Source organism: Thamnophis sirtalis, unplaced genomic scaffold (assembly GCF_051295495.1).
Source record: "Thamnophis sirtalis isolate CommonGarterSnake01/CBP01778 unplaced genomic scaffold, rThaSir2_p1.2 scaffold_6, whole genome shotgun sequence".
NCBI classification, from domain to species: Eukaryota; Metazoa; Chordata; class Lepidosauria; order Squamata; family Natricidae; genus Thamnophis; species Thamnophis sirtalis.
In genome coordinates, this window is record NW_028261386.1 from 124,347,057 (window position 1) to 124,419,145 (window position 72,089).

The 72,089-nt window shown below is 37.6% G+C and overlaps 1 protein-coding gene and 1 non-coding gene across 2 annotated transcripts; both read left to right on the forward strand.

The window, feature by feature from the left end:
• Positions 1-4,142: 4,142 nt before the first annotated feature.
• On the forward strand, positions 4,143-60,445 carry LMBRD1 (LMBR1 domain containing 1). Its single transcript, XM_087718918.1, has 16 exons — positions 4,143-4,267; positions 5,903-6,079; positions 11,532-11,592; positions 16,966-17,063; positions 20,163-20,230; positions 24,036-24,124; positions 25,218-25,291; positions 35,097-35,222; positions 36,294-36,446; positions 38,982-39,046; positions 41,452-41,554; positions 42,253-42,357; positions 45,200-45,349; positions 46,795-46,873; positions 59,060-59,151; positions 59,307-60,445. The coding sequence occupies exons 1-16, from the start codon at positions 4,202-4,204 to the stop codon at positions 59,424-59,426; spliced, it is 1,626 nt and encodes a 541-aa protein (XP_087575044.1). The 5' UTR covers positions 4,143-4,201; the 3' UTR covers positions 59,427-60,445.
• On the forward strand, positions 57,528-57,659 carry LOC148045208 (small Cajal body-specific RNA 15). Its single transcript, XR_015697225.1, has one exon.
• Positions 60,446-72,089: the final 11,644 nt, after the last annotated feature.

Here is a 72,089-nt window from a genome sequence, read left to right on the forward strand (position 1 = left end):
GTTGTCGCCCTGTTGATGACATCAGCAACGCGGTTTAATCAGGCGCGGCTTAGTTGAGCGCGGTTTTGTCGTGCCACGGGGATTAGTACTTGGTACCCTAACACAGTAGCCATGACGTACCTCTTGATGGACATAGTAGACTATCCTCAACACTGAAAATTTGTAGATCCTGTGTCACGATGTTGTTTCTTTTGTTTTGCCAGTTGTGCTTATATTCTAAGACATACGGTAGGCTGGCTTTTCTCTGTGAGCCTACCACGCATGTCTCTTTTGCCTTCTTCTTTCTCTTTCTGTTTGCCTGCCATGAGGAGGGAGGCTAGGAACTTTACCAGAATGTAGTTATTAGCCATTAAGTTTGTTTGTTATTTATTTTACAATAAAAATGTGTTTTCTTAGAATCTACCTCGGGTTTATTTCACTTGGTCATAAGGTATACTTCAAAGAAAACCACGCTTCACCCCTCATCAATCACAGGGCTGAATTTACAACCCTTACATCCTGCACATGAACCTCTGGGGAGGTTTTTTTTTGGGGGGGGGAAGGTATTCCCCTGCAATGACTCATTCATTAATTTTGCCTCCAGTTGGGGAATACTACAGGACATTTTATTTGGCGTTACTGGTAGCACCATGCATAATTCAATCCATGTAACGATAGAGGAACAGGAGACAAGGACACTGTGCACCACAATGTGCTGTGGTCATGTGTACCACAGAAGCTTTTACCTGAGCTAAAGCACCCGTGTCTTGGTCCAGTTCTTTGTTCCAGACAAGTGAAACCCCTGGTTTCCAAACTCAACTTCAATTCTCTCATAGATGACAGTGTTTCCCGTTTCTGAGGTCAGGGCAGAATCTTCTTATACCTCCTGTTTCTCCCAAAGATCCACCTGGCCTCCAGACACATTTGTGTCTGTGTTATGTTGATGAAGACTCTCAATCGCCCAGGAAAAGGTCTCTAACAATTTAATCATGGCAACTGAACTATTTTTTTTAATTGTTAATTTAAGATGTTTGCTGCTCATCCAAGCAGCTTCATCAGTCAGAGCAAGCTAGTTAGGCAGAGAGTCCTTGGAATGTACTAACTCTTGCTACACCAACTTCAGGGGTTTTCTTCCCAAAATATGTTGCAATGTGTTGATTAATTTTCTGTATTATTAGCTTTTAAACTAATTAACAATTAATCAATTCTTTAAAGGAAACTCTGGTGCTAGTTTCCAGCAGAGAACAAAAAGCAATACTGGCCATGAGAGAAATTTCCCAGAGAAATGTATACACTTAAGAGGTTGACCGAACAATGAAGCTAAGAACAAGGGGAAAGACAAGAGAGAGAGAGAGAAAAAAAGCAAAATAGTGGGAAGATGGACAGCACTATACTGTAGAGTGGCAGTCAACCTACTTTTGTGGGTCACTGAATTGCTGAGTAGCTTCTGCAATTGACAAAAATAGCTGACTACAGGGAGGAAAAATTCGCCCAGAAAACAAGTTATTAGTGCAGAGAAGCGTTCTCAGCCATAGGTATGTGTTGTGGCCCAGCAGAAGCCGTTGGAGCTGCAAACAGCCTCCAACAGCGAGGGGCCTTATGAGTCGGCTCTGGAAAAGGTGGAGGACCCTGGACAGGGTTCAAACTCTGAGCAGGGTGCAGAGAGGCTGGCTGGCCACCAGGAAGCGCCTGAGGCATGGAGCAGCAGTGAGAGCCGAAGGGAGTGTGCTCATGACGTCAGGCCTTGCAGTAGTGACGAGGAGACAAGGGAGGTGGTCCTGGATGCCAGGCAACACTGGGCGGATCGATGGAGAAAACAGCTACGCAGTTACAAAAGATAATTGGACTCAGCTGGTTGTAATTAGGCTCCTCTCAAGATTGTATTTAAGGAGGGACTTGGGGAGGAGTCTGATTTGCAGGATTCAAGTTCATTCATAACGCTGGAGAAGCTGTTATATGTCTATGTCGAAGTCTTGAGATCCATGACACACAACACCATATGCTCCATTGCCGACCCAGTGTGTCCTGAAGCACCCTGTGACAACACACAATTTCCAGGATAGACACCTCAGTCTCTTCTCAGTGTGGCAGAGCTGAACCAAGAAGCAACTTAGACAAAATGTCCCTGGAAATAGGCAATTGATCACAAGCTGGGCTCTTATGGGCTCTCACCATTATTCTTAATGTCCCTAGGCTTTGAGCAAGCCAAGCAAGTAGTAATTAATAGAATGAGGGACATGGTGTTCCAAGAAGAACTAAGTAGGTTGCCTCTCCACAGTAGGGACAGAATCAAGCAGGGTGTGTGGGAATCGGCAAGATATCTAAATGACCTGATCTCCCCAAAACAAAGAATAGCTTTCTTCAGAGCCAGATTTAACATTCTTCCTTAAGCACTCCTCCAGGGCAGGTGTAAGAGAACACCTATAGCAGAACAGGTCTGTATATGTGGTAAAGGAGAAGTGGAAGATAATCCAGATGTTCTATTACACTGCAAGCTATACAGAGCTTGTAGGTCTGCACATATTCTCCCCTTATTAGAGAGATTGCCAGGGAGGGCAGACCATTTTTATTTAGACTTCCTCCTCCAGGACACTAACCCGGTTACCACGTATGCAGTGACAAAGTTCTGTGCTGCTGCAATGTCCATAAGAAAAAAACTGGCAACAGAGGTATAGTACCATCTTGTACCAATTATCTGGACATACTTTTAACAATCTTTGGACCATTATGTTATTATCCACTTTTAATGTCAATACTTTTAATTTATATTGTAATGTTAGTATTTTTTTAATATAGTGTTGTTGAAAGAAATGTCCTTCTGGGTTCGGCTCCAAGTGGGGAAGAAGACACTGGAGACATGGAGGCTGCTTGGAAAGATGGTTTATTGTTGGATAGGGTCACATGGCTTGAGCCCTGACCAGAAAAGGTGATCACATGGTTCAACGTTAGTGGAGGAGAAGAGAAGGGCTGAGGAAAGGGCTTGCTAGGCTTTTTGTAACCTGTTCAGTCCCACCTCTCTGTTTCCTGTTCCTGTGTAAGAAATGTATTCTGATTGGTTGTCAGACTCCCATGGGCCCATGCAGGGGCAACTCTCTAGGCTGCGTTTTGAATCCAGGTATGGATGAGTTCTCAGATGCCATGTGGTCAGTTGAGTAAAGGGCCAATATTATCATGCCTTTACTCCCATCCCCTCTGGGGCTGCAGTGGAGAAGTCTTTATTATGTAAAGTGGATTAGCTTGGCCTTCTTAACGGCCCATTGACAAAGTGGGGATGGGCAGGAAGCTACAGAGAGCTATTCTGTCTTTTAAAACATGTTTCTTTCTTTTCACATCCAGAGAAATATTCTGCCTTTTCAATATTTCCTAGGATATTTCATTTTTCTGGGAGAGGGCTGGATGATAACTTCCCACAGTGTAAAAACTAATGTGTATTGCTGGCCTTTGACCATAATAAAGATTTTACATACTTACTTAGACAAAATGGCACAGACAAGGGTCTCTGGAAACAGGATGAGGCGGCTTTAACAGATTTGCCCACAGAGGATAGCAGCGTTAGAAGACAGCCCTTAGAAGCAAAGACACTGGTAGCAGGTTGGTGCATCTTTTAATACTGCTGTGCTGTCAGGTGATTTGGCTTTTGTTCTGATTCACTCTAAAAAAAACGGGGCAAAACTCCCTTAACAAATGGTTCACTTGGCCACAGACCTTTTAGGCTCCACTGCGGTCGTAAGTCGGGGAACACATACTCCGGCCTTAAATCACGAGCCGTTTGCGACGCCACCTCTCTCTCTCTCCGTGAGATTAAATCACGGCACATTTCCCTCACCCGAAAGCCTTAGCGACAGGGGTCTCCAACGTTGGCAACTTTAAGACTTGTGGACTTCAACTCCCAGAGTTCCTCAGCCAGCAGAAGTCGGCTGAGGAACTCTGGGAGTTGAAGTCCACAAGTCTTTAAAGTTTCCAACGTCGGAGACCCCCTTGCCTTAGCGCACCTGACGTATTAGGAATCTCGCGGAGCTCGCTTTTCCTTCATTGGCTGATGCTTTATGACATCAGCCAATGGAAACATTCCAAATGCGGTCGGGGGCGTTCCGGCGAAAGCGTGGCTCGGGGGTTCCTACGGCAACGGCCTCAACTCCCATCCCCCCGCCCCTTCAATTCGTTCCTCCCCACTCGGCGACGTTTCCGTTCGTCGCTGCTCGCGCTGTTGCCGGAAGTGAAGATGGTGGCCTTCACCGCCGAGGCGGATCTGGTGACGGGATGGTGTCTCTTCGGCCTTGCTTTACTGGTAGGAGGAACGAGCCAGGGCTTCGGCTCTCCATTTATTTTCCTCCCTGTCTCGTTTCTGGGGAAGCGGTTGAGTTCATGGTGGGCACCGGCCCGGGGCTTACTCTCTTGGGAGCGAGCTGCAGGCTTACAGTCCTCAGGTAAACTTAGCTGAGACTGAAGCTGCCGTAGTGGTCCAGGCTCTTTGGAAAAAGTGCGTGTGTTGCGGCAGGAGTTCAACCGGTGCAGCGGTCAGGAGACTCGCTGCCTCTGTCGTGGGTGAGCGGGATGAGCTGCGCATGCGCAAAAAGCCGAATCGTGGGGAACCCCCCCCCCAACTTAGAAAAACGTAATATGAAATACACAAACTTAGTCATCCTGTTTCTCTAGCACTGAACATTAAAACATTAGCATTAAAACAGTGAGGGTTATTTTGGTTATGCCCTCCAGAAGTGACCAAGCCTGGAGCAGTCTTGAAAAAAATCAAAAGCCTCCACTGCTTCTAAAGCAGCGCAGCCTGCTTGAAATTGCAAATCGGTGATACTAGGCCAGTATTTGAGGAATGAAATCATAATGTTTCTGTAATATCCCAAGTCTGTATAAACTAAGCCAGCATTAATGCATTTTTTTTTACAAAAAAAGATTAACCATCTGAATCTCAGGTCAGTAGTAGATACAGTGAGGATATATATATATATATATATATTTAAAGAAAATGCAGCTAGGAAGTGCTGCTTCTGTTCCTACTGATTTAACACCTGTAATTCCATTGCCTCCATCATGGACATTTTGGGTACAGTTTTCCTGGTCAGACAGTAGACATGCCTGGGAAAACCTGGATACAACCATGATTTGTTATATATAATTAGTGGTCTTCATACATTAGGGTTAGGCCAAAACCAGAAACTATGTAATTTCTTAATATGTTGCATGAAACAGTTTATTTAGTAAACTAATATGCTGCAGCAAACAGTTTAGTGAAAGCTTCCTCTGATGTGCTAATTAATAACATTGAACTTGTTATATTCTTTGTATTTGATTACATTCTTATCCATAGTTAACCGAAAAGGGTAACATTTACTTCAATTGGAATTTGTCTCCTGCTTGCTTCATTTGCACACCTGTGCACTTTTTGTAACAAAATTACAGAATTGACCATTGCTGCCTTCCTTTTTTAGTTTTTTTTTAATTTTCCTCGTCTAATCTACAGTCTAATCTGGGTTTTTGAGAGTCTTTCCTTCAAATACTATTCAGGCCTTAACTTTTTGAGGTCAGTCAATAATTCCTTTGTACTACAAGAGTAAATGCTCTATCATATCATTGTTATATCAGACATATATCAACATTTTAGATAAGGAAATATGATGGTATATGTAAAACAATCAATGGATTATGTTACATTAATGATAATTGACTAAACAGAAGTCAAGGACATGAGAGACAAGGATATGGTCTGCTTCAGAGATGTGGCAATTGATAGGTTGAAACTATAATAATATTTATGTAATTTTTCTAACATGTATAGTCAAAACAAATAGAATAAATTCCTCCAAATAAGCATATTTTGAAAGATAGCAGAGTTATTTCAGTATGTATATAAAGAATAAAATTAATGCTGAAAGTATTATTGTTTTAATTATTTGTCTTATTTTTTTAGGTCATTTTGGTGTTTTGCTGGGTTTATGTCCGCAAGTACCAGAGTAAGCGAGAAAGTGAAGTGATTTCCACCATAACATCTATTTTTGCTTTGGCAATTGCACTTATTACATCAGCTCTCCTTCCTGTGGACATTTTTCTGGTTTCTTATGTGAAGAACCAGAATGGAACTTTTAAGGTATTTATTCATTTCCCACTTTCTATAATTTTTTATAACAAATCCTGTTCCCTTGTTATTTCTGTTTTGTTTGGGAAAGTAAAAAGTATTCGAATTGTTTTAAACGCTAGAAAGCAAATACAGTAACTGATTTAATTATGAATGATATTGACATGTTTATATTGTAATAATTAGATTGCTGTGTGTTTCTTTTTTAAAAAAAAACTAAAACATTTGTTCTATTTTAAATCTGGTTTTTGTATAAAGCCTTTGATCTGAATGTTTGCCTAGAGTTAAAAGGCAGGATCAAAGCTGGATGAATGAAATACGTAAGTCTACTGAATGAACACTTACAAAGCCTGGTTTCATCCTAACACAATTCCACTTCATTCATTTGAGAGATATAAATTAATTTTGTTACAGTTTATATTAAAAGAAGACTAATCATAATAGACATTTTCTAATACCAGATGCATAATGTTGGATATAACTTAGTTTCCTAGAAAAATATTTTCAAACATGATGGTTCCCTCTTTTTGTTTTATTCCTGCCATTAAGATTGTAATATCGAAATTATAAACATGTTTTGGAAAATATAATAATTATTGAACAAGTTTTTCTGATGTATTAACTTCATCCCCAAGGAGTTAAAGATACTTAAAATTTGGACCCATTGATTTCCCAAGATTTCTAATTCCTTATTCTATATATCATATATATTGCCATTATTAACCTTCATCTATCTACAAGGTGTGCTCTTATCTTTTCATCTATTTCATGTTCAGGTATAAAGGGACAAACAATATTTCAATAGCTGATGCACACTTCAGTAGATTAATGGGAAGTCTTAAACCTGAGTACCTGGGTGAATAGCTATAACTGAGGATTCTAAATTGTGAGTGGCCTAATGGCTAGCCAGGGAACTTTAAGAACAGTAAATCTTTGATTTAACTGATCTCAAATTACTGGGCTTCAGATGCCACAAACTATACATGTTATGCATGCTTCTGCATATGCATAACATCCTGTTCAGGTGATTAAGGCTATGTAAAATAGGCATGCCTATTCAGATATAATGAATATTCTAGTTTAACCATCGCCATTTCCCTCCATTAGTTTATTAAAGCTTTACGTTTTCAAAATGCAATACAGTACTGCCCTCCCAATGAGAGGAAAGGGTTTCAAGGGGAAAGGAAGTTGGATTTTTTTTATTCTTGTGCATTTGGGCTGGGAGCTGGATAAATAATTAGCTGAAAAACAATATACTAGACTAACTGGTTATGAAGATTTTGACCTAGAAAACCCTAAGGAACAGGAACCAGTAAAATTAAGTTGGCAGGAAAAAAAGTTTAGTCAAATGAGGTTGGAGGAGTTGTTGTTTACCCCTGTTGGTGTGTATGCTGCATTTTGTGCAGTTCTCTCTCTGATGGACTCCTCTACTTGCTCAGGCAGTTCATTGATTACTGAATGCTGATTTTTAAATGCAGTTCTCAGCATCTTATAGTTGTTTTACAGATAAATATGAACAAATATGTTTTTACTTATTTGTTTAATTGGATTCCTTGTATCACATTTTAGGACTGGTGTGGAGAACACATCAATTTTAGGTCACATTTATGTAACATTGAAAAATATAAGTGTTCAGAAACTTTCAAGCCCTACTGTGAGGAGAAAAATGGATTCTGCGATTAAAATCTTCTGAGGAAAGGGATTTGCTGAACGGCTCCAGTTAGATTCTGGAGTAGGGTGGAGCATCTCCCCTTTCAAGAACAACAGGTGGTTTTAATTATTTCTTTCTTGCTACTCTTTCATTTGGGGACTAGGCACAGATACTGTTTGGGAATTATGCAACAGGTGTCCAAATGAAATCACACACTGACTTGTAGTTTTATATAAATAGCAATAGCATTTAGACTTATATACCACTTCATAGTGCTTTACAGGCCTCTCTAAGTGGTTTACAGAGTCAGCATATTTTCCCCAACAATCTGGGCCTTCATTTTACCGACCTCGGAAGGATGGAAGGCAGAGTCAACCTTGAACCTGGTGAGATTCAAACTTCCAAATTGCAGGCAGCTGGCAGTGAGCAGAAGTAGCCTGCAGTACTGCATTCTAACCACTGCACCACCACGGCTCTTAATATAAAATAAATATATTTTACATACACGGAACAAGATAATCAGGCAAACAGTAGCATCATCAGGTAAATCAGAGCACACAGGGCACAGAAGAAAAAGGTGGGGGAAAAGGGAAACTCCCCCTCCACATCCATAGCAACCTATCACAGCACAGATTGCCTCATGCAGGAGCCAACTTCAACCAATCAGCTTTACCTGTTCTGGCTCACTGTACAACCCCACTGCTTCAATTACTAAATTTAAATATCTTAACAGATACCGTGGAATACAAGAAAGGGTGTATGAAAATAAATGCTTCAAATTCTGGCAGCTGTGTATTGCAGTAAGAATTACGCAACATGCCTCTCCTTGTGCATAAAATGTCCCTCGCTTGTTAGTCCTCAAACACCCTCAGATCTCCATATGAGTGTTCATGTCACCTCCGGAGGACATTTGAGAAAAGTGTGAAAGAAGAATTTGATTGGCCAGCAGTCTTTAGTGAAATAGCCTTCATGATCACTACCAAATGAAAATGTTAGATGATCTTCAAAGGCAGTTTCATGCATAATTAGGATTTTATGTGGTTGTTAATAATTGTGTCTAAATTATGTGTTCTGGAAAGGCTGTAGCTGGTAATCAGCAATGTCAGCAAAAGGCCTCTCTGCCACTGGAACTATTTGGACTGAGTGACAAAAGCGGTTCCACCACAAATCTGCGAAGCCCTTATCCACGGAGACATAAGCGCGAAGACTAATTTGCACCGTTCGAAGTGCTAAGGAAAAACATGATCCTACCACGATGACATAATCGCGGAGGGCAAATCCACGCATTCCCAAGCACTCAGTACCCTAAACCTAACTCTAACCCTAAACCTAACCCTAAAACAAACCCCTAAACCTAATCCTAATCCTTACCTTGATTGAAATCGGCTTTCTGCTGCGACGCTGTTTTAAAACGCCCTTCTGTTGCCGCGCTGTTGTCCCGGCGGTGATGACGTCGCGGCTTTAGCAACGCGATTTTATCACTGCTATTTTGACGAGCGCGGTTTTGTCGTGCCACGCCCAAAAGCAAAAGCTATGGCTCCCAAATTATCAGAGGAAGTGCAGTCTCTTCCTGAATAGATTGAATGCTATTTCTCAAAACTGTATTTGGCCCAAGTTCAGTCTATTTTACTATTTTCTTTACAGCTTTTCTCTTTCAGATCTTTAATTCGATTTTTTTTTTTTGCTCCAGTTGAATGACTTTTTTATGTTGTTCTAAAGTCACATCATTCCCATAGTAGATTTTGTGTGCCATCTTTCTATGAAGCTCTAATATCAATATTGATATTGTGCGATTCACTATAACTGAAGTTGGGGTTTAGCCTTAAGATACAGATTTGTATGACTCACCCTATTAGATCAATGGTGGGCATATGACTTCCTTTTTTAAACGAATCTGTGTTCGGCCACCCTCTTCCAACCTAAACATAAATGTTTACCAGATATACTATGAAAAAGTGGGATAGTGGAGAAGAAGGTAATTTGCTGTTCAGAGAACGTTCAATTTAACTTTTGTGCTTTTTAGCAGTAATTCTGGGTACAACCTTTTGGTACCATAGATTTCCTTTGACGGTCTGGTGAAACTTAAGGGCATCTTTGCAGAAAAACATATTAAGCACATAAAATACATAGTGATGAACTATATTACAAAAGAAAATAGTTAGGCTTAAGCGGGCCATTAAAATATTTTTAAAATCACAAATGTATAATATATTGATTTTTCTTTGTTAATCCTTTAAATCAATAACAATTCCCTTTTAGGGCATTATAACTTTCGATGCTTTGTTAAGATTTATTGAAAGTTTTTTAAAAGATTTTTTTAAAAAAAATATTAAGACATCTACTTTAGGGAGAGAAATGTTACCTAGAGATAACAAGCGAGCTCTTTTCCTAAAAAGTATTGAGATGTTGCTGCCTGTAGTCTGCAATGCAAATTCTTGCTTTTGCTCATCAAGTTGATGTGATTTGTACTGGTTAATAAGGGCAGTACAGAATTTCCTTCAGAATGATACTGTATTGCAGGAAATTCTCATCTAGGTTTTTAATTCCCACAGAAGTGAAAAGGCTGTCAGTTTTCCTGAATATTTCACAGAGCCTTGTGGATGTATTCAAGTCACTTGGGACCTCTATTTGCTGCAACAGAAAGTATCATTCTCAGAATTGGGACTCTTTAACATTGTCAGTATAAATGAAAGTAACATTTGAACTTTTTTCCAAATGTGATCTGTTCTTCAGATTTAGAGCTATATGTCAGAACCTGCTATCTGCAGGCTTTCTAAAATACAAGAAAATCCAAGACGTTCTGTGATTCCATAGTGATTAATCACAATAACATAAGGATGGGGCAGATTTTTTTATATAGAGGCATAATTCTAAAAATTCATAGTTATAACAGAAATATCTTTTATTCAAGTTAGATTATTTTTAAGTATTTGTGTTCTATAAGTTTATGCATCTGTACCCTATTTATTTATTTTTGTGTGTCTGTTTTAATTGATGAAGCTGTCAGTGTTATGACTAAGTGTCTCGAAGGTTTTTAGATCTGGATGAGAAGTAACAGGTTCAGAGTCTGTCTTAACAAGTAACTGGGGTATTTGACTGCCTAGATCTGGGGGGGGGGGTGTCTTTAGTTTTGGATAGGGTTCAAGAGATTGGAGTTCTCTCAGAGCCTGGTACTAGGGTGAGTGTTTAGTTTCTATCAATTTTTTTTGTAATGTTGTATAGTTTCCAGATGTGCATAGTTATTGTTGGGTTTTTTTGCTCTGTTTTAAAGGAGTTTTTTCTTACTTTTAATTATAAATGCCCAGAGTTGTTTGGAACTAGGAAGCACCTACATTTAATAAAATAAAGAAAACGCCCTACAACATTAAAATATATCACCTACCTATTTTGTAATTTTTCATTAAGATGTATTAATATATCTACCTATAGGAAATAGTGGCTATAAATAGTCAAATAGGAAAAATATTTATTGGAAAATGCCTGGGTGATTAAAACATTTTTAGCATGTTCTTTGCTTCCAACTTAATTAATGCATCTTAATATTTTTTGAAGAATTATTGTTGATTCTTCGTTCACTTTCATCCAATACATGCTGATTTTTACTACCATGTTATAGATTTCTTTATATGAAGAATTCTTGAATATTACTTTTAAATGGGCTTTAATATTATTTGTAAAGGTGATTAATTATGTATAATTAGACTGTATGTTTTCACAGTTTAGAGATTGATCTTTTTTTAAAAAATTAACTGGACATAAAAATAGCTGTTTACTTACTCTGACAGTGTTTTCTTCTTCTGTGAACATTTGTAGGACTGGGCTGATGCCAATGTTACAAGACAAATTGAAGACACTGTATTATATGCATATTATAGTAAGTATTGCAAATATTCCTCTATATTGATTTTTTCCCCATAAATTTAGAGTAAGGATGAAAAGGTTAGCAATTTCCAGAATCTAGTTAGATTTGTTACATAATATTTCTGTGGTGCCATGGTCCATAATATTTCTTAACTGATCTCATGATTATTTCTTTCATCTGGTTTATACAATTTCAAAAGTTTTATGCTAGTTTTAACACTTAGGATGATGTTCTAGGATTCTGTGACAATCACTTGTTTCGCCTTCCCTGTCCTTTTTTCATATGTTCTTAGAGAATTCCAAACTTCGTTAATCTTTCAACTTTTTTTTAAAAAAAATCTGCATCCCTATGAGATCATTTATATAGGAAGTCACATCTGTTTGACAAAGTGTTCAGTTTTCCATGATAACAAATCATATCATATGTACATAAAAGCATTTTTTTATTTTTCATTAAATTTATGTTGCCCACTCAGTGTCAAGTGACTCTTGTGCCACTTACATCACCATAGAAGCAAAAGTACAAAATATTTAAAATATGACAATATTAAATATGAAAAGAACAAAAATTAAATAAGTTAGAAACATGAATACAATAAGGTGAAGGAGGGATCTTCTTCCTAATCCACTAACTACCTCCACCATGGAATACCTCCTTGTCAACATGTTAGGCCCCCATGTCAACATGTTAGGACAACAGCCATTCATTGCTTTATCTGACTCAACCCAGGAGTACTTATTTCCTGCCTTAATTATTTTTACAAATAACTCAAGCTGGCAAACATATCCAATACACTTCCTCCTCCTATTTTCCCCCACAAGAATCCTGTGAGGTGAGTTGGGCTGACAGTCATTAGCCCAAAGACATTCAGCTAACAGCGTGATTATAGAAACCTAAGCAAGATCTGACTTATCCAGTACTTAGACAAGATACTACCAAGAAATCCCACAATTCCAAGACTGCAGACTAGGAAGTTGATAAACAGTTGATAAACTGTTATACTTGATAAATAATTTCCTGTCTTACTGATGAAAATCTATGTTTTGTTTTTGACACATAAAACATGTCAGGAAAGGGAGGATAAAGGTTTGTCAACTGCCTTGGTAATAGCCACAGTATAAAGGCCTAGGTATGCTAGTTTCTGAAGTAGTTGTGTAACAAGTTCTTTCCTGCATGGGAACTTGGTAAATTTTCATTAAGAACTAAGGAAGACATGATGGAACCTTGTATTTAATAAGAAACAACACATTTCAAAAGTAGATGTCCTCCTTTGTTTTCACAGTAATATCTATTTAAGTGTAAGCCTTCTAGTCATTCTTGACTCCTGGGGACTGCCTAGACATGTTCCTGCAATTTTTTTGATAGGGAAGTTTGCCGTTGCCTTATTCTTACGGCTGAGAGAGTGTGACTGGCCCAAGGTCATCCAGTTGGCTTTGTGTCTTAAGCCTGACTAGAACTCAGGTTCTCCTGATTTTTAACTTAGTGCTGCCACTCCTATGATGAAAGAAATGTCCTTCTGGATTCGGCTCCAAGTGGGGAAAAAGACACTGGAGACACGGAGGCTGCTTGGAAAGATGGTTTATTGTTGGACAGGGCCACGTGGCTTGAGTCCTGAACAGAAAAGGTGATCACATGCTTCAATGTTGGTGGAGAAGAAGAGAAGGGCTGAGGGAGGGGCTTGCTAGGCTTTTTATAACCTGTTCAGTCCCACCTCTCTGTTTCCTGTTCCTGTGTAAGAAATGTATTCTGATTGGTTGTCAGACTCCCATAGGACCATGCAGGGGCAACTCTCTGGGCTGTGTTTTGAATCCAGGTTTAGTTGAGTTCTCAGATGCCATGTGGTCAGTTGAGTAAAGGGCCAATATTATCATGCCTTTACTCCCATCCCCCCTGGGGTTGCAGTGGAGAAGTCTTTATTATGTAAAAGGGACTAGCTTGACCTTCTTAATGGCCCATTAACAGTGGGGATGGGCAGGAAGCTACAGGCAACTATTCTGTCTTTTAAAACATGTTTCTTTCTTTTCATATCCAGAGAAATATTCTGCCTTTTCAATATTTCCTAGGATATTTCATTTTCCTGAGAGAGGGCTGGGTGATAACTTCCCACAGCTACACTAAACTGGCTCTTTGTCTGTCATGAATCATTGGGATTCTGAATGACATTGGAATTTTGAAATTATGAAAGAAGAAATGCATATTAAGTAGCTGAAACCACTCATAAAATTTATAAATATTTTCTCTTTTGGAAAAATTATATTTAGTGCAGTATAAAAACCATGGAAGTTTGATAGGGTATAGGTTTGATGTTGTTGCAAAAACCAGCCTCCAGATGGTGATAATGATTTAACTCTACACAAAATGTTCCTGCCTTTTGTTGTTCTAAGTAACACAAATCAGATTAATGAGGTACATCTCCTTACTTGTTCTATGTTGAACTGAACCATGATTTAATAAACAGGTATCAAAATAGGTAATAGCACAGCCAAATGTTAATCAGAGCTAATGATTGGATTAACTTGGGGCTTCATTTTATGGTTTTAAGAAAATCTAATGCGTCAAGCAATTTCTGTTACAGTTTACTGCAGTTAGATTACTGTGAACAGTTTCCTCCTGTGCTTCTGTAATCTCCAAAGAGTCTTAATGTTTAGATTATTCTGAAGATTCTCTCACTATTTTCTCTGTATTGATATATTGTCAGCTTTTATATTATTTGCTTCAACTTTAGTTTATGGTTTTCTGTGACTTGTTTTACATATCTGAAAACGTTGGCAAGTCATTTGTAAGTGTAGCTGTGATATTGTATGTTTAAAAATGTGTTGTTCATCTTCTCCAAAGCTGAATGTGTTTGATTGGACATACAGTGCGAGTTTCTTCTGATCTGAGACTAGACGGCAGCAGTGAAAAAGGGCTCTTTCCCAGCTGATGAAGAATCTTTGATATTGTTAATCTTGAGAAAAAATATTTTAACTATTTTCTGCAGTTGGGAAATGTAGAGATAGAGCAACTTGCAAACTGCACAATTTGATTTTCATTTAAAATAAGTCCTTCTGAAAATGGGCTCTCCTTTTTCTAAGGCAAGGATTCTTTATGAACTATCAGGCTATTAACTCTGCTGGAGTTCAAAGAATATGTGGAAAAAGTGGTAGACACTTTCAACATTAACCTGTCTGAGAAATGTCCGCTCCTTATTCTAAAATGAATATTTTGACCACCCATTTTTAGCTTTAATGGAGATTTTGGATGGCAGAGCTTCCAAAAATTCAGTGTGTGATTGTAGAATGGGAGACCATGTTTTATAGCTTAGGTTGCTATTTTTACTATAGTCAGCAATTTATTTATTGGTACACACTTTATTAAGAAGAAAGGCCGATGCCTTTCATAGAATGTCATAATAATTTGTCTAAATCCAGATAAAGAATTCAGAATTCAGTAAGGTTGACAGGGGAAATGTAATGGAGTTGGAATTAAATTTGAGTACTAGTATAAAAGCCATGAATAGTCTGTGGTAAGCATGAGAGAATTTTTTTTTAGTGAATTCTAATTAAAAACAAGTGGGAAGATTTCCTAAACAGCTTATTTTTTTTGAACATTTAATTGAGGAGTTGGAGAAAACAAAGAATATATTTCACTACCTAAGTTCCATATACTGTATATTCAGACTTGACTTGCACCTTATTCAAACCACAATGTAGCTTGTTTATTTTTGGCTTAATTATTTATATAAATTCAACCATCATAGTTTGTTAATCATAATTAAGATTTTACCTTTAACTGTGAATCCATCTATTGTAGCTTATTGTTGTTGTTGTTGTTGATTTTATTTATATGCCGCCCTTTCCCCCCGAAGGGGACTCAGGGCGGCTCACAACTCAAACCAGGGAAAGGGGGATACAGACAAAATTAAAAAACGACACAAAACAACGCATGGTTTAAAACACACAACAGTCATACCATTCGAGACGGGGGCAACGGTTCTTTAGCCCCAGGCCTGTCGGAACAGCCAGGTTTTAAGGGCTTTGCGGAAGGCCTGGAGGGTGGTGAGGGTTCGAATCTCCACGGGGAGTTCGTTCCAGAGGGTCAGAGCAGCCACAGAGAAGGCTCTCCTCCGGGTAGTCGCCAGTCGACACTGGCCGGCGGATGGAATTCGGAGGAGGCCTAATCTGTGGGATCTAATCGGTCTAGTGGAGGTAATTGGCAGTAGGCGGTCTCTCAAGTACCCAGGTCCAAATTGAACAAATTGAACAAATTGTAATAAACAACTTTGCATATAAACCAAGATTTGTATGTATTCTTTGTGAGCCTTCAAAGGCTTAACAAAATTATATAAAAAATATTCTGTCAGTTAAATAATATCTTTGAGTGGCAGCTGAATCTAATTAATTAAATCTCATTTTATCAAGACAAGTTGACAGTGTGCTTTATATGAAAAACAAGTATCAATTTTAAAGAATCTTCAACAGATAAACCAAAATGATTGTAGATGAATACATGCTTTGTTCCATCTCTGGATGTACTCATGAACTGCTGTGTAATTATATAGAGATTTTATTTTTCACTTACAAATATTTTTGTTAAATGATTTATTTATTACAACATTTGCATCCCATCTGAATCCAAGACTTCCTGACAACTCATATATAAAAAACACTATAAAACTAGCAGGTGTAAATTCAAGTCCTTAAAAAAATACAGGCTAATAATGAAACCCATTAAAATTATATTGAGTATAGAATATAGAAGGTTGAAAGAGGCCTTGGAGGTCTTCTAGTCCAACCACCTGCTCAAGCAGGAGTCCCTATACATTTCAGGTAAATGTTTGTCCACTCTCTTTTTGAAAGCCTCCAGTGATGGAGCACCCACAACCTCTGAAGTCAAAACTATTCCATTGGTTGGTTGCTCCAACCATTAGGATTTATCTCCTTAGTTCTAGGTTGTTTCTGTCATTGGTTAGTTTCCATCCATTGTTTCTTGTCTTGCCTTTTTGTGCATTGAGAAATAGTTGGATCCTCTTGTCTTTGTAGGAGCAACATTCTTTGACCCTCTCATTTGCCCTTTCATCTTTAAAATTAGCATCATTCCAAACTCAATTACAGTTGTAAATGGAAGACTACCTGTACTTATGAAAGTGTTTCTATTCCTGTACTTTATAGAAGAAGTCTTTGTTCTTGGGACAATTTGAAAAGCTTCCATATATTAATGACATAGTAGAAAGGTGCATTATTTTAGTAGTTTGTACATTGAAGCTAGAGAGACCTTCTTCAACAGGATTCTACTTTGCTTGGTACCCCTACTTTACTACATTGTAGTAAACATGAATTTAAATGTACTCATTTTGTGAATTATTTTGTTTCAGAATGTCCCTGTTGTCTCATTCTTTCATTCTAGCCCTTTACTCCATCATATTATTCTGTGTATTTTTATGGATCCCATTTGTCTACTTCTACTATGAAGAAAAAGATGAAGATGATGGCAATACATACGTGGTAAGATGATTATACTGTTGTCAATTGCTTGGTTGGATATGCAGGGTGAATAAGAAGAGTTTGATTTCCTTGCTCCAGTGGTAGTTGAAACATTAAAAATTCTATTATGGTGAAAGGAAATAATGTTCTCTTACACAGACTAAAGCTGGGTTTAACCTATGGGTCCGTCCCCCTCTGAATTATCCTTATGGGAGCACAGGGAGATACATCATATAGCTCTGTTTAGTTCGGTATAATCTGCTTAGACAAGCAATAGCTCTTTGGGAGGAAAGGGGGGTGTAGAATCAATCATATTAGGGCTTTTGCTTTTATTTATCCTTTTAACTGTAATGTCAGGATTATCTGATTCTTTCTCTATGCAAAGCATATGCTATAGCACTGAGGTACATTTTTTTGGCTTGTGCCCACAGCTGTAGGCTCCTTAAATCTGTTCAGAAAATTACATGAAAATAAAATGCTTCTAAATGTGACATTAATGATCAAAATTGGTAAAAATGTTGGGGTTTTGGCCAGGTTTCCTCATTATCACATAGTGAAATGCATTATGTTTAAAAATGCTCATATACTTATATATAATTATAATTAACATCATACTTTTATTACTATATGATGCTTATAGCCTCTTAGAATAATTGCTCCTTTTTTTCTGTTTGGCAAATGTGCCTGTTAAGGCAGAATTGGAAACAAACTTTACAGTAAACCTTAATCTTAACTAATAAGGGAAGTAGTTTTAATTAAGGCTGAATATTCATTAAATGGATAATGAATTCAATTGTACATGAAAATCTGCCCTACTAATTACAATGAATCATATTTTCTAGACTGATTTTTCAAATAACATGCTTTGCTTTTGCCTAAAATTTGGAAAAAAGATAACATCCAGCAGATTTTAATCTATTAAATTAAGATCAGTTAAATTGGGCCGTTCGCTATAATATAGTAAACTACTTAACATTTGTCTACAATCACAATTATCAAAATTCTTTCCCCCCTTTTTTATAAACAGAAGCTGTTGCCACTACATTGTGGTTTGATTTTGTTCTTTAGAAATTAGATTTGAAAGCATTTTATTAGTGTGATTGTAAAATAAATGAGAATCATTCCTGGCATTAAAAGTTACTTTCCAACCTGGCAACAGTATCCAAGAAAGGGAACTAGAATTTCCCTGCTGATATAGTGGATTGAAACAATATTTTAAAATAAAAATTGTGCGTAGACTGAACTGGAGAATGGGGCTTATCAGACCTTGAAATAAAATAGCTTTTCCATGTAGATGCAAATATTGAGGCATCCACTGTGAAAACTTAACATTTTTCCAATAGAAAGGTCAGGGCATTCCATAGAGGACAGATCAAGTGATAGGGCTATAAAAATTCTGACATTCTTCCTATGCAAAGAGATGGATACTTTTCTAGTTCTATCTTCAACTAGTATACACAGCCAACACTTGTCTAGCTTTTCAAAGGCCAGGAGTCCATCCATTTGTCCATCCATCCAACCATTTATTAAATGTATATGCCGCCCATTTTGCCATCAGGTGACTGGTGGCTTACAAGAAGGTAAAAACCACAATATAAAACATTAAAATGATAAGCATTAACATCAAAATGAACAAGGAAAGAAGGAACCAATATATAATGTGATAGAGCTGGAGTAATCTCTTAATGTACTCACCACCTCAAGTATGAAATGCCACCATCAGAACCCAGGCCAGTTGGCAGAGGAAGGTTTTGCAGTCCTTTGGGGCAGATCTCACTACAAGGGACACAATATTCCAGAGTGTGGGGAGCAATGGCAGAATAGATTCCTTGATCAACAGTGTCCGCAGCATATCCCTTTTGCTATTGCAAGTGTGGTGGGCCAATCTCCTTGGGGAGCAACATACTCCTTTCTTCTTTCTACTCTCTTTAGTTCCCTTATAGACATCTAGGACAGATGGGGCCAAATAAGGTGGCTCGTCCCCAATAGCATGATATACAACCTCACCTTCTTCCCATATTCTAGGTATTGGCTGCTGAGCCATCACCATTTCTGAATTCAGACCATAGAAAGCTATCTGGTAGTCGTATGAGAAGAATCATATCATGGAAATAGCCTAATGCAGTGGTCCCCAACCTTTTTATCGCCGCGGACCAGTCAGCCTTTGATAATTTTACCGTGGCCCAGGAGCTTTTGCGCACGGCCCAGGAGCCTTTGCGCTGCAGCGATCATGTCCCCCGGCCGCTGCAGCGATCATGTCCCCCGGCCGCTGCAGCGATCATGGCCCCCGGCCGCTGCAGCGATCATGGCCCCCGGCCGCTGCGCGGCCCGGTGCCAGGTACTCCACGGCCCGGCACCGGTCCGCGGACCGGGGGTTGGGGACCACTGGCCTAATGTACTAAAAGACATTAGGCTTCCCATGAAAAGTTTTTATGTAGACATGGTGGGCTTACCATGCTTTTTCTACAACAGAGAACCTATCCAAGCTTTAAGAGTAAAAGGGAAAATATATGGGAGACCATATCAATATTGGCTACCATGTAGACATAATTTGTTCTTCTGTTCTGTTCTTACCTTTCTCAAACATTTGTCCTTTGATTCTTCTTCCTTGATTATCTTTCTGAAAGCAGCCAGCTCTTCCTATGGGAAAAATGTCAAAACTTTTCTAGCAATGATTCCAGAACTTAGTTGACAAAAATATCCATTATAGAATATCCTGTGTCCTCTGGAAAAAGTAACTTCATAATATGTCTGTGTTCTGTTTAATGGAAAGTAGTCAGAAATTTGCTTGACTAATGAATTCTCATCCATCAATATATTGTAGATGTCTGTAGCTTTATAAAATATTTTAGATTCCTAATTCAGATTTAAAAGAGGCCTTAATTTGAATGTGAAAATGAGAGAGATAACATAGGATGAAAATTGGGGGTATTTGATAGAGTTAATAAAACAGGCTTAATGAATATTGGATATTTTTCTGTTGAATAGGGTATGGAATGTTACAATCATTGTATAACATTGGCTATTATGTATTAAAGGAAATTCTTTAAAAATCATAATTAGCAGCTAACTTCATATTGGTTTCTTATTTTTTATTGGTTTCTTATTTTATTTTTACAGCAGGTTAAAACTGCAGTCAAGTATACACTAGGATTCCTTCTCGTTTGTTCAGTTCTTCTAATTATTGGGTAAGCATTACGTGTATATATACACATACACATATATACGCACACATAAATATGCATAGATTATAATAGTGTGGTTTATTTAACTGCCCTTTAGTTAGTTAGTTCATATAAGCATCACCAAGTAATAATTCTTCAATCCTATTGATACTGTCTTACATACATAAATACGAATGGGTCATTTGTTGTTAAATGGTTCTTATTTGAGACTACAAAAGAACTCCAAACACAGTGGAAAATTGGTATGTTCTCAGTCCTGGTGTTTTTGATGGTTGATGGATTCTTACCTCTCATTTTCAAAATGGAAATAAATACTGTAAAAATTGGAAATAAATACAATTTAGAGGAAGCTTGGAGTTGTGTTATGATGGCGTGGTACAATTGAACTTTTATATTTTTCTCCAATTGAAGAGAAAAGTACTATGTCCTTGAAATAGAATTGAAGGAAAATCTTGGAATTCTTCAAGAACTTTTCCTGCTTCACAGTTTTTTTCATCAGTTTTTGAAATATAGCACATCTTGAATATAGCTGACACTGCTTATATCCATTGTAATCTTAGGTGTTTATTCAGTTTTCACTGAGCTGTTGTATTAGGGTTATGCCTGTTCCTAAAGAGTTGAGGAACTCTTCAAAGTAGAGTAATGTATGGCTTGATATAAAGTGAATTAATTAGAATTGGGTATTCATGCTAATGATTTTTTTTCAGTAACATAAAGTGACAATTAGATTTTGATTTTTGCCCTGGCCAATTATTTAGGAATTACATGTAGATAACATTCTTGATTAGAATATAAAGCAGGACAGTTTATTTCTTGCACAGCCTAACATATGCATATAATTTTTGTTGATTCTAAAATAATAAATCATGTATAAGACTTGAAAGATTATTGTATGAAGCTACAATCTTTTGCCCAGATTAATTAAATACAGTGCATACCCCACACAAATGTCATTGTCTCCAATCTCTTCTCTAATATGTATCTTGAATTTGATGAATATTTATTGCTAGCTTGATCTCTACAGTCACTCGTTATTTGACTTTTTAGCTGAGAAAGTTGATATTTAGATAATAAAAATTCAAAGGTAATACATTTTTGCTTGATGAATTTAATGTTCTTTTATATTTGAGTTCTATGAGAAACCAATAATTTTGATTAAAATAGTATACTACAATAGTTTCATGAAAAGGGTGAGAGATCAACATTTCTCTCTGCCATTAAAAAGTTAGCTTTTGGAAATTGAAGGTTTGAAATTGTTCTATTACTTTTTTAACATTTAGAAAGGTTACATATGAGCTGTGCTGTGAAACCATTAGAATATTGATAATGATTATAAAATAGTGTCTGCATAGTCTTATTAAGATTATTGTCAAGTGCTCAGGAAATAAGGAAATTCAGGCAGTTCAAATGAGTATAAATATTTATGCAAATTTAAGATATGTACAATCTGGCCAACTGACCGTTAAGGGAAATGTGCGGGAGATAAGAGAGACATTCAAGGTGGGCTAGATTAGATCTTTTGCAGGCGCAAAAGGATGATTTATGGCATGTATGACCCCTCCTTCAGGCTCAGCCTGGTCATCTCCTACAATTATACGTTAAACAAAATTTCTTCTAAATCAAACTTTTATTTAAATTCCCTCAAAATGGAATGTTGTAGAAATCTATTGTTGTTTTCCATTTGTAACCTTTCTTTCTCAACATTACTTCTGCCTCCTTTCCCCTAAAGGAAATCTCTTTTAAATGACAGTACCAGGAATTTTATTTCTAGATGGAAATTCACCATTTTTACAGGGCTAATTTACTAATTTAAAATGTAATCTTAAAAGAAACAAGCATGGATAAATGGTTTATTGTCATTTTCTTAAAGTGTTTGTTACTTCTCAGAATGGTTTACTTCCCCTTAAGCCTGCATACCCTGCTTCTCAATCATTGGTATAGCATTGTTACCATTACTGCATATTTTCAAGAAATCATATATTACTGTGTTGAAGAGATTGCTCTTTTGCTGTAAACATTAATTTGAGTCCAATATTATTGGATTTTTATTTTATTTTTATTAAAATGTGGTAGAATGAAGCTCTAATTTTATTATAAGATGTGTTGAAGACACTGCTACAATATTTATTTCCAAAGTGGTAGAAATGCATACCTATTTCTTTGACATAAAATGCTTGCATTATAATGTAGCTTATCACTTTTCATTTTCTAATTTTTAAAAGATCGTTGTCTCCAGACATTTGTGGAAGCAGGTCAAAGCCAATTTCTTGTCAACAATTCCAAGATATACTATAATAAAAGTAACAGTAAAATGAATGATTTTATTTGCTAAAAATGTATTTAATCTCAATACTACTCCAGGTTTATTTTTCATCCTTACTGGAGAAAGTGTGTGTGTGTAAACAGCATCAAAATAAAAAGAAAATGGAACTAGATAGTATATATTTATTAATTTAAATATTTTAACTAGCCTGGATGACTGAGAATCTCCATAAACATGCACACTATTATGATTCTTCCCTAATAACCCATTTGATTCGTCTTGTGAAACTGATTAATCACTAATTGATTGTGAGTATAATGGGAACATCACAGTTAAAATCTCTTATTTACTGTTGATTATTTATCGACATTTGGGTTACTTAAAAGGTATGGAGAAGTAGCAATTACACTTAGCAATAGCATTTAAACTCATACACCACTTCACAGTGCTTTACAGCCCTCTCTAAGTGGTTTTCAGAGTCAGCATATTGCCCCCAACAATCTGGGTTCCCATTTTATCAACCTGGGAAGGATTGAAGGCTGAGTCAACCTGAGCCTGGTGAGGCTCAAACTGCTGGCAGCCGGCAGTCAGCAGAAGCAGCCTGCATTAAATGCATTCTAACCACTGCGCCACCACAGCTAGCATTCTTATGTGACCCTTGGAGTTTTCTGTGGAAACAAATGCAGTACACATTAGAAAATGTTGAATGAAGACATGCTTAGAGTTATTTTAGAAGCAAATAGTTGTGAGTTAATTTCTCTTTTGCGTACTTTTGAATTTAGCATATGTTCATATTAGGCATGCTGTACCGAAATAAAGCGCTTGCACATTCTGTATTTGGCCGGTTGTCTCAGCATATGATGGTGCCTGGTTGATCTTATCTAGGTTCATAAGCTAAGGAGGGGCAGTTTTGATCAGCATTTGAAAGAGAAGAGTCCAGACATGGAGATCGATAGGCTAGAGCAGTGTTTTTCAACCACTGTGCCGTGGCACACTAGTGTGCCGTGACATAGTGTAAGGTGTGCCGTGGGAAAAACACCTTATATATAGTCAATATAGGCACAGAGTTATTTTTTTTTAACATTTTCTAATGGTGGTGTGCCTCGTGATTTTTTTCATGAAAAAAGTGTGCCTTTGCACAAAAAAGGTTGAAAAACACTGGGCTAGAGCGTTGAAAAGCATACCAGAAGGTGGCAGTGGCAAGCCATTTCTGTGTTATTGCTAAGTCGGTCCATCAAATCTGTAGGAGTTAAGCTTCACTTGGAGCAGTTAATTTGCCTGCTTTCGTTTCTTGCTTTCTTTACTTTCTTTGAAATTCTGATTTATCACAAAAAAATCACATGATTCATCCCAAGCTAGAGGTACTGCATTAATTTTTTAAAAACATATGCAAAATCAGAAAATGAATAGCACTTATATGAAGCAAAGAAGTTAGCTGTTGCTTTTTTTTTTTTTTTTAACTTAAGTGCTGTTGCTACAGCACGCCAGTATTATTAGAACACTCATACAGATTGATTTTATATGTTTCATTTATTCCTGTTCCAGAGCTTTTGTTCCACTGGATATTCCTACCAAGAAAAACTCAACAGAGTGGGAGAAAATAAAACTTTTGTTTGAAGAACTTGGAAGTAGCCGTAAGATTTTTTTTCTTGTAAATCAGTTGAATAATTTTATAGTTTCTTACTCTAAATTCCATTGAATTGGGGCAACTTGCATTTCAATGTGTGTGAATTAATGAACTGCTAATCATGAGGGAATCATCTGGGCAGTATAGAACTATAACATTAAGTGTCATTTCAGTATTGAAGACTTAAATATCATTTACTTCTTACTATATGCAGAGAAATTGTGTTTATGGTAGTTGATTCTGAGTCTTTTGAGGAACAAATATAAACAATATGGAGAGCGCTAAAGTTTTGTTTAAGAAGCTAATTTAAGAATGCTCAGTTTTATTTCCTTGCTGGACGTATAACTTTCTAACAAGAGAGAGCTGATGATCTGTAGTAAAATACCTCATGGAGTGGAGATTCTGTTCTGCTAGAATTATTAAGGAGAAACTAGACAGTTGCTGGAGTATTTAAAGATACCATGCAATGACCACGGAGCTGGACTAATTAATCTCCTTGATACGCTCAGGTTATAGGTTTTATTTAAAGTACCCTATTTTTTCTTCGAAGTTATAGCCCTTCCAAGCAGCCTACTCCCAGTGAAGAAACAATGAATATATTTGAGTGATAAAATGTAGAAATCTTATTGGAAAAAGTAGAAACACACTCCAGGATTAACAGAAGTGTTGAATGTGGGCCAATGCTCTTAGGAGCTTAAGCCAAAAGTATTATTAGTGACATCATTATTTCTTAAGCAAACAGAGTAATAGAGGATTAGTGACCTTCCCAATTTTGTAGCATTCAAACTCAGCACTACCTAGTATAGCCACAGATCAAGGATGATGGATATTGTAGTCTGGCAAGGTCTGGGTGGTCACCAGTTCCTCACTTCTTGAATTAAGGTTTTAATTCAATGCCAACATCCATTTTTAACACAATTTGGAGGGGGGGAGCAGTTGGTAAATGACCACTGAGATTTGACATTCTATTCTGCCTTTAACAATTATTTACACTGCCAATTGTTGATACTTCATTGTTCCCTGTGATACTGGATTGCATTCAATTCATTCTCTTTGGTTGTATACATTTTAGCAAAACAATTCTATTTTTTTCCTTGCAGATGGTTTAGCTGCCCTCTCTTTCTCCATAAGTTCTTTGACCCTTATTGGAATGGTGGCAGCTATTACCTATACGGTGAGCAACTTATTTTTGATCTTATCTCCATTGAAGTTTGGCTTCCTTCTTCAACATTTTGAACTCTGCCCCTTGTTAATTCAGGATCAAATCCAGTGTTGTTGAGGCATAACAAGTGATTTAAGCTGCAAATCTATAATATTTCCCTAAACTTATTTTGCAAGTTCTCAGTTTTAGGTTAACAAATAAAGTGAGGCTTAATTGGATGATGCAATTTATTCTTTAAAAGAGAAGATCTAGAATAAGAATGATGCATTTTTAGCCCTTTGGATGTTATTGGACTATTGTTCTCAGAACATTTACGCTTTCTGGTACGTACTTTAGGAATCAAAGATAACATTGAAGAACCACGGGTTCCACACTGATTCTTGACTCCTATATATTTTTCTTTATAATTATTATAAATAACTTGAGGCAATGAACATGCCTGATGCTCCAACATTCTTCTGTTTTCCCCACAACAACAACCCTCTGAGGTTTGTTGGCTGAGAGAGAGAGTGACATTGGCCCAAAGTCACCCAGCTAGCTTTCAGACTTAAAACGGGACTAGAACTCATGGTCACACAGTTTAACTACTAGACCAAACTGTGTCTCAGGGCTCCAATATTTCTTTAACAGAGCTAAAAAAAATTTTTTCCTTTTAAAACTCTATGCAGGACTTCTAGCAATGACAGCTTTTAGTACAGTGGTTCCCAAACTTGACAACTTTAAGACTTGTGGACTTCAACTCCCAGAATTCTCCAGCCAGCTCTGCTGGCTGGAGAATTCTGGGAGTTGAAGTCCACAAGTCTTAAAGTTGCCAAGTTTGGGAACCACTGAAAATATAAGCAGAAGCTGTGCAGCAAAATTTTCTTATCTACAATCAAGGGGCCAAATTTGTTTAGATAGTCCTTAATCTTGTACAGCAGATTTTAAGGGTGTGGGGAAGGCTGTAGAGGGGCGAGAAAAGTAGTTATACCATCAGGAAGATTATGCTCAATGTGCAAAGGACAATATAAATTAGGAACAGGGAATCCACATGACTGATGCATTGTTGAACCAAATTTTAATGTGAAAGTAGTTTGCAATGTTTAAATATCAAATGGTATCAAATTGATACTTTCAAGTTTTAGATAGTAACTTATGAAAGTTCACCCAATAACAGTTCAAATTAACAACAGCTTCTAAAAAATTCAATTATGACCTGAATTTGTTGCTATTCACAGGGTCACATGATCGCAGTTTGACAAGGCAACTGGCTCACGTTTACAGTCAGTTGCAGTGTCCCTCAATCACATGATCACAATTTGTGACGGGTTTTGCTGGGTTTCAAGCAAAAAATGGCAAAAAAAAAATGCCATTGGATAAGGCGGATTTGCTCTTATGACCAATGCAAAAAAAGGTCATAAAATCGGATCTGGTTATGTAAAATGGCTCACAACCACAATGACCTATGACAGAATTTGCTCCCAGATGTGGTCATAGATTTAGGACTACCCGAATGGATTTGTCTAAAGGTATTTCATAAATCTAGTTCATAATTGTTTTGAAATGATGATATACTAGTATTGTATGCCTTCACAATTTAGTATCCAGGGAGAGAAGGATATTAAAATAATGTAATTGTGATGTATTATCCTGACTCCACAGTACAGTCAGAAAATATTTGATGCTGTTCTAAGTCACCGTGTTAAGAGGAGGATATGGAGTTGGATTGCTGCTTCTGCGTATCTTCGCATTCTTAGCATTGAACCTATCAGCATGTTGGCTAAAATATTTTCCTAGTTTAAAAGCTTTTGCCTTAAGTCCTCATTTTGCGATCACAATTGATACTAACAACTTGGCTATTAAGTGAAGCGATTGCTAAGGAAAATGCCACCTGTGCTTAATGAGCTTAATTCAATTGTCCTTTGCTTTATAGCCCTGTAATAAATGCAAGGATTGGTCATAAAGTTACTTTTTCATCACAGTTGTAACTGCATACAATTTCTAAACAAGGCAGTCACTAAAGGAGGACTTTCTGTAATACGACATAAAAAGACCATGCCCCTGAGCCATTCCTATTGTGGGGTGTCCCACATTGTAAGTGGGGGTAGCATAGTTTTATTTCCCTGGACACCTGGAGTCCTAGTTATTTTCCTTTGGAATTTGTTTGATAAGTTGCTGTTTTTAGACTCAGGAAACATATGTAACCTGCAGGAGCTCTGGCCTTGTGAATGGGAAAGTGATGAGTGAACTGTTAAGGGTGACTTTCAGAAAAGATTATTCAGTCCTGAGAAGATGAAAGCATAAGAAATAAATTTCAAAGTAACCCCATTTTGATTTTGTTTGGTACAAGATAAGGCAGACAGAACCTCGGAGAGGCTTTCAAGATTCTATCTTGCTATAATAAACAGCAGCCTGAGAATCCCCGCTGTCCCTGTTTCTTGATCTTGCTTTCCTCAAAGAATTGACAGCATGCATATACAAATTAACAGCATGGATATTGTTAAAAGATCAACCATGCAAAGGTACAAATAGTGATCACTTTATGACTGGTCTCTTAACCACTGTTTGAAGTTACAATGGTCTAAAAAAAAAAAGCTACTTATGATCCATCTTCAAAGTTACATCTGTTTCACACACACACACGCACACCCATCCCATGGTCATGTGATTGCATTTTAGGTGCTTGGCAACTGGTTCACGTTGTGACCAGTTGCAGTGTTCTGCAATCACGCTCTGCTATCTTTTTGTTATTTTCAGGCAGAAAACAGCAAAAAACACACTGGGTATGCTGAATTTGCTTATTGAGCATCTGATTCACTTTATAATGTCAGAAAAAAAGATTGTAAAATCGAGTCTGGTCATATAGCGATCTGTTTAAGAATTGCAATGACTTACATCCAAAGTTCCTGGCTCAGTTGTGGTCATAAGTCAAGGACTATTTGTAGAATTAGAATGATGAGACAAGAAAAGCAAAAAAGAGAGATACTTGTAATCACTCTGTGCCCAAAGTCCCCCAAAATTTAATAGTTTGAGGGCTTTCTCAAATTAAGTGAGAATTAATTGCATCTGCAGGAGTATTCCATAAGATCTCATAATTCAAACTTTCACTTCTTATTGGAAAGGATGATTTTCATAGCTTCTGAAGTCTGATGGGCAATAATGCTGAATACAGGAGAAACAAAGCCTTATTGTTGTTATTATTTATACCATGTCCAATTCCCAGCAACTTTGGGCAGTTTACACATTATTTAATAAATTTTTCCCATTATTCTTCATTCTGTTTCAGCACTTGAAAATTACTAAGATTTTAGTTTTATGGGTTATCTTTATTGATAATATAATTGTTTATCCTTTTAGAAGCGCAATCCTCTTTCTATTAAGTACTAAAAATATTTGAGATTTATAACTTTGAGTAAAACCTGTCAGTGCATTTACAAAGAATTGACATAATTTCTCCAAATTAAATGCAACTTGATTTTTATTTTATGAAGAACCATGGGGGCGCAGTGGTTAGAACACAGTACTGCAGGCTAACTCACTGCTCACGCCAGGAGTTCAATTTTGAACGGCTCAAGGTTGACTCAGCCTTCCATCCTTTCGAGGTCGGTAAAATGAGGATCCAGATTGTTGGGAACAATACGTTGACTCTCTAAACCCCTTATAGAGAGGGCTGTAAAGCACCGTGAAGCGGTGTATAAGTGCTGTTGCAATTTACAAAAGCTGTATCTATTCCATTTACTACCCACTAGTGGACATTTGTTGGTAGCAAGCTCATTTCAAGTATAGTGTTTGTTGTCTCTTAGGAGTCCTTTTTAGTCGTCTTATTTGTACCTACACAAGGCAAGGCACAGGGAGAAACAAGAATCAAGGCTGAGTTTTTCCCAAAGCCAGGGGAATGTATGCCAAAGCAAACAATGGTTCCTCCAGCTTGTGCTTAAGTCAACCCACACCAAGTGCTCCTTGTGAGGAGGGGTGAGGTGACTTTCTCCCAAGCAGCTTTGCAGACCTCCTTTGAGCTTGCCTCCACTATACCGAGGGTCAAGGTGGCGCAGGGTGCAGTATTGCAGGCCACTTCAGCTGACTGTTATCTGCAGTTCAGCGGTTCAGATCTCACCGGCTCAAGGTTGACTCAACTTTCCATCCTTCCGAGGTGGGTGAAATGAGGACCCAGACTGTGGGGGGCAATATGCTGACTCTGTAAACCGCTTAGAGAGGGCTGAAAGCCCTATGAAGCGGTATATAAGTCTAACTGTTATTGCTACTCTTTACCCTTAGATTGAGTGGAGGATCTCTGATGAGGAGAGCAGCTGTTCTCCCCTCATGAGGGCAGGAAGCTCTCTGTCCGGTTAACCACCTCCCCCAAGGGCCCTGGGACAGCAGCATCCTCAGCTCGTGGCCTCTGTAACCATTCCAAGGGATATGTGCCATCCTCATCGGATGGTTCCTGTTCCAATTCTTCCTCCTCCAAACTGGGATCCGATGGGCCATGAGAGTGGGCTCCAGAAATGGACTCTGACCTGGGGTCCAGAAAACAGTATAGTGGGAATAGAATATCTTCTAAGGAAACACGCTGACTCTGTATTCCAGAGATGCTTTTAAATGACCTCATTCTTATTTCAAATAAACCGAAAGTTTCTGCAAAGCATCGAGTAAATGGTTACAACAGTAGCTCTCAATCTTTTCTTCACCCTGCCCCCCCCCTTTAAACACGGTTTGCGGCCATGAATCATGGCCAAGGACTCCCAAGACTTAAGATTTAAATCATAACATTTATTCAAGGCTTCACTGACCCCTGTGATAACATTTTGTGCCCCTACGAGTCTGCAGACCCTCAGATTGAGAGCCACTGGTTATAGTATTATGTATTCCAAAACATTTATAAATTGGATTGTGCTTATTTTAAGGGTTTTTTTTCTCTGTTATTATATATGCAAGGTTTGCTTATTTGTTCTAGGTTTAGTGCTTTTTTTAGTAACTGCTGCAGGCTTCCCTTCCCCAGTTCTGTTTTTCACTACGGTGTAAATGTTTTAGATGTCCTTTCTTCTTTGTTTCTGGTGTTTTGCTATCATTTAATTGTTAGGCTTTCTGGGCATAAACAACTTTCATTTGTCACTTAATCTCAGTCACTTCTGCAGTTTCTGTCTTTATCTCTAAATAATCACTTCCTGTGCTTTTATTTTAGAAATGTTACCTCACCTCTCATGTCTATTTTTATTATATTTTATTGGTGCAGAGACTGGATTTGCAGAATTGCTGATAGTTCTCTTTCTTCAAAGTTTGTTAATTTCATTAAAGGGTTATCGTCTCTTGGTACTTTTGCCCCCAAAAGCTTTCACTGTGTTAATATGATATTGCATCTTCTGTGTGATAGTGCTTTGGCTGTGGAACAAACTCTCTAAAGAGGATTGCCTGACACTCTGATTACTGAGCTTAACTGCCAAATCAAAATTACATTATTTTCGGAGGCTTTTTGTGAATATTGCTGTTGTATGCTGTGATTGCTGTTTTTAATCTTCTCTTTTTATTTTGAGGGGCAATATTTTTGTACTACAAGAGATACTTTCAATAATAAGTATGTGTGTGGGAGGGAGAGAGAGAGAGGGAGGGGGAGGGAGAGAGAGAAAGGAGATCTAAGATACCATAGAACTGAGATGGCGAACCTATGGCAAGCGTGCCACAGGTGGCATGCAGAGCCATTTGTCAGGGCATGCAAGGTGTTGCCCTGTCAGCTGGCCAGCGTGCATGCGCGCACTGGCCAGCTGACTTCAGCCTTTTTTGAGGCCATTTTTCGCCCTCCCCAGGCTTCAGAGGCTTTATAGGAGGCTGGAGAGGGCGAAAACAGCCCCCCCCCGGAGGCCCTCCGGAGGCTTCAGGAGCTTCCCTGAAACCTTCGGAGCTCAGAAAAACCAACTCTACGGGCAAACCGGAAGTTCAGGGATGGACTTCTGGTTTGCTGATAGGGCCGTTGTTTGCCCTCCGGAGCCTTCAGGTAAGCTCCTGAAGCCTCCCGGGGGGGGGGGGAGGCTGTTTTCGCCCTCCCCAGGCTTCTATAAAGCCTCTGGAACCGGGGGGGGGGGCGCGAAAAAAGCATGCAAAAAATGGGGAGCACTGGTCATGCATGCTGGGTTTGCACATTGCATTATGGGTGTGGTACGCCCGCGCACGACCCCTCTGCGCTCCCCCCACTTTTGGCACGCGTGCCAAAAAACGATCGCCATTGCTGCCTTAGAAGATATTCTTTATTTACAAGGATCATTAGTCCTAGAAGATGAAGTTAGATCAGCACTCCAATCATTACCAAATTGAAGACTATAGGAACTGATGGAATATCCATTGGAATATGACAAGCAACAGAAGAATTACTCAAGGTTCTAACTAAGCTATGCCAACAAATCTGTCGAAAGCATGATATAGTAGCTAACCATTTGGAATAAGTCAATCTACAGATCGGTATCAAATGAGTTGTAATAAAGTGTGCCAACCACTGTACAGTATCCTTAATTTCACAAGCTAACAAAATTATGTTTAGGATTATCCAGCCCTATATGGAAGAGGGATGTCAGATGTTCAAGCTGTGTTTAGAAAAGGCTAAGGAACATGAGGTGTTATTCCCAATGCATGCTTGATAATTGAAAAGCCAATGATTACTAAAAAGCAGTCGATATATGCTTCACCAATTTGATTGTGTCATGGAATCATAGAGCTGGAAAGGGCCTTATCGGTCTTCTGGTTAAACCCCTTGCTCAAAGCAGGAAACCTTTTACTATTCCAGACAAATGATTGCCTAATCTTTTATTGAAAACTAAAGTTCTCTTACCAGTTCATCATACGATTTAGCCTCCAACCCTTATCATCTTTGTTATTCTTCTCTGCATTCTTTCTAGGGCCTCAGCATCTTTTTTTGTATTGTGACCAGAATTGCAGAATAGAATGGTACTTATCACTTCCCGTCATCTTGATACTGTCCCTTGTTGATGCAACCTAGGAGTGCATTAGCCTTTTTGATAGCTGCAGCACACTGCTGACTCATACCTAAGTCGTGATTCATTAGGACACCTAGGTCCCTCTCACAGACACTACTGTTGAGTCAAGTTCTGCCTATTCTGTACCTGTGGATTTGGTTTTTTTCCTGCCTAAATGCAGGATCTTTCTTATCTCACTTCTCAACTGCACCTTGTTGCATGGCAACCAATACTCAAGTTGCCAAGATCATTCTGAATCCTGAGTGTATCTTCCAAAGTGTGAACAATTCTCAGCAGCTTGGTGTCAAATTTACAAATTTGATGAGTTCCCCTTCATCCCCTTGTCTGGGTCATTTATGAAGATGTTGAAGAGCTCTAAGCTCAAGGCATTACCTTGAGCACTACACTCTGAGTGTGGTTGATCAGCCGACTTCAAATCCATCTGGTGGTGGTACTGTCTATCCCACACTGTTCTTTTATCTTACCAGGATGTAGACTCTGCTCTACTTTATTAAATGCCTTATTGAGGTATACTACATCCACAGCACTTGCTTGATCCACTGATTTAGTCATTGTCAAAGAGGCAGTAAGGTTTATTTGGCATGACCTACTTCTAACAAACCCATCTGAGTTTCTCGTTATCATCTTGTTCATTTCTAGGTGTTCACAAATCCACTGCTTGATTAACTTTTCCAGCATATTCCCAGGTATTGATGTCAAGCTGATTTGTCTGTAGTTTCCTTAATCCACTCCTCCCCCCTCTTTTTTTTTGAAGATTGGAACCACATCAGCTCTTTCCCAGTTCCCTGGCAGTTCCTTCATGCTGCAGAAGCCCTGAAATATTTCATTCAGTGGTTCTGAGAGCACATCTGCCAGCTTCTTCAGTGCCCTGGGGTGTAAATCGTCCAGTCCCAGATTTGAACTCACCCAAAGTTGATAGGAGTTCCCATACCAATTCCTTGTCTAATTTTGGTCTGTGTTCCTGTTCTGTCTCCCACAATGCTGCTTTTGATAGGTGTAACTATTTTTTCATTTTGATGAGCTGATGACATTACTTGGATAGTGAAAATGTGAAGGATAGACTCAGTAGAGTGTGCATGAAGACCTTGGAAAAGATAGTCAGCCCTGATGTATCTGTACCTACAAAGATGAGAAATGTGCGAGCCATGATATTCCCTGTGACACTCTATGGAAGGAAAAGTTGGATTTTAAAGAAGCAAGAAAGGAAAGTGTTGTGGCCCAGCAGGAGCCGTTGGAGCTGCAAACAGACTCAAGGCGCCCTATGAGTCGGCTCTGGAAGATGTGGAGGACCCTGGACATGGTTCCGACTGGGACCAGAGAGGCTGGTTGGTCACCAGGAGGCTCCTGAGGCATGGAGCAGTGGGGAAAGCCAAAGGGAGTGTGTCCATGACGTCAGGCCTTGGAGCAGTGGGGAGGAGACAAGGGAGTTGGTCCTGGACGCCAGGCAATGGCGGGTAGATAGACGCAGAGAACAACTACGTAGATACAGAAGATAATTGGACCCAGGTGGTTGTAATTAGGCTCCTCGCAAGAGAGTATATAAGAAGAGACTTTGGGAGGAGACTGTTTGCAGGATTCAACTTAATTACCAACGCTGGAGAAGCTTTTGTGTATATTTCTTATCTTGGAAGTCTGGATTGCTGCCAAGGTCTTGTCAGTGTATTGATTTACTGAGAATAAATCGTCTAGCAGTAATCTTGTCTTGAAGTGCCTTGGTGTACGGAGAGGGGGGTCAGAACAGGAAACGTATTGATGCTTTCGAACTTTGATGTTAGAGAAGACTTCTGAGAATACCATGGACAGTCAAGAAAACAAAGCAATGGATCACTAAACAAATCAACCCAGAATTCTTGTTCAAGGCATACATGACTAGGCTCAAATAATCTGGCACATTGTGTGAAGACTCAGCTCTCTGGAAAAGTCTCTAATGTTGTGGATGATGGAGGGAAAGAGAAAAAGAAGACAACAAGCAGCAAAATGAATGGAATCAATTACAGTGGGGATGAGTGCACCTTTGGGAGACCTGAAAAAGTTAGAGATAGATCATGGAGAAAATCTGTACATGTGATAGTTAGGAGTCGAAGATGACTTGGTGACACATAATAAAGATGAAGCTCGTAGGATTATTTTCTAACTTTATTACTTCTTTTCAGATTTGGAAACGTGCAATAAGAACCTAGTATTCTATTTTTTTACTTTGTTTCCTTGACTCCTAGGTATAGATTAGTTACAATTGGGTTCTCCTGGGTTTATAGAAACTTTGTTGCTATATTCCAGTGATGGCTAACCTTTTTGGCACCGAGTGTCCAAAATGCAATGTGCCCTGCCCCCCTGCGCATGCGTGCATGTCCCCTGTGCATGCGCCCAATCCCCCCCATGCCCCACGCCTCCTGTACATGCACGGCAGAGACCCAAACACAGTGGCTTGTGTGCCCACAGAGATGGTTCTGTCACATGTGCCATAGGTTTGCCACCACTGCTATATTCCTTCTTTCATTGGTCTTTAAGGAAACAAGCATGCAATTGTAATTAGTGCATATAAATTCCAAATAATGTATTATTGTAGACCATTTAATTTTATCTCTTCTTATTAGGTTTATTTATTTTTTACATAACCAAGTTTTTACCAGTATTTTGGGTGAATTCTGTATCCTGTACTTTACTCTTCTTCCTGGTAAGGAGAGAGCATAAACTGTCTTTATGCTTTATGTGAGTATTTGGTACAAAATGGTCACAAAAGAATAAGTTTGAAAGCAACATTTTGATACTAGAACTAAAATATTGATTTTGAACTGATTATGATGATCATTTAGAAATGTTGGAAACAGTTAATGCTCTGTTTCATTTTTCTCCAGGCTTATGGTATGTCTGCTTTGCCTCTAAACCTTATAAAAGGCACAAGAAATGCTAGTTATGAACGCTTGGAAAACACTGAAGATATTGAAGATGTTGAGCAAAATATTCAAAGAATTAAATCAAAGGTTTGGTGCTACTTTCACTCATTACTTTTAGGACTTTAATTCCATGCTTTTTCAAGATCATCTAACTTTCATTATTAGTCTGGAATTTGGACACATGAAAAATGCAATGTATGTTAAAGTAGAATTTTATTTCATTATTTCAAAATACAATATGTATTCATGTATGATTTCATTTTCATTCATTCACATTTTAGTAGCTCAATAAAGTATCTAATTTGCTGATAACTTCAATAGCTATGAAAAGTTACTACTCTATTATATATCGCTCGTTGTATTATTGATTTGTATTCTGCTTAGGAGTTTTTGTTTGTTTAAATGAAGTTTGTATTAAAAGAGATGAAACTCTCAGATTTTGGCATAATACTGTATTTTTCGGAGTATAAGATGCACCAATGTTTTGAAGAGGTATATTTTTTTAAAAAAAAAGGTTTTGCACTCTGCAGACGTCCCAAAAACGGCTCCATATTTTTTTCAAAAAAAGGACATGAATAGTTTTTAGGAGGCTTGTAGAATGCTCCTGGGGATGGGGTGGGGCCAAAACAAGCAAAAAACAGCCCATTTTTCATGAAAACGTGCCTGTTTTTTGTCAAAAAAAAGGGCATGCATAGCCTTTCGGAGGCTTATAGAGTGCTCCTGGGGAATGGGGGGGCAAAAAAACGAGCAAAAAAACAGTCTATTTTTTGCTCATTTCTGCCTCCCCAGCCCCCAGGAGGACACTGCAAGGCTCCTAAAGGCTATGCATAGCCATTTTGGTGAAAGGGGTGGGCTTTTGGGAGGCAAAAAATGCTGTATTCAGTGTATAAGACGCACCCAGATTTTTAGCCTATTTTTTGAGGGGAAAAAGGTGCGTCTTATACTCCAAAAAATAAAGTATTTCATTTACAGTACTTTTGAATTGGAAATCCCATCCCTTTAGAAACGAGTTCTTAATTTTTTTAAAGATTTTTTAAAATTAACTGAACTAAACTGAAATTCAAACTCATTTTTCAAAAGTAATGATTGGAATTAAACAAAAAGATTGTAATACTAATATAATAATGTTGCACTTTTTCTTATAATTCTCCTTAATAGTGCAGAGATGGTCGGCCTTTACCAAATCGAGACAGGCAAATGCTGCAACAGCTTGAAGACAAATTAAGAAGCCTTCGCAAAAGAGGACGGCGTCTGGAATACGTTGAGAAAAGCTGCTGGACAAAATTCTGTGGTGCCATGAGACCCCTAAAAGTAAAGACCCTTATTTTGTATTTTTCTGTTCGTACCAAAAGATATTGAAGTCCTACAATATCTCATAAAATGTTCATGTTATTAGAGACAGACTCAACTCAGAAGATCAGAATGACTCTATTGGTTCCACAACATAAGAGAAAGCAGAGCCATATATTTTTGAGGTTTTTGCTTAGATCTCATGGCCAAACATACTTTGAGTGTGATGTGTCAGCAAGCAATATATTTTTCTACTAAAATGAATCAACAAAATGTTTCGAAAGAAAACTGAGTGGACAAATAAATGACTGTGCCAAGAATGTAATAATGGTTTGAAAATCCTTCTGGGGAGTTCAGCCCCCTAGGTTTAATCCCAGCTACCGTATTTCATAAATGTGAGCACTCCCTGTTCTGTAAACATAAATGCTTACATGAAAAACTGCAAAATAAATTGGATGTTAGCTGGGCATCTGTGAGAAAGCTGGGCTGAAATGATTTTCCTCATTCTGATTTGCTGCTTAGAAGCTGTGAGGGAGCCTTGTTGCTTCAAGCAAACCCATCCATTGAGATGTTTTGCATATAATTCTTTAGAAGACAGATCTAGAGATAGCTTCTGCTAATTCAAATTTGGGCAACTGTGTTGAATTTGCCAAATTGCAACACCCTCCCCTCCTTTTTATAAAATATTCACTTCTTTAAATGTAAGCAAATAGAATGATGTTTGATGAATTACTGTAAGCTAAATTAGGATGTTCAATAATTATAGTATTTTATAATGGAAAAAGTCATGTGAAACAGCATATCGTGCGAAGGAATTCTTTTGAGCTGGCTAAATCAGTACATATACAATATACATCGATAACCTTTTGCTATATTTCCATGTGCAATTGTTAAAATATATCATGGTTCAGAACTGTAGCTATAATCGAGATATGGAGAATGGGATAATTCTAATATAGTGTATTAAATGAGAGCACGCATCAGTTTGATTCTTCTCGTTTGTTGATTTACTTGGAACAATGGCTCCCATTAAATATGCTGGGAGTAGTGTCTCATACGGTTGTGTAATGCCACAGGGTCACATTCTATTTAGCAAGCACACAGACTAACTTTGAAATTGGAGAGAGATTTATGGTTTAAGTTACTATTACAATTGGACAAATAATGGATCAATGTAAAACGGGGTAGACAAGAGGAGAAAGGTGTGAACAGACTTGCAGGATGAACAAATAAGCAACAAATTCAATTTAGTGTTATAAAACCATCAGGGTATGAATGTGGAAAGAGAAAAGATACCAACAGAATGTAGAAACATTCTGTTGGTATCTTTTCACACTAGGGAGTTTACATTTCCATAAAAGGAATTGCACCCAAATGATGCTGAAAAAATACCATTACTTCGTAATAGGCATGTTAGATAGCAAAGTTCAATCCCATATTGGGACTAAATTTCCACCAAAAAAGTCTTGTTATAAGAATAATTTCTTTCTGGTGAAAGTTATACATAGCTTATGAAAATTGTTTCGCCAAGATGTAGGTCAAATGTATGTCTTTCCAAAAACTTGGGAACTTGTTTAGCACACTGCAGTTGTCTAGGCTTCTTACATTTATTCAGTATTAAAGATCAGAGTCAAGAGTTTGAATAAAGTATTTGTAAATAATGGTATAATGTTGTAGGTAACTAGCAGTAATCTTACAGCTGCAACAGCTGTAATGTAAACAAAGTTCAGTATTTAAATAGGCTTTATATTGTTTTGAACAATGAGAATCATAAAATTGAGTATTAAATCAAAAACATTAAAACACAAGTAGGATCTTATTACAGAATAATACATTATTCCAAATCATTTAAATTTATATGATTCTCTCTTGCAGCATGTATAGACACATTAAGACTCCAACCTTGCACTGAGCTCTGATCTTACTGCTTTAATTATTTAAAGAAGACGTCCTTTTAAAAAATGAACTCAGTTTGGTAGGCAGCAATTATGTCTAAAATAATTTTTCTCACTTGTGGAAATGGCACCTTATATGAACATGTATTTATGTGCTTTATCTTTTGTCTAAGACTATGAACTAGATGGTTTACACATGCTAGAATAATAAATATACATAAATATGTGCTTTAGTTGTTTTCTCCACTTTTTACAAAGATTTAAACGTACATTGTCATTTCTGCAGATCTTTTCCTAAATAATCATCTGTACAAATTAATTTGTCCTATATCTGGACAAAAATCTTTTTCGGAAAATGAATTGAAGCCTTCAGGTTAACTTATGTCACTCGATTTTCAATTGTAGTCTTGAATCTCTATAAGGATAATATTTCTAGTTTTCTTGTTTTGTTTTGCATGAGCAAATATGTGTTGAAGAATTCAAAGTAGATTCTGGTGTTATTAGCAAAGGCTTCGGTAATATGTAGATGCTGCATTTTTAATTATGAGGAAAAATGCCCCGTTAACAAATTTCTCATATTTATCTCATTAAATAATAGCAGAACAAACTATGCATTGTTGAGAATGTGCTAAACTGTTTTTCAAACTTGCTTGTGTTTCAGATTGTATGGGGAATATTTTTTATACTTGTGGCTCTGCTGTTCACTATTTCTCTCTTCCTGTCGAAGTAAGTATATAACATGTGATTTTCATTTTAAAATGTATCTACTGAAAATCATTCAGCCAGACTTGGGCCAATACTTGATATGATATGTCCATATCAGGTGTTCACCAGAAACTTGTGAGCTTGAAAATGAACAGAACATGGGCCACATACCCACCATTGTCTTGTTTAGCACAGAAGACTGAAAATACCTTTGGATGTTTATTTGAATGTAAATCAGCTGTTTGCATATCAAAAGACGAATTGATTGCAAGGCTGTACTATTCAAATTTAAGCAAACAGTTCTTCAGACCTTTGAATATTACAGAAAGTAAAGTGGATGACCAGTGTGCTGAGCATATTTTAATATGCTCTCAATTCCTTATACATTCAAGTAAACACATGAAGAAAAAGTTTAATGTCCTACCTTGGTGCAAGCTTTTTGAAATACTGAAAGTATTTCTTCAGATAAGATTTTCTCACACTGCTTTAACAAGATTTCATGAGATGAAAGGGATAGGGATACAGAAATCTTAGCAAATAACTATTTTCAATTTAGAGCCAATTTATCTCCCAATATGTTATGATGGAGACTTTCTTAGTTTCTTTTTAATGGCTTTCTAATGAACTGCTGGGGAAGTAGATTTCACTGATAATGGAAAAGTATTAAGTAGCTATTTAGAAGCCATATCCTTATCGCTCTGTGAACTAATATTTACAATTATCTTGTTGTTTTTACAACAAATGCTATATGGCTTAAACACAGTTTGATAGAGGTAATATAATCATTGTTTCTTCATTTGTTTGTTGTTGAATATTTGTTGTAGCTCCTATTTAAATCATGGGAATGACACATTCTCATTCTGGACTATTCTGTTTTGGTGGTGTTTTGTCACTCTCTGAAACTAAATGCTGCAGACCATAAATGGCTTGAAGTACTCTGGGTTGACCCATCCCCTGCTTCATTTATAGAGACACTTCAAGCTACTAGACGATTTATTCTGGATATAGCTGAACAATCCTGAAAAGCTATAGCCTAAAAGAGATTATGAATCGACTGGAGAGTGGTTGGAACACTGTGAAATTCTCTGGAACCATTTTCAAATCTGTATCTTTTGCATAAGAGCCATTTAGGTACAAAATGAGCTGGGTGACTTTGGGGCCAGTCACTCACTCTTACCCTTAAGGAGAAAGCAAGGGCAAAATAATCTTGCCAGGAAAACCGCCTGGACTTCTCCAGACAGTTGTTAGGAGTCGATATTGACTTGAAGGCATACTTACGAACAAGTTTGTATGTCCCTATTTCATATATATTCAGATGAAAGGATGAGATGAAAATTGACAAAGGAAAAAAACAAAGTCTATATATGTCTCTCCTGGCTCTAGTGTTTTTAGAGGATTATTCCTGAATTATTGGCACTGTGGACATGCATAAATACATGGATTTTTTTTAAAAACAGATGTTTGCGACAAAATGTGCAAAAATATATAGGATGTCAGCGGAGGAGTGTGAATTGTAATGCATAATATTTTGAGAGTAGAACAGAGGCTATTTTAAAAGACATATAATACATAGAATTTAAAAATAAATCTCCAGATATATTTCTGGTTTTGCAAAAGGTTTCCATAAAATTCTGCACTCACAGAGAATTCATTTTATTGTCATTACAGCAGATATGTGTAGTAAGTATTGTTGTTTCATTACCCTACTTAGTAACATCATCAATTTAGGAGTTTTGGAGAGAGGGTTTTGGTTGGCAGGGAATCTGCACTTTTCCAAAACTCCTGTACAATGATATTTCCTAGTGGGGTAATGAAATTTTATTAGCAATCCCCAAATCAAGCTTGGAGAACTTCAACAATGCAACAGTTCATATTAATGTAAACATGAGTGATAATTATCAGATTAATGTCTACTTCATGAGTCTCCTGAATTTTCTATAATAAAAAGGTACATTTTCTGAATGTATAAATTCCTTAGAAGGTATATACAGTGGAACCTCTGGTCACAACCATAATCCGTTCCAGAACTTTGATTGGCAACTGATTTGGTCGTGACTAGAAGCAAGACTGACTGTGCATGTACACAGAAAAAAAAGAGTGTCAGGGGAAATCGCGGCTATGATTGATCACCACTTGAGGATGTGTTTGTGAACAGAGTAAAACATTTAGTGGATTTAGCACCCAATTTGGTTGTGGTCAGAAGCATTCGTGACCCGAGGTTTCACTGTACAAGTATCAATCCTGATCTGTGCACAATTTAAAATAGAAAATTCTATGTTCCTAATCATTATCACTATCAAATGTTATAAGATAATTTCTAAAATGTTGATGTGCATCTTTAGTTTTATGTACTTGATACAGAAAATGTATTCAAAATGTTTTTTTTTTAAATCAAGCAATAACAATTTATGTTTAAATTCTCACAGTTTGGATAAAGCACTTCATTCTACTGGTATAAGTTCTGGATTTATAATCCTGGGAACTAATTTGACCAACCCATTGAATATGTTGTTACCTGTTCTACAGACAGTAAGTAAAACCTCACTTCTACTGAATGTTAAGGACTTGAATGCTAATAAAATAAAAAGTTTTAAAAATAAGCAAATGAAATATTAAACAATGAGTTAATAATATAATATACATGAAATAGTATATACATCTTTGAGAATGATTGATAGAAAATGAAAACTCTGATTCCAATAAATAACAGTTATTTTTTGAAAACTATTAAACTATTATTGGTTGAGAATATCATAAATTAAATATAATAAACTAAATTGTTCTAGCTGGACTGCATCTTGATGGTATGGGGGCAGGTTTTTAGCATGCAAATAGTTTTCAATCGATTTGTTGAAATTAGGTTGCTATTTATCCATATTTTGGAGCTGGGAATCTCTTGATTCCATAAAGATCTTGATTCCACTAAGGGTCCCTGTTAATATTACCCCACTTTCCATAAACTAAGTATTGAACACAGAAGAGTTTTTGGGAGGACATATCAATTCTGACTGTTTAACAACACATTTAATTCTATTAATTATTTTGATACTAATATTGTAAAAATTGGGATAAAATACTACTTTCTGTCATTGTCTTATTATTGTTGGATATATTGGATTTAGTAACATTTTTATTTATAATTTTATTGCTTGAGTTTTTCTCAAATTTTAAAGCTGAAGAGTGATAACATTTTCCTGATGTATAAATATAGTGCATTTATTTTCTAGGTATTTCCCTTAGATTATATTCTTATTACCACCATCATCATGTACTTCATATTTACTTCAATGGCTGGAATTCGCAATATGGGTATATGGTTCTTCTGGATAAGGGTAAACTTTATTGTATCTTTCACCCACTTTTCAAGTAATTTAGTATGCTAGACAAATAAATAAAACATTGCAAATGCATATTAGAAAACAAGCAGAAAGCTTTGTTTTACATAGAATATTAAATCAAATACCTGTTTTGTCAGCTTTTATATCAGCTCATATAAATCATTTCACGTCACATCCAGACAACATAGGCAGGAATCATTCTGAAATTTAATGCCTTGGAATTTGTCTATAGTAACTAGGCAGCAGTTTTGTTATATTTAAATGCTTAATTTTAAAACATATATTATTAGTAGTAATATTTTTAAAAGTGTTTTAGCATACTGTATTTCATAATATGCCACTCGTATGGACTGAGTTTTAAAGCATTGTGTACAGGGTATTTTAACTTTTAAGATTTTTAATTTTATTAAATATATGTTTTTACTTAAGCAGAGCTGCTTTGAAAATGGACGCTTGCTAGAAATTGAATGTTCAGATGCTGATTTTCTTTAAAAGAAACAATTTTATCAATAACAATTAGACTTATTTACTGCTTCATAATGCTTTACAGCGCTGTCTAAGCGGTTTTCTTTGTCCCTGATCTAAAAGAAATACTTTTTAGCTATTGTCATTGGTTTTGTTTTCAAATATTTGAAAGGTTAAAACATAGATGAGACAGTACATCATTTTTCCTTTAGTCCTACAGCCACTCAAAATCTGTAGTTAATGTCCACTATGGGGTACAGGAGACTGTGGGTAGATTTCAGGGAATCCATGAATTTGGATGAGGAAAAAATATGAATGTATTTTCACATAAACAGGTAGTCCTCAACTTATGACCACAACTGAGCACAAAATTTCTATTGCTAAATAAGACAGTTGTTAAGTGAATTTTGCTCCATTTTATCACTTTCCTTGCCACAATTATTAAGTGAACCTGGCTTTCCTTTTGACTTCGTTTGTCAGAAGGTCACAAGGGCTGATCACATAATCCCAGGACACGGCAATTTTCATAAATATGAACCAGTTGCCAAGCATTTAAATTTTGATCATGGGGATGCTGCAACAGTCATAAGTGTGAAAAATGGTCAAAAGTCACTTTTTCAATGCCCTTGTAACTTTGAACAGTCACTAAATGAATGGTTGTAAGATGGGGACTACCTGTATTACCTAAATTATACATTTGTTACGTTTTAAAAAAAATGATAATGGTATTTGAGCACAAATACATTTTGCTTTCTATTAAAATCTATATATTTTATTTATGCATTTATTTCTAGGAAAGGACCCATAGATTTCACCAGATTCTCAATGGGGTCCGTGGCATGAAAAGTTAAGGACCTCTGCTCTAAAACCAGCAATAAGAAATACATATTGCAGGAAATTGGATTGATTATAAGTAAAACTATCTGGTGGGCTGATTCCCATTGCAACAAATACTTTAAAAAGATGGAGACTTATTTTCTAGAAGTAGTCAGTCAAACACTGCATGCTGCAGCAACAGCGTTTTGCAGAAATTGGACTGTTCTTCATTTATTCATACGATTTATAAAACCACCTATCTCAAACAAGTGACTCTGAGCAGCTTACAAAGATTAAAAAAAAACAGAAGAAAAGACTAGATGATTTTAAGTGCCTTTCAAACTGTAAGCTCCACAGAAAGGATGAGTAGCATTTAGTTTAATCCCTCAGTGGAGCCCACATCACCCAAGCATAAGATTTCATGCCGCATGCCAGTTATTTCATTCATGCTTTGCCGTAGTTCTCTCTCTTCGTTTCTCTTACTTCGCTGCTGCTGTTTCCTGTCCTTGTTTGGTCCTTTCCTGTTAAGTACATGGGATAATGTGTGCTGAAGAAAAGAATGAGAATATATAACACCAGGGTAGATGTACTGGTTCCACCACAAAACCGCGGTAGACTAAAGTGCGCTCGACGAAAGCGCGTACGTGACGTCATCACAGCGCGACGAAAACAGCACTCTGTGAGCGGTAAACTTAAAATTAACGCGTAAATCTAAACCTAACCCCCCCAAACTTAAACCTAACCCTAAGCCTAACCCTTAACCTAACCATATACCTAAACCTTAACCTAACACTAAACCTAACGCTAACCCTTAACCTAACCCTAAACCTAACCCTAATGCTTAACGTAACCCTAAACCTAACCCTAACCCTTAACCTAACCCTAAACCTAACCCTTACCTTTATGTGAATTGGCTTGCTTTAAGAGCGCTTTTTAAAGCGCCCTTTTTTCTCCGCGGTCGTATTTGTCGCGCTGCTGATGACGTCAGGTACGCGCTTTAATCGGGCGCGCTTTAGTGGACCGCGGTTTTGACGGGTCACGGATGTACTCATAGTTTGGCATGGCATAACCCAGTTTCCTATAGATTGGTATGTTTTAACATGATTACATATTTAGATAATTTAAAGCAGGGGTCTCCAAACTTGGCGACTTTATGCAATACAATACAATACAATAGCAGTAGACTTATATACCGCTTCATAGGCCTTTCAGGCCTCTCTAAGCGGTTTACAGAGAGTCAGCATATTGCCCCCAACAATCTGGGTCCCCCCCCAACATCTGGGTCCTGAAGACTTTAGGTCTTCAGGACTTTAACTCCCAGAATTCCCCAGCCAGGTTTGCCACGTTGGTGACCCCTGAGTTAAAGCATCCATTCACCAACATTACTTTGTTTGTATAGAATAGTAAACTCCTATAATTCTTCAAAATTTGGAGCAGCAATTGCAAATGAAAGAGTAGATAGCCTATTTAAATTGCACTCTTGAGAGTCTTCTTCTTTTAATGTCAAAAACTAACTCATAATGGGTTAATATAAGAACATATTTTTGAATTTTAGCTGTTCAAGATCAGACGGGGGAGGACACGACCTCAAGCCCTTCTCTTCCTTTGTATGATACTTCTGTTGATTGTTCTTCACACCAGCTATATGATCTACAGTTTAGCCCCTCAGTATGTTATGTATGGGAGTCAGAAGTATCTAATTACGGTAAGATTTTGGAACTTTGCGGTCAGCCATCATGCATTTTGAAATGTTATGTTGAAACAAGTTCAAGTAATAAATCTATAGTGTTCAATTATGTAATATATTAAGCATTATAGTGGTAATTTCATAATATGAAGGAAAGAATATAATTATTTTCTTCTTTTTCCTTTTCATTGCTTTTTTTCCAATTCTATCCTTCGATATCATAACAGTGTCTAAAATTTTGTTAACACTGAGGGTGTGATTGGTCTATATTCCACACTCCCCCTCACAGGATATCAGGAGAGGTTTGGCTAGGGGATAGTGACCCTACCTTTTGGATCATAGTTGCCCCATAGGTGTTCCCATTCTGTTGGTGTACAGGAAGGCCCCCAAAACAGTTTTATTTCAGTGGCCCTTGGGTCTGATTGCATGTATGTTTTAAAGTGCTTCAAATAGGTTTCATACAGAACTTAATACTTCTTCCTACACTGTATAAGTGATATATTTATTTTTTGCCCCGGCCTAGCCTTAATGAATTCTTTACTTCTATTCTTGAGGGAGGATCTTCATATATGTATTTTATTTTATACTTTTATATTTTTGGAGGGTCACAGTATTACAAAGCTTATAAATCTGTTACATATATCATGTTGAATAAAATAGACTTTTTTTCCTAAGCATTTTCAACCACTCCTTGATGACATCGTTATTTTTTTCTATACTCTTTTATCTCATTCCCTTTTATCCTAACAATCCTGTTTTCTAACAATATCATTTCCCCCAGATCTCATTCTTTCAGTTCCATGGTAGGGATTTGACCTTGATAACAAATTGCAGCTATCTTTTTTCAGCTGATGGAAAGTTGTCAAAACTGTTTAGATATTGTTAATAAAACTGCTTGCATTGCAAATAGTAAAGGATTGAAATGTAAATTTTCTAATACTGTTATGTTATTTAAATACAGTAGTCCTTGACTTATGACCAACATTTCTATTGCTAAGTGAAACATTTGTTAATGGGTTTTGCCTCATTATACGACTTTCCTTGCCACAGTTGTTAAGTGAATCACTGCAATTAGTAAGTTAGTAACAGTTGCTAACTGAAATTGGTTTCCCCATTGACTTTGTTTGAAAGTTGCAAAAGGTCACAAAAACATGACCCCTGAACATTGCAACCGTCATAAATATGAGTCAGTTGCCAAGCATCTGAATTTTGGTCATATGACTATGAGGATGCTGCAATGGTTGTAAGTGTGGAAAACGGTCATAAGTCACTTTTTTCAATGCTGTTGTAACTTTGAATGGTTACCAAATCAACTGTTGTAAGTTGAGGACTATCTGTATCTCTTTTTAAAGAAAAAAGGTTCATGGTGCTTGTTGCGCCAAGTAAAATGCATGATGTGTCAATGGCATTAGTATCTTATATCTACTATGAAATAACCCTCAATTAATGTCTTCTTTGTGCAGACTAATAAGACATTTGAAGGACATTTGAACAATGAAACAACATACACATCCAAAGACTGTGATGCAGATGCACCTGAAGGTGAGATAACTTCAACCCCAATTATAGTAAACAGTGAAAGATAACTGAGTTTGTAATTAACATATTTGAATGTATTGATTTTTCATGGAGGACACTAAAGCTACTCACCAATCACTATCAGAACTTGCCTTGCAGCTGTCATTAATCTGATTCTTAGTCCCCAACTATGGTTGCAATCTTGATACACCTCCTATCTCATGAATTTCTAAGAAATAAAAATATTGTCAAATCTATTGGTGTACTCTCTTTCTATTTCCACAGTCTATTCTAGGGGTGTCAAACTCACATCAGGGTGTCACTTGACATATCGGGACTTTTTCCCCCTTTGCTAAACTGGACATGGATGTGGTCAGCCCATGACACATCCGCCCCATGTGCCAGGAGTTTGACAGCCGTGGTCTATTCTGATGTTATACGCAGGGTTTCACCCTAAGCCATCAAATTCCTTAAAAAGTTGCTTATCAAATGTTTGAAATTAGAAACTTGCTAATGCTTGGACACAATGTTTTTTCTAAGAAAATAGCCATCCTAAAGAGAGTTCCCTCAACAAAATTCCACACCCATATTGATTTTGCTGTTATTTTCAAATAGGCTTAAAATTATCTCTCTATTTCTGTTGCCCATTTTGCAATAACAGGAGGTGTTTTTTCCCCCCACTCTTGGGCAGTTTTTAAACAAGCTTAACATTCAGAAGGATGTTCCTTCACAGACAGCTGTTTTTGTATTACCTTTTTCTCAAGTAGCCCAGATGTTCAAGTACTCTCCAATTCATACATTAGGAAGGTAGGCTATTTAAAGGAAGATCATGAGTGAATGAGAAGGTATTTATCACTTCCTCTCTAGAGGTTTATGTTTATTTGCTTGTTTGTTTCCGCAGAGAATGGCTGCTAATTCCTTGTGTATAATTTCCAGAAGGCTGTTGGAAAAAATGTGTCAGTCTTTTTCTTTTCTTTTTTTGCCATTTTTTGTGACTATAATCTTAAGGATGCTTATTTTCTGTCAGTAGAACTACTTCTAAGTAATGTGTTAATGACTAGACTAGTATTTTGGCGTGAAGATGAGCATTTGGCCACTAACTAGATAGTTTATTACTTTACCCACCAGTTTTTGGGAAGAAAAAAAGGGCTGAGATGAAGGACTCTTTAATAAAAAAAAAACCCGACACACTAATTCATTTATAATAAATTGTTGTGGCTGTAACTCCTTGTTCAGCGAGAATGTTCTCTTAAATACGCTCATTGTTCTATAGTACAGTATATTTTAGCAGTCCAATTTACTTTCTAATTTATATCCTGCTTCCAGTTTATATATATAATATATATATTGATTATGAGATTATGCTGACAGAAGAGTATTAGAAATAAGAATGTTAGTGATGTGATTGTACATGAATTCCAGTTTCATTGGTAATATTAAAAAGAGGTTGTTATGGCAACTACATTTCTCAAAATATTGCTTCCCATAGAAGAGAAACCTGGCTGAATTAGATCTAAGCATTTCTATCCTAGCATCCCGTTTCCCACCGTGCTTAACTTGATGCTTGCAGAAATAACTATCTCCCTCTATTCTTCAACAAATGATACATTTGAGCAATATGCCACTGACACTTGGAAGTGTTGTTCAGTGATTACAGCTACTCTTTATTTTTATAATGTTCTTTATAGGAACTTACAAGGAACTTTGGTTGTGAGCCATCACAATATCCTGTGGTAATTAAAACTATGTAATTCATTGTGTAGGAGAAAAATGTTTATTCTGAAGGCCCATCATGGAATGACATCACTTTCCTATATTTTAAGAAGGAAATTAATTCCCTGTTTCACACCATGTATAAGAATGTGCAAAATATTTTTTTTATTGTGATAATAAGTTTAAAATAATCTGCAAAAAAGAAAATGGTTTTAAACTGGAAAGTTAGCAAATTGTAAAGCAAACCTCTAGTCCTCAGCGCTGCATTTACCTTCAGATGTTAGTCTCAGTTTTCCCTGTCCCACAGAGGTATTGTTAATAAATAGAAAAGGGTGGGATCAGTTCAGATAAAAAAAGACATTAAACTAATCTAAAATTTTATAATTTTATAACTATCAAGAATTGGCAAGAAAAGGAATCTATAATGAAAATGTCAAGGGGCCTGAAGAGTGTGGTATTTCTATAAATCAATAAAGTAAAATATCTGCTGCAGATGTAAAAGAGGGGAATTCTATTATAAATATAGTAAGGAACAAATTTAAAAATAAATGTCACTTTTGTAATATTTTTTTTATTCAGACGTATAAGGCCATATTTAAATATTAGTATGACTATCCTTAGTTGTCACTTTATACAGTTATTTTCTAAAATTAGAAAGTGGCATTATTTGCACTTTTATAACAGAATAATTTTGAATTTACCACAGAAATAGTCATTTTCAATTCTGAAAAAAAACTGCTAATGTTTCAGAAAAAATATCACTGTGTTCATAGAACACAAAATTTCTAGTGGAATGTATAGATGGAAGCAATTCTGCCCTGATATAATTTTAGATTCACTTCAACTTGCTGCAGTATAAAAGCATATCTAATTTTGGTGAACGCCACATAAAAATTATTGTAGGATAATAATGACTGAAATTAAGAACATTTCCCTCTTATATCTAAAACAAGCTCTCCTTTCGATATTTATACTCATTAGCATATAGTATCTACCTCTTTTCTATTGAAAAAATGCAGTAACTTGTCTTTTAGCTTCATTTATCTGTTAAATTTTGAAAAAGCTGCAAATGTAATGTTTAAATGTAGGTCAATCCCATGGAGTTCTTCTATTTTCAGCATGGCTTAGCTTTAATTGTGTCCTTTAAGGGCACATAATATTTCTTTAATTATATGTTTTCTTAGATTTTAAAGCAGAAGAGAATTGTTAAAAAGTGTATGTGAGCTGAGACAATGTTCTCATTCGTTGTAGTCTTCATAATGAAGGACAGAAGAAATAATCTAGTTATGAAAAGAACTGTCTTGGAGTCAATGGAGGAGAAAATCTTATCTCATCCACCAATATCAACCCAAAGTTTACCAAGTCAGTTTCTCTCAGTAGTTTTAACAGGCAGGCAGTTTTAATAGTAGACATTTTAAATGGATCATATCTTGGTCTCATTTCTGAACATACATGCACCATTTTTATCCTATAGAAAGTGGCAGTTACGTTCTCAATTATTTGGGATTTCAGGTGATAGTTTTAAATTTGCTAGTATGAATCAAAGCTATTGAAGACAAGAAACAGACAAGATCTGGTGGAAAATGTGGATTCCTTTAAATATTAATGCTGCTTGGGCAAGCTGATTATCAAGTGACTTTAGTATTTTAACCTTAAACAGGATTTCTTTTTCCTTCCTTCCTTCCTTCCTTCCTTCCTTCCTTCCTTCCTTCCTTCCTTCCTTCCTTCCTTCATTCCTTCATTCATTCATTCATTCATTCATTCATTCATTCCATGCCTAGGTACCTTTTCCTCTTCTCTCAGCTCTAACCATATTTGCTCTTTCTCTTCCTGGCTTGTGAAGACCAAATGGGTCCAAAAAATAAACTATAATTTGTTTTGTCAGATTACCGTAGAGAACTATCTGTAGGTCTGTTCATTTTCTTTAATTCAGATAATCAGCCGGGGGGGGGGGGGTGTTGCGTATGGCATGGTATATGCTGCTTTGATTTTCTTGTGTGTTATTTCTTATCACATAAAGCATAGTAGTTGGCTCAGGATAATAAAGCTCCTTCGCTGCAGAATTAGATTTCAGTTTATATTTTGGGCTTTTTTCTACACGTTTTATTTATTTATGTGCCACCCTTTTCAGCTTTGAAAGTGGCCTTCAAGGTAGTTTACAAGCTTGAAATGTAAAATAAGAGTGAGAACCCATTTAAATTATCTTGTAGAGAGATAGTCTATATAAATCTGCTTAGTTACTTCAACTAGCAGCATAATCCCCTTAATGGTGCCTCCGCTGCGGCTGTTCCCACAATGCATTGACTAAAGAGAGGTGTGCGAGTCCCACTTTCCAGATACTAAGAAATGTGTTTTTACATCTCTTTTTCAAGCTCTAAATTGTTAAGTATTTTGATAGTTAACCTACTGTAATGTGTTGACTTGACGATCAAATTTAAAAATGTGTATTATCTATTGTATATAATATACCTTGAATGCTTATATAAGCAGAAAGGCAAGTGCTGCATTTAATAATAAATAAGAATAGCAAAAAAGCAAACTAAAGGGTTTTTGAAATAGAAATGTTTTAAGAGGTCATCTAAATTATTGGGAAAGAGGATTTCATGTGGTGTAATTTAATAGTATGAACTAGTTCAGTATTTAATCTCAGGCATGTCGACAATTCTACAGCAAATATTGTTAATTTTCTTTGGGTGTCTATGCTGTGAGGGTTTTTTTAATAAAGAGGAAATTTTTGTTTGGACTAAGGGCATCTCCATGTTTGATGTGAGGTCATTGGCATAAGATACAATCACTGACCTTGGAAAATAGAGTAATGAGGTCATAGATGGATGAATTAGAAGTTGATGCCCTTGGTGAGTGAAATATATACAGTGGTAACTTGGTACTCATCCTTAATTGGTTCCAGGAGACACAATGAGTACCAAACACAATTTTCCCATAAGGAATAACATAGCTGACACTGACAAGTTATAGCTTCTGCATTGGATACCAAACAACACCGAATACCAGGACAAAATGTTCATGTCAAACTGCGTTGAGTACCAAATTCAATAAGTTTCAAAGTAGTTGAGTACCAAGGTACCACTATATTTTCTTGTAAATATTTGCAACTCTGAATAACTTTATTTTGAATTATATAACTGCCCATTTGTCCTCAGAAACATCTCTAGGGAAAAGATTTGATTGAATACTTAAGAATACCCCTTTTTTAAAGTCCTTGGATCATCCAAAGAGATTCTATAATTATTACAAGTAGTCCTTATTTATTGTCCATTTGTTCAGCAACTGTTGATTGTTCAAAGTTAAAGTGGCACTGAACAAGGCGTACTTAAGTCAAGTTCTTGTAATTGTAGCTATCACAGGATTCCTGTAGTCACATGATCGTGATTCAGACAACTGGTTCTCAATTACAACATTGCAGTGTCCCACAGTCATATGATCACCATTTGCAATCTTCACCCACTCCAAGAACTAAAGTCAACAGGGAAGCTGGCAAAGGATCACAAATGGTTTATCACATGACAGGAAGATACTGGAACTGGGCAGGATTCGCCTAATAACAATTTCCAGAACAGTTGTTGTAATTCAATATAATCACATGATGTTGCACCTTAAAACCTGGCTGCTTAGTAATGTCGTTCCCCATTCAAATTACTGTTGATAAGTGAGGACTACCTATACCATATTAATTACTTAATGTTATTTGGTACATTACAATTCAGATAATACACTGTGAAATATATAAATACATTGATATATCTTCATATATTCCATATTAGTTGGTTTGAGGTTATTATTAAAGAAAAAAATGAAATCATCTTTAACTATTATTTGTTTTAATGGTATTTCTGCAGTACATTTCCAGCATGCCTCATCATTGAAGTAAGGGAACAAAAAACATATTTGATACAATATTTTCATGACTTTGGATCAATGTAAGAACTTTCTATCTTTAAGAATAATCTTAACAAATATTAGCGCCTAACCATCCTTGTTGGGGCTTAAGAAGGATCCAGATTACCTAGAGATTAACTCCTGGTAGGATTAAATATTTTTCCCAAATGATTCCTGAAACATGTTTGGTATGGTACCTTTACTACTGAAAACTGTTTTGATTTTAAAAGGTTTCCAAAAACAAGGTACTTAAAGGTACAAATATTCATTTGTGATTCTTTGTAATATCATCCCTCAATTTAAAAGAAAATAGCACATAAATAATTAGCCTTTTTAATGTGTTACTTAACTTTAGATTCATTGAAATTATTTTTAGACAAACCTTGCTTGATAAACTATTAATAGCTCTTCAGCTTTTTCTTTGGATCTTGCTGAGATTGCTAATCAAATACAGGATAGGTTTTCGCTTTCTCCAAAACCATCTTGTCTGGGAATTAACTTAATTACTTTTTTTGACCTGTCTATGTTTGTATATAATCTCTAGCATGTGTTAAAGCCAATTACATATTTCTTTAAAATATATCTATCTTGGTGTGAATAAGGAACAGAAGACCTTAGATTATTTTTGTCAAGCTTTACAGGACACTCCCATTGCATCAGTACTGTGGGTGCGCTATATCCCCATGGCAACAGTTTCTTGCTCCTCTTTTGGCTCTTCATTGTTTAAGTGAAGCTAAAAGATAATCAAGTTGAGTTTCTTCTTGGCTAATTGGTAGAAAAAGGGGGAAAAAAATCTGAAATGATATTATGCTATGACAGATTTCTTTCTAAAACATGTCGGGCTCTGATCAACATAAGTGTTTAATGTTGTCAGCAACTTAATTTGTAAGCTACTTGATCGTGGGAATTATTTATTTATTTTATTTATTTATTATTTGTGTTTATTTGTATGCCGCCCTTTTCCCTGGGGGGACTCAGGGCGGCTCACAATCCAAAGGAAGGGGGGAAAACAGACTTTTACATATAAGACAGTACATGATTAAAACGCAACATTCATACCATTCGGGCGGGTTACAATCTTTAGCCCCAGGCCTGACGGGATAGCCAGATTCTAAGGGCTGTGCGGAAGGTCTGGAGGGTGGTGAGGGTACGAAGCTCCACGGGGAGATCGTTCCATTGGGTCGGGGATACCACCGAGAAGGCTCTCCTCCGCGTGGTGGCCAGTCGGCATTGGCCAGCGGATGGAACTCAGAGGAGGCCTAAACGATGAGATCTAATGGGTCGTGTGGAGGTGATCGGCAGTAGGCGGATGCTGGAGTTGCTTGTTCTATGGAGGTGGCTTGCAGGGTCTGGCAGACAGACACAAAAATGTGAAACAGGACGGAGAGAAGCAGTTATCAAACTGGAGTCATAGAAGAATGGATCCAGAAGAGAGCAGCAAAGATTAAGGATCTGAGAGTAAACATTTGTGAAGTGTTGTTGAGTATGTTTAGCCTGTTGTTGAGTATGTTTAGCCACATAATAGCTTGTCTTCAAGTATCTGAAGTGCTGCCATGTGCAGAAATGTTCAGAGTTGTTGCAGAAGATAGGGTAAGAAACAATGGCTTTAAATTACAAGGCGGTAGCTGCTGCTGAAAATCAGGAAATATTCCTAAAGTAAAAACTGGTCGACAAAGGAGCAAGTTGCTTTAGGAGTGGCGGTCTGTCCTTCACCAGAAGTGTTTAAGGTCATCTGGTGGAGATTCTTGCACCGGACAAGGTGTTGGATTTGATGACTTTCCCACTCTTGCTTTCTTTCATTCTATAAATCGCAGCAAAATGCTCAAGAGGGAACGGTCACAGGCTAAATTAAAGGAAGGTTCTCTTTCATCTGACGTACTTGTACTGGTTTCTGCTGGGTTTTCCAAGCAGTTTATTTTTCTTTCCTGGATGGTACTTGAAAACATAGTTGAGAAATTCTGTGTAATCCATAGAAATCATAAGAGAAGTACATTCCAATTCTCAAATGCAAAACTCTGTTGGTGATCTTAACGCAGGCGTTTTCTCTCAACCTTAGAGCTAATTTGGATTTCTGGGTTATTTAACAGAGCATAGCGAAGGTTCAGTAGGGTCATGCTTTCTTGCTTTTGTTATGTGCGCTCATAAGCGCACTTGAGAGACCGCCTCCTGCCAATTACCTCCTCGCGACCAATTAGATCACATAGATTAGGCCTCCTCCGGATCCCATCTGCCAGTCAGTGTCGACTGGCAACCACGCGGAGGAGAGCCTTCTCGGTAGTAGCTCCGACCCTTTGGAACGATCTCCCCGTGGAGATTCGTACCCTCACCACCCTCCAGACCTTCCGCGCAGCCCTTAAAATCTGGCTATCCCGTCAGGCCTGGGGCTAAAGATTGTAATCCATCCCCACCCGAATGGTATGAATGTTGTGCTCTTTTAATTATGTATTGTGCTTATGTGTCATTGTTTGTATCCCCTTTCCCTATGAGTTGTAAGCCGCCCTGAGTCCCCCCAGGGAAAAGGGCGGCCTATAAATAAACTTTTCCAATTCCAATTCCAATCCAATTTCCAATTCATAATAACACCAATCATCTCCAAAGCAACTTGCTCTTGATTTGCCTTGTTCATACTAAGGCAAACTTTTTTCTTTCTTTTCCCCGATAGATGATGTATTTTAGAGCATTAAAAAAACCAGTTAGGATTTGCTTGAAACAAAAGGATACTGAATAAAATAATCCTCATATAGTGACCACAGATATAACCAGCAACTCAGTTGCTAAGTGAAGCAGTTGCTAAGTGAAAACTGTGCTTGTGCTTATAATCTTAAATTCAACTTCCCTTTGCTTTACAAATAGTTATCGTCTTACTTCATTCTTCAGTGACCATTCAAAGTTAACAACAGCACTGAAAAAAATGACCTACAACTGGTCCTTGCACTTATAACAATCATAGCATCCCCACCATCACATAATCAAAATTGAGGCACTTGACAGCTGGCATGTATTTACAACATTTGAAGTGTCCTGGGGTCATTTGACAACCCCCCCCCCCCCCATTTACCAAGCTTCCCAGCCAGTTTCTGATAAGCCAAAGTGAATGGGGGAAGTTGGATTTACTTAATTCTGGTCCCGGTTGTGGCTACAAGTTGAGAACTACCTGTATAGACCTTTGAAGTTTGTTACTGCAAGGATTGGTTGTAAAGTTATTTTTTTTCACTACTGTCACAAAAGTTGAGGCTGCAGCAACTCATTTGTTTTGAGTTGAAATTAATTCAGTGACGATAGCATTAAGGAATAATATAAAAAGATGGTTAACATAATCAGGGGGTTAGACTAGTTGATCTTCAAGGTGCCGTATTTTTGGAGTATAAGATGCACCTTTTTTCCTCAAAAAGGAGGGTGAAAATCTGATTGCATCTTATACATCGAATACAGCATTTCTTGCCTCCCGAAGCCCCGCCCCTTCACCAAAATGGCCGTGCATACCCTTATGGAGGCTTTCAGAGAGCTCCTGGGGGCTGGGGGGGGGGCAGAAATGAGCAAAAAATGGGCCCCAGCCCTCAGCAGCACTCTATAAGCCTCCATAAGGCTATACATGCAATTTATTTGACAAAAAAGGGTCTGTTTTTGTGAAAAACGGGCCATTTTTTGCTCATTTTTGGGGACCCCATCCCCTCCAGGAGCATTCTGCAAGCCCCCCAAGGCTATTCATACCTCTCTTTTTTTTCTTTTCTTTTTTTCAAAAAAAGGGGTCCATTTTCGCTCAAAACTGGCCGTTTTGGGGAGGTTTGCAGAGTGCAAAAACTTTTTTTTCCCTTTTGGAAAGCTTTTTAACTGATTGATGAGAATTAGATTGATCAAGTGCTGTGCCAGCAGAAACAAAGTCTTAGGTGCTGCAGATTGTCAGCTATTTCCTTCTCCAACACATGGATAAATACACCTGGAAACATCTACCTACCTATCTATTCTCTCTCCCTCCCTCCCTCCCTCCCTACTGTATCTCTCTCTCTCTCTCTCTCCCTCCCTCCCTCTCTCTCTCCCTCCCTTCCTCCCTATCTACTGTATTTCTCTATTTCTCTCTATCCCTTTACCTACTAACCTACCTACACTCTTTCTCCTTACCTATCTACTGTATTTCTCTCTCTCTCTCTCTCTCTCTCTCTCTCTCTCTCTCTCTCTCTCTTTCTCTCTCTCTCTTTTATTTCTCTCTCTCTAACCCTCTACCTTCCTACCTACACTCACTCTCTCTCCCTACCCACCTACTGTATTGCTCTCTCTATCTCCCCCTTTATCTAGCTACCTACCTAACTGCTCTCGCTCTCTCCCTACCTACCTACTGTATTTCTCTTTCTCTCCTCCTCTTTCCCTCTATCTACCTCCCTATTTTTTTAAAAAAATTTCCTCTTCAAAACCTTGGTGTGTTTTATACTCCGGTGTGTCTTATACTCCGAAACATACGGTCTGTTCCAACTCGACGATTTTATGAAAATAAGACTGTAGATGATGCATGTGACTTAATTCAGCATTAATTGTGGAGATCTGTATTAATTCTAGATGGTCTATATCAAACCCTCTGACGAGAATTGAACTCCCAGACCCCAAACCCCACTCCAGTGGTGGTGGAAATCATGTAAAAACTTAAATGCAGGGGCATAATATAATGCAACACATGTACCTACCTGAGATCTTAAGTAAATTTGGATTTTGTCTATGTGTACACAATTATACACAGATATATGTATGTATGTATGTATGTATGTATATATATGCATACATACACACACATCCAAATTGTGTAGCTCCACCCACACCATTCTGATAGATTCTGTATATCTCTTCCTGCCACACTGTTAAGCACCAGGGCCTGGATAGCTCCTAAAGCTAATGCACTGCAAATGGTAATCTGAAGTTCAGTAGTCTGTAAGTTCAGTTCCCAGTAGAGGGAATTGCAAATTATAAAATGGCATCTTAACTATTAAACTTGTACTGTAGATCTGTGTGTTTGAGAACAAATGTGTATTTGTGTCTTTATTACTCACTTAGCATGTATAAGCTACATTCTTAAATTCTTCTGGAGGAATAAGAAAGTAGGGTCAGTGAAGTCAGTTGATTCTACTGATACTATCCTCCTAAATGAAATGGCAGAAGAACAAGGCCTTGCTTGCAGAATGTAGCTAAGCCTTACTGCAATTTGCCAACAATGTCTATTTTTTTTCCTTAACACACTTTTGTGCTTTTAAATTGTGTATTGTTTTGTTCGTCTTTTTTATTCTTTATTTGTACCCCTTCCCTTGACTTGGATTGTGAGCCGCCCTGAGTCCCCTTCGGGGAAAAGGGCGGCATATAAATGAAATAAAATTCAAATTCAAAATACATACATACTCTTCTGAGAATAACAAGTAGGCTTATTTAGCATATACAGATTTCAGTTGTAGAATGGCAAGACATACTATTTTGAGAAAAAACATTTAATGTAGATTTTGACAAACTGTCTTGCACAGTAGCAGTGCACTAAATAACCCTATTCCAGAGTGCCATATCATCAGGATATAAAATGGTATTAATATATTTATCATGGATCTTTGCCATATGAAAGTGTGTGAAGCATACAGAATCCTGGAACATAATTGACATAGATGTTAAAAAACACTGGAGTTAAAATACATTCCCTGTCTGACATCATGAAGGGTAAATATATACTTAGAGGACTATTTATACCCATGCAGAGGTGGGTAAAATGAGGACCCGGATTGTTGTTGGGGGCAATATGCTGACTTTGTAAACCACTTAGAGAGGGCTGAAAGCCCTATGAAGCGGTATATAAGTCTAACTGCTATTGCTATATTGCTATTGCTAAATGGGTGTTTGAGTAAAGGGCCTTAACCAAGCATAAGAGTCTGGGTTCCCATATTTAAGATGGGCAGTTTCTTTCCGAGATTATTTTTCTTTATAGAATCAAAAGCCACACTGAGATCTATAATGTTAAACATTTTCTTGCTATTAGTTAGCTGTTTTGTTATGATATGGTGTAAAATAAAATAATTATCTATCGTGATGTGCTTTAGTCTGAGTCTAGCTTGTCCCACCACTAAAAGCTTCCCCCCCCCCCTATTTCTCTGTCTTCTATTTTGCTCAAAAGATGTTTTGTATGCATTTTAGCCAGAATTTCAGTAAGGCTTCTCAGTCTGCAATATTTTGAACCACCCCTGCCTCCCTCTTTATATTTGAGGGTTTATATGACTGGGAGGCAACCTGTATTATTTATATGAGACAACAGCTCTGCGAATAATGGGACCCACGAATCAATGTATGTCTTGAAGAGATCAGGCAATTAAAAAAATCTTCTCCAGGTGCCTTATTAAATTTCAGAGATTGAATAATAAATTTGATTTCTGAAACAGACAAATTGTCATGTGTATTTGTGTTTATGAATCCTTTCTCATCCGTTCAGATTGAAAAATGAACAATATTTTTTGTGTATATTGGCAGTAATTTCAGTTGTAAAGAGAATCCGTGTATATCTGGAAGAATCACGATCCTTTTAAACTCATTTCCTAATATTTAAGAGCAATTCTTAGCTGCGTCTCTCTTTTTTCCCTCCAGATCAGTGCACCGTTACTCGGACATATCTGTTTCTACACAAATTTTGGTTCTTCAGTGCTGTATATTACTTTGGCAATTGGGCTTTTATTGGAGTAAGTAATCTTATTTGATGATTATAAATACAATTTAATGTTCTAGGATAACTATACTTGTAGTATGTGCATTGTGGCAACATTGTCTTGCATATAAATCTGTTGCATCCTTCATCTAACCTCCAGTAATACAGTGTGTTGATGTAAATTCACAGGTTTTCTTGATTGGATTAATTGTGTCATGCTGCAAAGGAAAAAAATCAGTCATTGAAGGTGAAGTGGATGAAGATGATTCAGATATAAGTGATGATGAGCCATCGCTCTATTATGGCTGACAGCCTGCAGTCCTGAAGGTTAAAGCTTGCCATGTAAAACTGTGAAAATGCCACTTTTGGTTCTGACTTTATTCTTGGAAAAGTTCAAGTTTGCCAACATTGAAGGGAGAAATAATATAAACCAGGATTTGGAATGTCTGCGAATCTGACTGGCTTACAGTTAAATTCATTTGTACATAGGCACAAGAGCTAATTTTATGAAGGAAAAATTAAAGAGAACTATTTTTTGAGTATATAGCTACAAAGCTGTGATGTCAATTAAATGCCGTTTAAGTTTGTTTTTGTTAGTCTTGAATTTTAAATTCATTAATGATTTTTGTTTCTTTAGACTATTGACAAATCCTAATCAAACTGACAAATGTGTCATACATCTCATGGAAATCTAAACTTACTAGTGCTTGTTAATATGAAACTAATACCTAAAATACACTTGTTGGTATATGAAATGATTCTTAAAGACAATAGAACTATTGACTGGTCATTAGAGAGAATCCCTCTCATATCAAATGTGAATGCAGTATGATATTCAATAGTTGCAGATGGGATGCAACTATTACATCCAGCAAAATAGCGGGAGAAATATGTATTCTATTCTAAAGTTTTGTTTATTCAGTTTAGTATCTGCTCACATATGCTATTCTCAACCCAGATGGATAGAGAGCAATGGACTGATCAACAATATAGAATATGTCCTGAACTTTCTAATTCAAAATAACGGTGTAAAGAAAGATGTTTTTTTCCATTGTTCATACAATCTGTGAGCTTTAATTTCTTCATGGTTTAAACTAAACCCAATATGTACATTTTAAAAAGACATTAAATATTGATCACCTTGCTTGGTTACAGTTTGCTGTTTACTGTCTTGGCATAATAATGCAAATATGCTGAACCCTGTTTTATACTGAAAAAACTATTCAGTATAATTTTGCTTAATTATACTTGATGAAGGGCACAAATGTTTAAAAATCATGTTATTTTGTTTCTTATTTTGTGAAATAAATTAATCAGGATCCCAAGTGCATACTATTCTGAAGTATTCTTGTATCTCAATATCTATTATTTAATCTTAGTCTTTACTGTTCTTAGATTTCTCATACCGAAATAATTACATACAAAGAAAACAAGTTTTTGAGTGTCTTTTCAAGACTCCAGCAATTTCATATATTTGCTCCCTGAAAATATAATATGGAATAATATTTTAGGCTTACTGTTATTTTTTTTGATGTTTAAGCTAGCTTTTCTTGCAGGGTTTCCCACGACAGAAATCATGAGATAAATGATGTCAAAAAAGAGTCGAACAATAGCAATAGCAGTTAGATTTATATACCGCTTCATAGAGCTTTCAGCCCTCTTTAAGCGGTTTACAGAGTCAGCATATCGCCTCCAACAATCCGGGTCCTCATTTTACCCACCTCAGAAGGATGGAAGGCTGAGTCAACCTTTGAGCCGGTGAGATTTGAACTGCAGATAACAGTCAGATGAAGTGGCCTGCAGTACTGCACCCTAATCACTGCGCCACCTCGGCTCGGTTTAATATGTTATTGGAAAAGGGGGGAAAAAAAGAGAAGAATCCTTTTGCTTTATTATGATATCGTTCTTAAGGCGTTTTGGTGGGAAGGTAACAGCGTTCCACGAGTCTTGGGTTATAATCATTTGACAAAATGACCACAGAAATGTCTTTGGGTAACACTGGCTTTCTCATCCGAGAAATGGAAATGAGCAGTGTCCCCAGTTGGATCCAACTGGACAGGAGAAACCTTTATCCTTATTAAAACTCAGAATCTCAGCTCACATTGACAACTTCAGTACATGCATCAGGATAGTCCATGAATGCTCTTGCATAGTACTTTACATTTATTGGCCTTACATATTTATAATTTCGCCTTTCCCTTTAAAAAGGAACACAATATAAAATACTTGTCCAGGTCCAGAGCCAAATGAAATAGATTCAGTAAAAACCTAGGCAAAAAAGGTTTCTGTTTCATTACCTTAAAAGACAAAAGGAAGCAGCTGATGCATGGCTAAATAGCACTTACCTAAAACTGGTTCAATTCCATCTAAGGCAGAAAGATCAGAACTCTGTCTTTGCGATTGCTCCCTGGAATTTACTCAATGCACTTAAAGAATCTTCATTTGAATCCCATTTAGAGGTTTAAGATAACTTAGGTGTTCAGGATAAAACACCTAAGATTCCTGAAACTACTAAGCATGTTATGGCCATCAAAGCCATTCAGCTCCAGTTCTGAAATCCAGCTAGAGCAAGAGTTAATTTTATTTTATTTTCAGGCTCTGAATTTAAAACAGGTTAAAAACACTCCCTTGCACATAATTTTCAAATCTGTAAGAGCAGCCACCCAGAAGTAGGATATTCTGGTTTTTTATTAATTTATGAGAGGATATTGCAACCACCAATAGACTGGAGAACAGATTATGGATCTACTGTTTCAGCACCGTCGTAAGTTTGAACTGCCATTGAATGAGGCAATCGGTAACTGAGGACTACCTATATCTATCTATGTAGCAAACAACAGCAAAATTTTTGCTACCATCAGTCATCTATACAGGACCCTCTCCTTCAGTTCAGCATCATCTTGGGTGGTTGCAGAAGTGCTGATAATTCTGATTACGTATCTTTCTAAAGTAGGAGGTACTTTTAAAATATATATATATATATATATATATATATATATATATATATATATATATATATATATATATATATATATATATATATATATATATATATATATATATATATATATATATATATATATATATATATATATATATATATATTATTTTTTTGTTACATAGACAACACATACCCACAACAATGAAAAAAACAAAACAGAAAAAAAACCCATCATTACATATAGCATGTCATTTGGTTACAAATGTTTTAACATTTATCATTCTTATACATTTATTATTTCATTTAATAGGTTATAATATACAGTTTGGGTTGCTTTGTTTACCATCCCTTCCTCCTGTTATTTTCCCTTTCTTTTCTCCCTTCCTCCCTTCTCTACTTTCTTCCTTCCTGCTCTCTTTTCCCTTCCTTCTTCCTGTACCTTTCTCCTACTCCTGCTCTTCCTCATCCCCTTCCTACCCTCTCTCCTCCTCTTTCTCTCCTTTCCATCCTCTCCTTAACTCTTTCTTTTCACCCTCTCTCCCTTCTCTACTTTCTTCCTTCCTCCTCTCCTTCCCCTTCCTTCTTCCCTTGCCTCTCCTTCGCACTTACTCTTCCTTTTTCCCTTCCTACCCTCTCCTTCCTTTTCTCTCCCTTCCATCTTCCTTTCCCTTTCCTTTCTCCCTCTCTCCCTTCTCTACTTTCCTCCTTCCTCCTCTCCTTCCCCTTCCTTCTTCCCGTACCTTTTTCCTACTCCTGCTCTTCCTCTTCCCCTTTCTACCCTCTCTCTTTCTCTCCTTTCCATCCTCCTCTCCTAAGAGGTACTTTTGACACTCTACTTGAATTCAGAATGTACTTTCTCTTGGCACTGATGATATTATATAGTTGGGTAACGAAATGTCTGCAAGAAAACTATCAAGCTTCAAAAGCACCAAGGACCTGACAGTTCAACCTTGAGCTACAAAGATTCTCTTCTATTGGCACTTTGTCCTCTCCTGGATGTGATAGTTTTTCTCCAGTCATGCAGAAACTACTCTTGGGATAGGTGTTACTTTTTATTGGACTTTTTAGAATTGGCACACCCACTTCTCCCAAAGGTGCCATTTCTGTGCTTGGCATTCCTGCAGTTGATCCTGACCTCCCTGTTAATCAGATGTTTCAAAGTGCCCCCAGTCCATTACCTTTTTTCAGAGGTCACTTTTAATGTACATTTAGTTGTCCTCTGATGACTTGAAATTCTTTGTTCCGTGACAGTTTGGGGAATAAACTAAAGCCAGAACTTACAAATTTAACACTTCATGTCCTTGGGATTTCAAAAGGCAGAAGGTTCAGACTGGATAATTTTTCCTTAACTAGTGACTTGAGCTCCTATCTAAAGCAGATGAGCCAGGATTGTCATAGTAGCCGTTTATATTTTAGACAGAGAAAGAGTAAGTAATTCTCAAATAACTCTTTGACTTCTTAAAGTTGGGTTGTAAAATTATCCATGCAGTCAACTTCTCCCATGCAGTTATTTGAAATTCCTGAATTTCAGAGGGAGATCAAGCATAATAGCTAGAGAAAAGCAGATTCAAAGATTAAAAATTAATTAAAACTTGTTCTTTTCTGTGCAGGTATTGAACAAGTAGCGTTCTATTTTTTCATAGACATGCATTTATTTGAATTTTCTACTCCTGTACCCTCTCAAACCAGATCTTTGAAAAGTACAAAATGCCTTTCTGGCCACCGGATCAGTGCCTTAACTATTCAAGAAACAAATGGAAAGGATTTCATAAATCAAGACAGAATTTTTGTTAATCTGATCCTGTCTTATAAGAAAATAGATGATCTGATTGGGGAAAATCAATTAGTATGGAGCTAGTATAGATATATAGAGGCAGTTTGGGGTAGTGGTTAAAGGAGGCAGGTTGTACACTAGGAGACCATAGGTTCTAATCCTACCCTAGTCACAAAGACAGCTGGGTGACTGGGCCAATTCCCCTCTTTCAGCCCTACGAAGAATGCAATGGCAAGAAATTGGAGTTCAGCAAGAATTCAAAAATATTGCCAAGAAAACTGCAGAGATTAATCCAGATAGCTGCCAGGAGCCCTTACTGACTGGAAGTGTGTGTGTACGTATGCGCGCGTGCGCACACACACACACACACTGTATTCAGCTTGCCATTTTTCACAAACTTCTCTGCAGATGTGACAGCCAGAACCTCTCCTGACAGGAACAAACAGCCTGAAAAACTGGTAACTTGCTTAGCTCCTAAGAGTAACATGCTGATATAATATGCAAGGCTTTCTTGGTAATATTTGCATGCTCAGTAAAAATGTCACAAAGAGTAGCCTGGATGTGTTGAAGACTTTATGTGTAAAGTGACTTTTTGAACTATTTTGTCCTCATAAGCAAAGCCGGCTATCTGGAGTAAGGAAATATAAAGTTAGCATTAGGTTACAATAGCGCAACTAAGCATGGTGTGCCTGTTGCAATAAGACTGCTTATAAATGTATAATATAGTATGCTTCCATCGAGCATCCTTAATTTTAAGAAACAACCATTAGTACAAGAACTACTCTGATTTCTTTAAAAACATTGGAAGCGAATTAAAACAGATTAACAGAGTTGGAAGGGACCTTGTAGCAGAGGTGGTATTCTGCCAGTTCGCTCCGGTTTGGGCGAACCGGCGGTGGCGGCGGGAGGCTCCGCCCACCCACCCAGACATCACGGATCCTCTGCGCATGAGCAAAGCGAGCGTACACACACATGCTCCCGGTTCCAAACCAATAGTGAAGGTAAGAGTAAACCATTACTGCCTTTTAGGTCACCTAGTCCAACCCCCCACCCAAGCAGGAGACCCTATACCATTTCTGACAAATGGCAATCCAATCTCTTCTTGAAAGCTTCCAGTGATGAAGCTCCCACAATGCCCAAAGGCAATTTCTGTTTCATTGGTTGATTGTTCTCACTGTCAGAAAATTTCTCCTTATTTCTAGGTTGAATCTCTCCTTGTTCAGTTTCCATCCATTATTCTTTATCTAGCCTTCATTTCATTTCATTCATTTCATTTATTATATTTATATGCCGCCCTTTTCCCCCGAAGGGGACTCAGGGCGGCTAACAAATCAAATCAGGGAAAGGAGGGGGGGTACAGACAAAAAAATAAAAAATAAACGATACATAACAATACATAATTTAAAAACACACAACAGTCATACCATTCCAGACGGGGGCAACAGCTCTTTAGCCCCAGGCCTGTGGGAACAGCCAGGTTTTAACGGCTTTGCGGAAGGCCTGGAGGGTGGTAAGGGTTCGAATCTCCACGGGGAGTTCATTCCAAAGGGTCGGAGCAGCCACAGAGAAGTCTCTCCTCCGGGTAGTCGCCAGTCGACACTGGCCGGCGGATGGAATTCGGAGGAGGCCTAATTTGTGGGATCTTCGAGTGCCTTGGAAAATAGCTTGACCCCTTCCTCTCTGTGGCAGCCCCTCAAATATTGGAACAAATAATAATTGTTGTGTTATTATCAACTCTCATAGCTACTACCTTGTGCAGGAAAGGAAAAACCAACGACATATTGAATATAAATGATGAATAACAGGAAACAAATATATTAGGGGGAGGGGCTTGGTTTCATCCATTATAATGGCACAAGATCATTAATGGGATTCTTCTAATGTAGAACAGGCATTTTGGAAAAGCTATTCGGGTAAAAACCGATTTATCTTTCTACATTCCCCAGTGTACATTTTCAAGTTGCTCAAAAGTCCCAAAGGTGCTTTTTTTTCAAGAGGCAATGGAACTTTCTGGATCTTCTTTTTCTTTCAAAGAAAAATCAGAAAGTCAGTTGCCTCTTGAAAAAAAAGCACCTTTGGGACAACTAAGACTTGAATGACTGATAATCTCCATAGACAAATTGCTGAGAGCAAAAGTATTTTAGGGGGTGAATTTTAGAATGCTGATGAAGAACTTGGGTGGATCCAAAGTTATGCAGATGAGTGGGATAATGCCAGTCTCTTATTCCTCCAATAAAATGCTCTGAAGAATAAGGAGACATCTGTGGAAGGTTGTGTTGGGCAACATGGGTGAAATCTCATGCCCCCTTCCATTTGGGTAAGACTCCTCCGACTTTTGCTAACTAAAAAAAAGTGCTTTGGTTTACTGATCAGGAATCCCATACCCAACCCATAATCTATGTGTGTTAGGAAAGAGCCGAGGTGGCGCAGTGGTTAGGGTGCAGTACTGCAGGCCACTTCAGCTGACAGTTCAGCGGTTCTAATCTCACCGGCTCAAGGTTGACTTAGCCTTCCATCCTTCCGAGGTGGGTGAAATGAGGACCCAGACTGCGGGGGCGATACGCTGACTCTGTAAACCGCTTAGAGAGGGCTGAAAGCCCTATGAAGCGGTATATAAGTCTAACTGCTATTGCTATTGCTATTACTAAGAGCTGGCCTACCACAGCAGCATAGCAACAGGCAAAATAAACCTGATTAAAATGTTGGCAGTCATGCAGTCTACTTCACCTGTGCCCTTTACACAAGACAATACTGAGGAGTTAATTTTTACAGTGTTGCTTTATATATGTATTTTTTAAAAATTTAATCATAAATTATTCTGTTTATGATGCTTAATTTTACTGATTAAATTGTAAACCGTCCAGAGCTTCTATCTGAGGAAGGTGGGCAGTTAAGAAGTTTGAAAAATAAAAAAATAAAATAGGATAAATAAAGTAAACATTTTGGGGCTGTTCCAGTTTTGGGCCAGCTTTCAAACATCTGTGCACACTTCCTGTGTAAATTTGCTCCATGGGTGACATGTTAAATATGAATGACGTGTCTGTTCACCATATTGCTCCTGCATTCTGTGATCCTTGGAGTGAAAGTGTTTGAGTTCAAATCACTATAGAAAACTGAGAGGAACATGAAGTGACAAGGAAAGCATCAAAGTGGAATCCATTTTTAAAATAATGTGGGCAGCTGCCTTCTGCAGAATGCTGAAGTTCCTGATTTGAAACCAGAAGTAAGTTTGACATGTCAGCTGTTTCAACTCAAGATGTACATAAGGGTTCTTTAAATCTTGAGGAAAAAATGTGGCTTCCACATACCGCATTCTGAGAAAGGCCTAAATATATCTCACAAGTATTAATCACATTCCTTGTCTGGGTTTCATTATCTCTTGCTTTTGATTTCACATGGTTGTCAACCATGTGATAAATGAGTTAGATTGTAAGATATGAAGCTACATCATTTAGAGCTGGATCTTTCTTACTGAGCTCATATATACGTTTGAAAAGGAACATGGAAGAAGCATCCCAGAATGAGGATGAGGATCTGCCTATCACATCTGTACTCTAACCTTTATGCCAGAAATAAACAGCAATGTTCTTCAGCAGGGGTTCTCCAAAGTTTAAGACTAGTTGACAGGGGTGGGTTTCTCGCCCCGTTCCAACCGGTTCGGTTGGAACGAGGCCGGCGGCGTCCTCGCGCACGCATGTGGCGTGCGCGTGCGTACTAGCGTCTGCGCGATGCTCCAGCTGCTCCTGGAGGATCGCGCAGGCGCTGTATGCGTTCTGCGCATGCATAGAAGCGCAGAATTCGTAAAAACCGGGTAAGGAGCGGGCGCGGGTGTGCGGGCGCGCGCGGGCGTGGGGGGGGGGCTTCGCCGTTCCCGGAAGTTACTTACTTCTGGGTTCGGCGACCAACCGGATCGCAGGGACTGGTGCGAACCAGTCGAAACCCACCCCTGCTAGTTGACTTCAACTCCCAGAATTCCTGAACCAGACTGGTTGGTTCAGGAATTCTGGGAGTTGAAGTCCACAAGTCTTAAAGTTTCCAAGTATGGAGACCCCTGCTCTACAGGTGATCCTTGACTTACAAACAGTTCGTTTACTGACTGTTTGAAGTTACAATGGCACTGAAAAAAGTGTTTTATGACTGTTTTTCACACTTACGACCATTGCAGCATCTCCATGGTCATCTGATCAACATTCACACTTTTGGCAACAGGTGTGCATTTATGAAGGTTGCGCTGTCCCGGGGTCACGTGATTAGCCTGTGACCTGACAAGCAAAGTCAATGGGGAAGCTTCCCCAGATTCACTTAACCATGTTACAAACTTGACAACTGCAGCAGTGGTGGGTTCCTACTGGTTCAGACCGGTTCGCCCGAACCGGCAGCAACCCAGCCCTGACACGCCCCTGGACCCGTTCTCCAGGTGGCGCCATAGATGCCACCATCTTGTTTTTTGCTTCTGCACATGCGCAGAACAAATTTTATTACCCTGTGCATGCGCATGCAGAGCAAATCAAGTGTGCGTACCCACGAGCGAACCGGCAATAGTGATTGCCGGAACCCATCCCTGAACTGCAGTGATTCACTTAGCTGTGGCAATAAAGGTCGTGAAAGGGGGCAAAACTTGCTTAACAACTGCTTCACTTATCAACAGAAATTTTGGGCTCAATTGTGGATGTAAGTCGAGAATTACCTCTATTGTAGTTTATATTTATTTATTAATTAATTTTTTTGCCATCGCTCTTGCCACAACTGACTTCCACCAATCCCATGATAAACCTCCACAGCTCTCATGACAATGGAATCAAAGATCTAATGAGATGGCCTCTATGAGATCTCTATGCAATATTATAGTCCATTGAAGCCAGGACAAGGCCAAAAAGTAAATTTGTTGAGAGTTAGAAAATAAGCAGCAGATGTGTGTATTTAAAGCTGGAAAAAAGCAATGAATCCCTCATAAAGTAAAGGTTCTCACACATACGTGCTAGTCGTTCCCGAATCTAGGATGCAATGCTCATATCCGTTTTGAAGCCGAAGAGCCAGCACTGTCCAAAGACGTCACCATGATCATGTAGCCAGCATGACTAAACCCCCAAGGGGCACAGAAAGCAGTTATCTTCCCACCAAAGTTGGTTCCTATTTTTCTACTTGCATTTTATTTTATTTATTTATTTATTTATTTATTTATTTGTTTGTTTGTTTGCTTGCTTATTTATTTATTTATTTATTTATTTACTTACTTACTTATTAGACTTATATACCGCTTCATAGGGCTTTCAGCCCTCTCTAAGCGGTTTACAGATTTTGTTAGCAAATTGAGTCAGCAACTTGCCCCCACAGTCCGGGTCCTCATTTCACCCACCTCGGAAGGATGGAAGGCTGAGTCGACCTTGAGCCGGTGAGATTTGAACCGCTGAAGTGCAGTCAGCTGAAGTGGCCTGCAGTACTGCATCCTAAGCACTGCGCCACCTCGGCTCTACATGCTTTCGAAATGCTAGGTTGGCAGAAGCTGGGACAAGTAACTGGAGCTCACTCCGTTATGCGGCACTAGGGATTTGAAGCGCTGAACTGCTGACCTTTCTGATCGACGAGCTCAGCGTCTTAGCCACTGAGCCAATAGTCTTCCCCAAACTTGGCTGTGCTATCGGTATTCAGGATTTCTGATTTTAAATGGGAATAAAGCACCTTCAGATGTCAAGTGGCCTAACAGACTTGAGTATTTTTAGATACATCGTTTCATATTTTCAGCAACCATCAGATTCACTCTTTTCCCAGCAGCCGATCATTAGCACAAAAGAATAACCAGAACCCTTGAACAAGTTCCTGAAAACAAGAGAACAGCATTTCTTCATGAGATCCTGCAACCACAGACCTCTGTTCACACCATGTCAACATTCCTTAGAAGAATGTAGAGGTTATTTTTGGCTCATCTGTGGTATGGCTGAACTGCAAAACTAATTTTGTTGGGGTAGCATTGTTTGCCATTGAAAGTAACTCTTGTTTCACCTTCCTCAGCTTTCAGACATGGGGGAAAAAAGCTTGTTTAATCTATGGTAAAGAACAAGCGGACAATATGATTTCCTGTGATCAAGGTTCAATTCCTTCTTTCAAAACAGAGTTTGTAGTTATTTGTGTAACGGTACTTTTGTGTGGTGCAGAGAAGCAGAAAATATAATATTTTGGTTTTTTCTTTCTGTTATTTTTCTGTAAGTGCCACTCTTTCATACTTGAGGAGCAGACTGCATTTTGAGGCTGCAACAGGTTTTATCACTCCCCCCCACTCCTTCCCACTCCCTTTTCAGAGGAGCTGGCAGATCCCAAAATTTGTTTAGTTCTTGTTGGCAGGAAAGGAGTGAGTGAGTGAAGAAAACTCCCTTTTTTACGACCCTGTAGTCCTTATTTGAGGTAAAGTTGAATGGCTGAATGGAGCTGAGCATTTACTGGCTGGATACCCTTCCTGAAGCCTATAAGAAATTCGCAGTAGATATATTTTTTTCTTTGTGCTCTAAGAGAAAAACATCTGCTGCTACCTAGGATTGAACTCTCAATTTGCCGAGTGGGAGGCAAGCATCTTCTCCACTAGGCCACCACGCTACTTTAAAGATAGAACCATGTGAATTTTGGAGGAGTTGACGCTCTAGTCTACTCTATGAGGAGTGAAATGTCCAGCTTTTGATTCAGAGCATCCTATAAGAAGGAAGAGATCTCGTATTGTTTCTTGATCTGAGAACGTCCCTTTTTGCAGGTAAACAATAAGATTTACAGTTTTGGGGTCCCCGGTATGTTCTCTGGGAAACAGTAGATTGCACTCTTTAATATGCAGCCTCAGTCTAATTTTTAGTTCTGCAGCTAATAAAATAACACTATCTCAAAAGGCTACCTTCTATTACAGCTAAAGCTTTTCTGATTTGGTACAAATCTGATTTGGTACTACCGATACAATTTAAGTTGTCTTATTTCTATTAATTATTTCTTTCACTGGCATAGCATTTAAGTCTGTGATAAACCCTTCCTTGATCCTTCAAATATTGAAAGAATTGTGACCTCTGGGTTACATTAGACTTATCATCCAAGAAAGGGATCCAATTTGTGCATTTACATTAGTCGAAGCAGTGGAAAATAGCATAATTCTGTCTCTTCCATTCAATTCCTCGTCTGCGTTTATATACAGACTAGGCTAAAATGGGATTGGGTAGTTCAATTTATTTATTCAATAAATGTTCATTAAAGAAATTAAAATGGATTAAAGATATAAATTGATGAGACCATAAAACAGTAAAATAACATCCACGCCAGAGGGAAATAAAAACTTAAAATGCAAACATTCTAGCCGGTCTAATTCGCCTAAGCCTAGCACTTATTTTGACAACCCAGCTATTGCGGTTCCACCACAAAACCGCGGACGACAAAATCGCGGTTGACGAAAGCGCATCTGTGACGTCATCACAGCGTGACGAAAAAGATTGAAAAATGTAAAAATAAAGCGAAAACCTTACCCTAACCCCCCCAAACCTAACCCTAAACCTAACCCTAAACCTAAACCTAAACCTAAACCTAACCCTTAACCTAACCCTAACCCTAACCCTAAACCTAACCCTTAACCCAGTGTTTTTCAACCACTGTGCCGCGGCACACTAGTGTGCCGTGACATAGTGTAAGGTGTGCCGTGGGAAAATTACTTTATATATAGTCAATATAGGCACAGAGTTAAATTTTTTAAACATTTTCTAATGGTGGTGTGCCTCGTGATTTTTTTCATGAAAAAAGTGTGCCTTTGCACAAAAAAGGTTGAAAAACACTGCCTTAACCTAACGAAAAACCTAACGCTAACCTTTAACCTAACGCTAAACGTAACGCTAACGCTCTAACCCTAACCCTTAACCTAACCCTAACCCTAACCCTTAACCTAACGCTTACCTTTATGTGAATCGGCTTGCTGTAATTTAATTTTTATTTCAATTTTTTGATCTTTTTTGTTGCGTTGTGATGACGTCACATACGCGATTTCGTCGACTGCGCTTTTGTGAAACGCGGTTTTGACCGGTCACGGCTATTGCAGGTAGTCCTCAGCTTACAATCATTCAAAGTTACAACAGCACTATAAAAATGACTTATAATTGTTCCTCATTCTTACGACCTTCATAGCATCCCCACAGTCAGATGATCAAAATTCAGGCACTTGGCAACCAGTAAATCTTTATGATGGTTACAGCATCCCAGGGTCATATAATCACCATCTGCAACCTTCCCAGCCAGCTTCTGG

Bases quoted from the DNA above. Each gene is read 5' to 3' on its own strand.
- LMBRD1 (XM_087718918.1), top strand. From the start codon at position 4,202: ATGGTGGCCTTCACCGCCGAGGCGGATCTGGTGACGGGATGGTGTCTC. The intron at 4,268-5,902 runs GTAGGAGGAACG...TTATTTTTTTAG, and splicing joins TCTTCGGCCTTGCTTTACTG to GTCATTTTGGTGTTTTGCTG. The intron at 41,555-42,252 runs GTAAGTAAAACC...TTTATTTTCTAG, and splicing joins TGTTACCTGTTCTACAGACA to GTATTTCCCTTAGATTATAT.